The 72,089-nt window shown below is 34.2% G+C and overlaps 3 protein-coding genes across 3 annotated transcripts; 1 reads left to right on the top strand and 2 right to left on the bottom strand.

Moving 5' to 3' along the window:
- Positions 1 to 20,432: 20,432 nt before the first annotated feature.
- Positions 20,433 to 24,394, top strand: LOC142330648 (uncharacterized). Its single transcript, XM_075376093.1, has 3 exons — positions 20,433 to 21,170; positions 21,840 to 22,065; positions 22,186 to 24,394. The coding sequence occupies exons 1-3, from the start codon at positions 20,433 to 20,435 to the stop codon at positions 23,943 to 23,945; spliced, it is 2,724 nt and encodes a 907-aa protein (XP_075232208.1). The 3' UTR covers positions 23,946 to 24,394.
- Positions 24,323 to 26,597, bottom strand: LOC142330647 (matrix metalloproteinase-18-like). The gene is made up of 2 exons (XM_075376092.1): positions 25,100 to 26,597; positions 24,323 to 24,333 (listed from the first exon to the last, which is right to left on the bottom strand). The coding sequence occupies exons 1-2, from the start codon at positions 26,595 to 26,597 to the stop codon at positions 24,323 to 24,325; spliced, it is 1,509 nt and encodes a 502-aa protein (XP_075232207.1).
- Positions 26,598 to 27,561: 964 nt separating this feature from the next.
- On the bottom strand, positions 27,562 to 28,788 carry LOC142330646 (uncharacterized). Its single transcript, XM_075376091.1, has one exon. It carries the CDS (start codon positions 28,786 to 28,788, stop codon positions 27,562 to 27,564), a length of 1,227 nt encoding a protein of 408 aa, XP_075232206.1.
- Between the last annotated feature and the right edge of the window lie 43,301 nt (positions 28,789 to 72,089).

Below are 72,089 nucleotides of genomic sequence, written 5' to 3'. Positions count from 1 at the left end.
ATATTGCATAATTAATGGGGAAAACATTCTGCATGAAATACAACAATAATCTTTATAATTAAATTTAGGTAAATTGACCATTAATAAATATCTTAATTCTTTATTACGTAACTGGAAGAAGTATAAAGATATAGCTTCTTACTTACAATAATTATGGCTTTCACTTATTCTCGTAAGCATTCCTTATGTGTTAATAAAATAAAAACAATTTTAAAACTGTTCTTCTAAAAGTTTGAAAACAAAACTCATTACAAAGTTTAAATCTGTTTTTAGTAATTTCCTTACTGTGGAATATTTTTTCCTTTTCTATTAGTTTTTTTTTTTTTTTAAACAACTACTTTACTGAAAATAAGCTGTTGACCATAAATGACGTGTTAAAATAGCTTTTGCTTAAACAGCTTAGCTGTATATTAACTTAATTTAAAAATTTAACTTTTTTTAAAATGTTTATGAAAGTCTACGTATTACTGTCATTAGCATATGTTTATACAGGGCTATACAAAGAAGAGTATCAGTCTGTATGTTTATTCCGATATTCAGTTACATAACAAGAATCACTGAACCGATTTATATATTTTACTACTGTATTTATTGACATTTTTATGGATATAATTTATAAATATACATATAGAACTTTATAATTAGGAATTTTAGACAAGTAAAGTCTCGTTATTGTATTATTTTTTCTATTTTGAATTTACGAGGATCGTTCAATAATTAAAAAAAAAAAAACACAAATGAATATAGACATTTAAGTACATGTCCCATCATTCTGTGAGTTTCCTTTGTGAGTTTCCTTATTTCAATAGTAAAGAATTGTTTACCTTGATATCTGAATCGTTCTTACACGGTATTTTTGACCAGCTCATTGCTGTCTAACACAAAAACTGTAAGGTGAATGTGGTATCACGTCCCAGTCGGACTTCTGAATAGCTTCCCTTGTCTTTTGAACGGTATAAAGATGAGTTTTATTGAGCAGAAAAATTATGGCTTTTGAGAGAGAACCACGTTTCCTACTTATTGCGGGTTTACTTTAATTTCTAGCATGTTACAACAGTATGTACTGTTGATTATACGTCGTTCTTTTATAAAACCTCAAAAAATTGGGACATTATATTCCAAACACAACCATCAACATTACTTTACTGGCTAACGCATAGGTTTTGAATTTTTTTTCCTGACGGGCGATGTTTTCCTGATGTTTCAATGGACAGAGGGAAAATCTAACTAGAAATTTCAACAATTTCTTAATTTTTACATGCCTACACTTCTAAATGAGATAATAATTACTATTTTTCTATGGGTTAGTCGAAACATTCACCTGTTTTCCTCTAGAATGAAAACTGACAACACTTGTTTTTCCCGATTTAAACTGTTTGATCCATTTTTAAAAATGACATTCTTTTACCGTACTGTTTTTAAGTAGATTTCATTAGAAAGCTACCTATTGTAATGGGTACCATGATTCGACTTCCAGAATTTCGTTCTATCTTCACGTTTAACATTTTCCAGACCCCAAAACCACCGTCAGTTCAAAAGTTTATATATATATATATATATATATATATATATATATATATTTCACTTTCTTGTGAACACGATAACTACTGTAATTTTGCGCCAATCACTTTTAAATTGATATATAAAATATAATCACCCAAAATCTCGGTCGAGTTCGTTAATGAATAAAATCGGACCATGAGGATGGAAAGAGGACTTTTTCGAAAAAACAAAATATCGTTATAAATTTCTTATTAGGTAAAATAACGAATTCGTTTTAAGTTCCTACTATTCTTTGGATAAGGGCCTAAAATTTACATTGGTAAAGATTTTTTACATCACCAACCATTGGGCCCAGAGGGTGAAAAAAATGGGGTATCGAAGACAAAAAGTTCATACATCCCATAATAGACACAGTATCTAATCGATGTAAAGTGGTCGTTAATCCTCAAACATTACCAAAAACTTTTGTCTGAAACAATTTTTGATATGACCAACCCTTACAGCAAAGGATGACCAAAATATTTCTGGAATTGTAAGATGGGGCTTGTCGTATGAAACTTTTTTCACGTGCAAACATTGTCGTATTGAATAAAGTGGAAGTTTTTCTTAACTAAGGTGGAAATCTTTTTTATTCTCTACTTAACACCGGTGAAATCTACCTCCGCCTTCCAGCGTGCCGAAACTGATTTTTAATATACACGAGTGAATTTCGGCCGATTTCACTCTTTTATAATTTTATCACAGGACAATGTCCTTTCATGGTACATGTTTAAAAAACAAAAGAGGTTTTATTATATTAATGAAAATTCTGTTCGATTAACTTGATTATCAGACTGTTTTAGTTTATTTTTTAATAGTTTTACAGAGTTGTCGTTTGTCTGTTTAATTTCTATAATTAAATTTTTAAATATGTTTTTCCTTTTATAGAAATTAGAATTAATATTCCTTTGTATATATAAAAAATATCAAATGCGTTTAGATCCTGAACCCGAAAACAGATTTTCAAATTAGGTTTTTATTATAAGATTCTTTATGCTAAATATGTGATTATATGTATAAATTTGTCATATTCTAAATTTGTTCTGAGGAATGCAAAAAGAGTTAATGAATCGATTAATTTCCATACAATAAATTTGTTACGAATGTGATTTTCATTCATTCATAATGTTCTGTCAATAGGGCAGGTCCTGTCACGGCTGCTGCTTTTCAACATGTTCTATCCTTTGCTAACCTTTTTGTTTTCCCTTTTCCTCCCATCCATCATTTAAATCTCTTCCTTTGCTTCCATTCACCAAGCCTTCTATCGCAACCGCTAATAAAAATCATCTTCTCATACGATGTTCTATCCAGCTTATTTTCCTATATTCAATCACATTTAACATTTTCCTTGTCTCTCCATTTATCCTTAATACTTCATTTGTTACACATGGTCTTTCAATCGGACATTTATCATTCTGCAGCACACCCACATATCAAAAGCATCAATTCGTTTTCTGTCTGACTTTCTCATCGTCCATATTTCAGCTCAATAGAGCATCATTTCAAATAAAACATTAAATTAATCTCTTCCTTTATACTAAGTTTAACTTTTCACACTTGATATTCTTCTTTTAATTTTTACGGTCTAATTCAGGTCACTTATAAAACTCCCTAAGTACTGAAATTTCTCCACCTAATACTTCATTTCATATCTTCTCTTCTCTTTTCCACCTAATACTATATATTTTGTTTATCCTCATACCCTGTCATTCGCAAGCTTCATTTAAGTCATCAAGCATTTCATTTAGTTTACCTGGAATCTCCGCCATGTCATTTTATTCTTCTTATCCCGGACTTTACTACTCTTTTTCCATTCAGAGATCATTTAATTGTTTCTTTCAGATTTATACTAAAGAGAATTGGTGACATGCAGCAACCCTGTCTACCTCCCCTTCCAATCCCTATTCTTCCTGTCATTTCGTCTCCTACCCTCTCACTTTTATTCTCTGGTTATAGCATAGCTCTTTTATTAGGGGCTGTCTTTCCACTCTCTTCTTTTCCAAAATTATCTTTTCAGTAATTTATCCCATCTAATCTGTCGCACGATACATTTTTATACGATTTTTAACTTATGTTATGTTTACGTGTGTTCACTTCATTCAACTATTATGTTTATTTTTCCTATCTTTCTTACCGAATATGACTGATCTGTCTTATCGATGCTTGTATTCTTTAACAAAAAAGCAAATACGCTAACTTTGAGGCAAGTGTTTATGGATCGTAATATTAAGGAAGACATGTATATCGGATTTAATATACTTAATAGGTTTTTTAGTGTATTATTATTCCTTATTTGTGTTATTCAATCGCTGGTTGTCAATATCCTTCAAGGTTCTCCTTCTATAAGCCGAGATCCTCAGAGTACATGTTTTTCATTCCAGCCATGACCCACAATAAAACGGGAGCCAAACGTTGCGAAAAATTCCAAAAATAAGCCACCTGTGATCGCCTGACAAGGTGGTCAATAAACCGATTGGTCCAAGCCAGTCGAATATTTCAATTGAGGCCGTTTGAATATGGTCCATTTTAAAACTTGGAAGAAGGTGATAACTTACAGCATTCTTAACCAGAACCGCATTACCGCCATGTGTTCTAACTTCTGGGCGATTAGTGGTGTAGACTTTGTAAACTCTAACACAGAAATAGTTACGGTCTGTGAAGTGCGTTTCGGAAATAAGTATGTTGTTTAAAAATTCCGTAACTATCATCGCCTTCATTCCTTCCTTCGACTGACTAGGTCATTGACATTCCAGGTCATAATTCTTCAATACCTTGTCTTTAACAAATTTTGGTAACAACTTTCGTCAGTAGGCTTATCAGACTACAAATTTGTTGTATCAAGAATTCAGTCTTAGCTACTAAATTATCTTTGCCATCAGAATCACCAAAGTTGCTACTGTCTGAACGGCATAAGATACGGAAAGATCAGAAAAACGACCTTTCCGAGTCTTCTTGCGTTCTCCGATTCAAAGAAAGATACTTTTACTCATGAAGAGATCTCAGTGATGTTTCAAAGCGGACATTACAGTTCGAAATAAATTTTAGGTTGAAAGATCTCCCTGTTGTTACCCTGCGGTTCAAGGTTGACAAAGTAGATTGGCAGAGGCTCTTTCGTGTGGCGTTAACAGTACTCCAAGTCCTGTGTCGATGGCTCTCAATGTCCTCCCCTTATAACATCTACTGGGATTGAATAATGGAGAAGTACTACTCGGAACGCCCTTTCATCCTTCCTTGTAAAGGTGTGCCCTATTAGGCCTTGTCCTCAAACAAATTCAATTTTCTTATAGATATCTACATCGTTTGAAATTAACCGAAGCTATTTACTGGTTATTATCTGCACACTATAGTCAGATTTATCTACAACCGTCCCAAATAAATCACACAGTTTTAAATACGTGCATTATTCCGTAAAGGATTATTGGTGGGGTCTAACAACCTTAGTATTATCGGTTTTTGGCTACTATCCTCCATTGGAACTGATTCGATAGAGCCAATTTATTCATAGTTGGAGGATGCGAAACTTTCGGTTTGCATATAATTGGGATTGTCTACCATGGGAAAGAATTCGTCCGCGAGTCAGTGATTTCTTCCCCAATTCCAGAGATGTCACTCATGTCATCGATGTCACTTGTCTACAATATTGTCTCTTATAAGCTTGCGTCGCGAAGATTTTCTAGGATACCTGTCTGAACACATCAAAGGTTTTCATTTTCTGTTTGTCTGAATACTCTTACTCGAATTAACCAACGTATCGTCGTTTTATTTCAATCACATTGACAGCTGATCCATAACAGCTCCCACACAAAATTATAAATTAACTACATAAACCTAAATAACCTACTAAAAGATAATTTTATTTTATTTAAAAACAGAGTCTTTACGGTAAAATAAAAAATATATTTATTGTTATATAGTGCCTTGTGGTTTCCTAAATAATATAAATAATAAATAATATAATAATATAATAATAAAATAATATAAATCACATCAGCAGAAAAGAACATCCGAATTCAAATTATTATCAGCTGACTAAGATTACCCTCTTTTCTCGACAAAAAAAAATAAATGAAACCTCCATTTTTCTGTGTATATTCCGTGAGATGGCGCAAGTTATCAGGGTTCAAGAAATACTAGGATGTATCAAAAGTGTTATGAAAACGTTTTAATAAATTATACATGCAAATATAATATGAATTATTAAAACGATAATATGATTATTTATAAATGTTAAATTAAATATAAAAAGTAAAATTAATGTTTAGTATTAAATTAATTAAATTAGAATTATTGACTAATTATTAATTACATAATTTATATATTTTTTGTATATTATTATGATGAAGGGTAAACACAGAAAAATTACAGCTGTTACGAAAGGGTGGTCTATAATAAGATAAACGGAAATTAAACACATTTATGATATTTATTACTTATAAATAATAAAAATTAATAAATAATACAAAGAAATAATACACATTAATGAAATAAGTTTTTGGCCGGGAAAATCGACAACTACAATCTAAAGGTAACATTCGTTTTTTAAAGGTTAATTCATGTTTTATTTATTTGATTACATATATAATCTTACATAATGACGTAAGCAATGAAAGATATTATAACCAAGGGATCTGATATCACAATCATCAAAAAAAGAAATAATTGCATTATAAAAGTGTAATTTAATCTCCTTATGACCAAAACGTTATGAAATCAAAGCAATTATGAATAATACAAACTCCCGAAAAAAAATTGCGGTTTGAAGATATCCTTCAAAAAATTACTGTTTGTCTTGAGTCTGAAAAAGTTTATATTTTAGAAGTTAACAAAGATTTGTTAATTACAAAATGGGTTTCAATTACAAAATGAATAGGAAAAAAATGTTAATTTAAATAGATATTGCTGTAACGATTGAGTAAACAGATTTAACAAACAACTGGTTTAGAATAAACAAGAAAACAAAATGAGCAAGGTACACAATCGGTAGACCAATAACTATTTAAAATAACATTATTTTGCTATTTATTATTTTATAATTGAAACAGCCACGTGGCGAGTAAACTTTTGTAATCTTAAAAATATCAATTATTTTCCAATTCGGGACAAATAATTTTTTTTTTAGGGATACTTCACTGTGTATTTTTTGGGGGAGTTTGTATTCTCGGTATTTTTATTTCGTAATTTTTCAAATGGATATTCATTAACACTTTTACAATGAAATCGTTTTTTTAGTGGTTATTAGATAGTATGATATATTATCTAAACATGAAACGTGTTTATATAAACATGAAAGTGTGACAGAAAGTCTTCAGGAAGCAGTTAAATAAAACTTTTGTGTAGTATATTTTTACCACAATATATTCTTATTACGATCCTTTCCAAAATAAAGGAAAAACAAACACATTTATGGATTTATTTTAAAATAATAAAGTATTACAAAAATAATAATCAGTTAATACAGTCATAATAATCAGTTTTTTTTCCGTATATGTTGAGAAATAACCGTCGTATGAAAAAATAATTATTTGTCTTTCCAAGCTCTACAATTTTTTTCAATAACATTTTTTTAATAGTTTTTGCAAAAAAGGAGAAAAATAGTGTTTTCCGCCTTTCATTGACAAAGAAACTTTATTATTATAATAATAAAAATAATAATAATATATTCAAATACAAAAAAAATAATAATTAGAACTTTAAATAAGGTAGCTATAGAGTGATAATAAAAACACAGATGAAAACATACAAAATCAAAAACACAATATTACTTATTAATACATTCCAAATAAAACAAGTCATAAGCAAAAATCCTTAAAAAAACAACAATAATTTTAAAATCATAATAAAAGTGAGCATTACTACCACACGAATTTTTTAAGTATAACCTCATGTGTCACCTCTAGTATTACACCAAGGATAATAAATCCATCGCCACGTAACCCTCTCAAATTTTTAATGAAGGTCGGCTTATCTTCCCAAAAGCTTAGCTTATCCTCGAACCCCACTGCAACACTGGTACACCGCTCAATCGGAGACACGGTGGAACCAACCGGTGTCAAAAAAAAAATTGTCTAAGACCTCACTGACCTGGCCTGGTTTCGTAAGACAACATGGTAGGTAACGCGTCGGAAGTTTATTGTGCAGAGCTTTATAAAAGAAAACCAAATCAAAGTATGTTCTTCTATCAGATAACCTGGAAAGGTCTAATCGCCTCAACATATCCTCTCTACTAGCGCCAACAAAATAATCTCTAAACTTAAAACGAATCCAGTTCAAGAATCTATTCTTAACACCCTCAACCAGATCAGAGGCAAAATCTCGTGTACTATTCCACACCACGGTCGAGTACTCCAAGCGACTCCTCACCAAAGATTTGTACAGCAGGTTACAAGTAGAAATATTGTTAAACCGTCCACAAATCTAAAGGACAAGACCAAGGTCCCGGCATTCCGAGCAACATATTCGTGATAATACAATTTCGTGTCAAATAAAATCCCGAGGTCCTCAACCAATGTTCAAATGTTTGGTCTTTCGAAAATTTAAGGGCATACAATTGCGGTTAGCCTCTCAACAACTTTGTTAATATTCAATTGTAGCACAACAGGTGATCCATACTATTCCTGATCGGGCAATATATTTTGACGTCATCCGCAAACATCTGAAAATTACATGTTAAAAGATCCCAGATATCATTTATAAAAATAATAAAAAGAAGGGGACCCAAGCCTTGGGACACTCCAGGCTTAGCCAAGAAGGATTCCTCAGACATCTGTCCACCAAAACGCACCGAAAAAAGTAATAACTGCGTGCTTCCGTACGGAAGGAGAAGATGACAAACTCCAATTAAACAGGGAAGCCAGAATAGGAGAAACAATCTCATTTAAACCTTTGATAACGAACGTAGGAATCCGATCCAAGCCGACCGCCGATCTAGCGTTAAGAATGTTTATAGCACTGGATACATCAGAAGATGAAACCATCGGAATTTCAAGAATCTGATGGTTGTTGATGCAGGCGTTACTGATTGAACATATTCACTAAAATGTTGACAACTCAACCGAGGATCAGAAATAGTCCATCCATCGACAATAGGGGCTAGAGTCCTCACAGAGTTAGACTTCTGTCGAGAAATATATTTCCAAAAATTCCTCGGATTAGATCAAAGTTCAGATTCACACTTCCGAGCTCAAACCACAATAGCTATGAATTAGGAGCTATAAATAATCAATAATCTGAATGCTATGTTTTTGTAAAAACAGACGAATATTACGTATACGCATATTACTACGGATATAATTCATATATATATATATATATATATATATATATATATACACGAATATTACTATTACTCAGCCATCTCTAGACATCGCGTCGGCAGTGTTGATGCAGATGCAGCCTACATTTCATCGCTGTTACTTCATCGACGTCTCAGGCGTTATCGGTAAGCTAACTGCCACTCTTATCACAGTATTGTTAATTTGTTAATGCCTGTTTATATTACGTTAATTATCCTTATTTACTTTACATCAGTACGTATGCCTTGTTTATCTCAAATCTTTACGTAACCCTAATTACAAATTACCATTATCAATTTAAAACTACCAAACCTATTTTTCATATAAATATATTCCTTTCATTTATCATTGTTTCCTTAGTTTATTGTTTGTTAATATTTATTTCTTATCGCAATTATTCAAACTTGGTCTTGATTAAGTCTTGTATTATTCAAACTGACTAAATGCCAAATACAGATGATAAAAAAATAGGTAATATAAGATGTCTACAACAGATTTTGAAATCCAAATGAAACAAAACAGGCGTAAACGAGGTACATTTAAAGGCTCTATTACGCGCATAAAATCATTTTAATAGTCATTAGACTCTGAAAAACCAGATCTTGATTTAGTAAAGGTCAAACTGGATTATTTAGAAACAACTTGGCATAAATATGATGAGGTGCAAACCTTTTTAGAACTTAACAACGAAAGTGAAGACACGAAAGTTACAAAAAATCTTAAATTCTAACTACAGCAATCATAAAAAAGATAAATTATTATTCTTCCAAAAATAGATTTGCCAAAATTTAATGGTTCTTATGAAGACTGGTTAACGTTTAGTGAATTTTTCCATGCAGTAGTTCATGACAACGGAATATTTAACGGTAATTCAAAAATTTCATTACTTGACATCATCGTTAACTGATTCCGCTCTACAAATAATAAAAAAACTTATCGGTCACAGCTGATAATTATACAGTCGCCTGGAAATTACTCGAAACTAGGTTTGCCAACTAGTGACTCATAGCTTCAAAACATGCTCGTGAAATACTTAATGTTCAGAGTATTCCAAAAGAATCGGCATTTGGCATATCTAATTTTATTGATACAATATCGAGCAATTGGACTAATTATGCAGAATTAGTTTTAACCCAGTTATTTGTCCAGAGCTTAGACCAAGCAACTTATACGGGCTTGGGAAACGACATATCGATATCCCAGATATCGATCAATTTATCAATTTCCTAGAAAGGCGCAGACAAATCTTACAAAGTTCTGTTTCAGTGTCCCAATGCAACAATTTTCAAAAATATTCAGTAGAATCGCATTGCTCGAAACAATACAATCAATATAAGCGAGAGTAGTACGGAAATGGTGATACGGTCGCCATTTGCGACATCATCCAAGTTAGCCGACCTCCGCCATCTTGGTGGTCGGCCATCTTGAATTGTGACGTCATTGGCGACCGTAGCCCCTCAGTGTTGCCAACTTGATTTATTTTGTGTCGACAGCGAGTCAGTGTTGCCAACTTGATTTAATTTGTGTTGGCATTGTTATATGTTGAAGTAATATTTCAAAGGTTGGTATCACTGTGGTGTGGCGGTCGGTTTGAATTAAATGAATAATATTTAAAGTGAAAAAAAATTCTGTCGGCTATAGGATTCGAACCCGGTCATGACGGGACGCGACCGACTGACGCCTTAAACCAATCGGCTGCGGTGACTCCCTGATGTAATGAGTGAAAAATGTTCTACGTAAGCTGTGAATTTTAACGTAACATCAGTCTGTACACACACACACACACACACACACACACACACACGCGCGCGCACACACACACACACACACACACACACACACACACACGCACGCACACACATACATATATATATATACACACAAGTGAATACAAAAAAAAATTAGACGTACCTCGAGGATGATCCTGGTCGTCCAGGAGGTGGCGTCGGGAGGCGTTACCTCGAAGGAGAGAAGTTCTCGTCGTAGATCGTGCACCGGGAGGCGGTGGCGGCAATGTTTGCTGCGACACACACACACACACGCGCACACACGCGCACACACGCGCACACACACGCACACACACACACAAACACACACGCGCACACACACGCACACACACACACACACACACGCGCACACACATACATATATACACACAAGTGAATAAAAAAAAAATTAGACGTACCTCGAGGATGATCCTGGTCGTCCAGGCGATGGCGTCGGGAGGCGTTACCTCGAAGGAGAGAGGTTCTCGTCGTAGATCGTGCACCGGGAGGCGGTGGCGGTGGTGTTTGCTGCGCGTGTGTTTGCGTGCGTGCGTGCGTCAGCGGAGTGACGCAGAGGTGTTTACCGTGCGAGATGCGGCGCTCGACTGAAGAATTGTGGGACCGACGTGGTCTAAAGTTGTCCGATTGACCAATCGCAGCGTTGGAATTCGAATCGGCGCATGCGCACTAGCCGTTAGTGCGTACGTGCGAACTCGAACGTCGTCTCTAATAAGAGCGGATGCGATAAGAAAAATGTTTTTTTAAAATAATTATCGGGTCACTAATACAAAAGTGACTTGAGTTGTTGTAACCGGTTAAATCCGATTGTGTCTGTAAAAAAAGGAAAATTGTAAAAGGAAAAAAAGTTACGAAATGAATTTATGTGTTGGAACACTCTCCTCACCATTCGCAAGTGTAATTCGACAACAGATGGTGAATCTGACGTCGGATTATACTGCAGGCCTTGGAACCTTCATCCAGTAATGCCGATCGACTAAATTTTATTTCTAAAAAATAGTTTTACATTATTGTATGGGGGTTTAGAGTGTTGTTGCATTTCCACACCACCCCAGAGGTAGCAACCGCGGTGCGTTGAGATTTTTTTTTCGACTATATATAAGAAAATACTTAAAAAATTTCTTAAACACTCTCCTCATCATTTGTAACACAATTGATAGTGGATAAATCCAATATCATATCATGTCACGGGCCTTGGAACCAATTCATACAGTAAACGTAAATAAATATCGTTTTAAAACAATAGTTAGTTACGATTTATTGTATGGGGGTTTAAAGTGTTTTTTGTTTTGTCTATGTGTGTAATTTTGTGTTGATTGTGTAATGTGTTGTAGTTCTTAAAAGGACTTATTTACACATCGTAGAAATTAAAAAATTCGTTTACGGTTTTCTTTATCCTCTTCTTTGAGTTTCGTATTCTTGTATAAAATAAAATAAAGAGAAGCGATGTGACGTCCTTTCATATATCGATTGGTTTTAACGTAATCGAATTCTGAATTTTCATTTGTGTCGTACGCCACCAACAGCGGTTGGGTATCATCGTCACAACCATCGGCAGAACAATCTACCTTATCACGACCTCTGAAGAAAAGTCCTCCGTCCGTCGCTACATTAGCTGTTACTCTTCTTCTTTCGTTTGCACCATACACGTTTACAGAGAGTATGTTATTTTTTCGATGCGACGTATTGAGATTTTTTTTCACGGAGGCATTCAACTTCATATTCGACGAACGATTTAATTTAAACGCCTTTACGTTACCGTCGTCACCGTACAATCCAGAAAACAGTACTTCTTTGCTGTGAATAAGTGCGATAGCTTGTTCACCGCATTCAAATTCGCAATAATACTTTCGTCCATATCCAAAATCATCATCATTGAAAACCACCCTTATGGTCAAGTTATCACAGTTTTTATCAAAATCATGTTCAGATAAATCGACAATATATACTGAATCATGTTTACAACTTGAACGTTTCTCAACGAATAAACTGCTTCACTCAGTTACACTGTATTTATAAGCTCCTCCCCACCACCACAACTACCACACCCTGCTACCAACGAATCAGAATGTCACAACCTCCTCTCCACAATTCGAAAAAAATTCATCTGATAGGTATGGTGATATCCTGACAAGTGCATTTTGTATGATTTGAAGCTACAATTTTTCTATGATACATTTTCAATTTATTGTTAAACACTCTCCTCACCATTTGCAACATAATTCGATAGTAGATAAATCTATTACCAGATCGTGTCGCGGGCCTTGGAACCACTGCATTCAATAAACGTAACTAAATATCGTTTTCTATCTTGTTTACTTTAAAAGAAAACATTTTTTTTAAAAAACAATAGTTAATTACAGTTTTTATTGAATGGGGGTTTAAAGTGTTTTTTGTTTTGTGTATGTATGTGTAATTTTGTGTTGTTTGTTTAATGTGTTGTTGTCCTGAAAAGGACAGTTTAAATAGCTACCTTTTAATCATTATTCGAATGCTACATCGAAAGCTTTACCAATTAGTCCTTTATATACGAGTTTTAATTTCATAGATACCATTTTTTCTAATTCATCCTCATTAAGCGTTTCGGTAAAACGTCTTGGTAAATAAACGTTAAATGGTTGTTCTTCTTCACCATCTCGTACACGACATACTATGCTCATCCCATAACGTGTAGCGATTTTCCTTAACCATACAATTTCATAAGGTTTACCGATAGTGAGATCACCAACGCTTTTTGTTTCGAAGTTGGTAGCAACAAGTCGCTTATTCAATTGATGAATAAAATCTTTTCTGTTGCCGTCAGTCATGATGATGTTGTTTGTCCAAGAGTTAGCTTTAGAATGAGACTAGGGCGATTACAAATGGCTATTTATACCCACGCATCTGCTTATCAACATCCACAATCGGTATTCCAAGAATCGACAATTAATATTTATTTTAATTGCTTAACAACATCCGGTTGAGTCAATTTTTTTTTCTTATCAACGCGACAAATAATTTTTTTTTCTTTCCAATAAACCGCATACGAACAAGTTTGAAATTGCTTATCTAGAACTTGTATTCGATCGTGCCAATTAAAAATAATATTTTCCTTATAAAACAGTAATCACAAATGAACAAACATTTACCACCACCACAAAAAAAAAATACATTTGTTCGAGTTGCGTTTCCACACCACCCAAGAGGTAGCAACTTCAGCGCGTTGAGAGTTTTTTTATGCGAGTGATATCTCTCCCCAATAGGCCTACAAACACTCGTGCAAAATTTTACAAACTTATTTTAATATCCTCGTTGAACTCGTCAACGTCACCGTTGGCGAGTTTTTTCTTTCCATAATAAGTTAATTTCATAGAAGAGGGGAAGAATATGAGCTTTTCTTGGGTGGCACGGAGAAAAAATTCTCTATCAAATATTTTTTTAAAAGCTTCTATTTAACTCGCTTTAGGAATAATCAAATCTTGCAACTGCTATATCTTTTGATCTATCGTATGAAAATCGATGAAATTTGGTACACGTATGTAACTTCCATGACAATACAACACTATGGTGTCGGAATTTGCTATGACCCACCCCCATGCGCTACCCCTACGCTAAATTCATGCATTTAGTTGAAAATTTTCATTTCTCATGAACTATCGTATGAAAATGATTGAAATTTGGTACACTTAAGTAACTCCGATGTGTAAAAATAATTATTTTTACTTAAAACTAAAAAAGTCTTAAAAAAAAATAGAAAAAAAAACAAAAAACTTACAAAAATATATTTGATTACGTATAAAAAAATTATTTTTTATAAAAGCTTTTATTTAACTAATATTAATATTAACATTAATAAAAAAAGGAAACAAATTAGAAAAACCCTCTAAACTAAAAAATAAGAATTAAATCAAATTGAGAATTTTAAACAAAAAAATATATTAACAAATATAAAAATGTAAAAAATTATATAAATATAAAAATATAAATTATATAAATATAAAAATATAAATTATATATATTATAAAAATATAAATATAAATAAAATATAAATATAAAATATAAATATCCACATCACAAGAGTGGATTATGGAGGAGGAATTGCTGTCAGCACGGAGCAGAAAGACTGTTAGGTCTCCGGTGGGCGCTCGAGGAACCAGCTCCATGGAGCATGAAGAGTCGGGAGCACGCCCGACTAAAAGAAGACTGGAGGAGGCTACTAGTAGCAGTGAAGAAGATGCATCTGAAGGAACAGATCTAGACAGTCTGCTAGATGAGGTAAATACTCTAGTAGCATTGGTATGACGCAATGTAAACACCAAAAAAGAAATTAAGGACAGCGTATACAGAATCAGAGACAAGGCGGAGGATTTGGCGGCAGTGTTGCAGGCACTCTATGAGGCCTCGCACCCAAAACTAACAGCGACAATCGGAACCCAAACGGTCACCGAAGAAGACTTTGACGTCAGGGTAGTCCTCCGTGAGGGTTCCGTGGAGGATTTGAAGAATGCGGTGGACAGGAAGTGGGAAAAGGATATGTTCACAATGGTGGAAGGCAAGGCCGGCCCTCCGGCAGAAGTAGAGGCAACACCAAAGGTCTATATTGTGAATGCAGATGGCGATATGCAGGGACGATATGCCCAACAAGTCGGCTCCCAGGCTCCAGGAGCGTTCGCCAGGCTTCGGAAGGGGAAGCTGAGGGCTGGTCTCCTATTGAAAGAGGTGTCGTCAGTGGACATCGTTGGTGAAGACGAGGAGGTGCAAGGTGACGCACCTACCTACGTGCTTTTAATCTCCGGCGAAGGACGGATGGCGGTGGACGGCCTGATCGAGGGGTTGAACAGGCTGACGAAGACGGAAACCCAGCCGGTGGTTTTGGTGTCGACTAATGATCACATGGGGACCTTGGTTAAAAAAGTGGCGGAGTTCTGGTCCGTCAGGAGAGGCATCAAAACGTCGCTTCACTTGTTCGGGAGGGGAGCAGCGAGGAAGGACGGCCCCCCGCAGGGTCCGAAGGCGGTTACGGTGGTCATGCGGCAAGAAGGGACTACATATGCAGATCTCCTGCAAACGGTGAAGTCATCGGTGGGAAGGGAGTTCGCCCCGAGCATTCTCTCAGTCAGGCAAGGCCGAGGTCAAGAGATCAGGGTACGTGTCAAGGAGGCAGATAAGGTAGTACCCATGCTGAGACAAAAGGTAGCAGCGGCGGCACCTCTCGTGAAGGTGATGGAGAGGAACGCGGCCACCAGACCGGTGGCAATTAATGTCAAAGACCTGGATGCCGCTGCGTGTGGAGAAGAAATCCTATACGCAATCCAGCAGGTCCTAGGGACGGATTCGGCGGCTAGGGTGTCGTCGATCAGGACGGCGTTTGGGAACTCCCGCATTGCGACTGTGATCCTGCCGCAAGTCGAAGCTAAAAAGGTGGTTGCTACAGGACGGCTACTGGTGGGCTGGCAGTCCTGCCGAGTTGATCTACGTAGACAGGACGCTCACTGCTACAGATGTTGGGCGAGCGGTCATGTGGCCGCCAACTGTACGGGTGCCGATCGCACCTAGAACTGTTTTAACTGTGGAAAGGTTGGACACAGGACGGGGAGTGATGTATGCGCTAAGTAATGCGGTGCATACAACTCAACGCCAACAGGAGCGCGGCGGTGCAGGACCTCATATGGCAAACCTCACTGGCTCAGGGTATAGACTTCGCCTTTGTCGCGGAACCGAATGCAAAAACAACAGCGTCGGAGAAGTGGCTGACGGACAAGGATGAAGACGCGGCAATCGGCGTTGTGTCGGGAAGATATGCACTAGGAAACGTCTCGGTAGGCTCGGTATGGGTGGCCGTAGAACTTACGGACCGGCTTCTCATCTCAGCCTACATCTCTCCGAATAGCGGCATGACAGGTTTCATGACGTGCTCGGAGAGCTGGGGCGGCTGGTACGGAACTCCAGGAAACCCGTAGTGGCAGCAGGAGACTTCAACGCCGAGTGCGCTGAGCTGGGAGGAACAAGATCGACAGTCAGGGGGTATGCATTAGCTGCGCTCCTAGCATCGCTGGATTTGGTGGTCCTGAACCCGGTGGTCCGAACCTTCGTGGGCAGAGGAGAGAGGTCTGTGATAGATATCACGGTGGTGACAGCTAATACTGCCGACAGGGTGGAGAGTTGGGCCGTCAGTGAAGAAGAGTTCGGCAGTGACCACAGGGCGATCGTATTTGTGGTCACTGACGATAGGCCACGCCACCCGCCCCCCTTAAAGAAATGGAAACTCACGGAGGGTCAACTTCTGCGGGCAGTCGATGACGCTATGATGGGAGAAGGCGTGACCAATCCTCTAACCCCTGAAGTGTTAACATCAGCGCTGATCAGAGAGTGCGAGAAGGCCTCGCAGTAGTGTAAAAATGCCGGTTCTGGGACAAGCGTCATCAATGACGTCATCAAAAAAATCAATGACGTCATCACCCCCCCCTCTGGCGTCATAAAAAAAAATTACCTTTGACCCGAAAAAAAAAAAAAATTGACCTTTGACCCGAAAAAAAAAAAAAAAAAAAACTCTGACGTCATCAAAAAAAAAATCCCCCCCTCTGACGTCATCAAAAAAAAAAAAAAAAAAAATGTGCTTACTTCGGCATAAAAAAATGTACACGTGCTTGCTGACTTTGCATTAACCTTGTTTACTAGTTTGAAAGTCAACCGATAATGCATTTGCGTCAATTGGTGATAGCATTGTTATTTTCAAAGTTATCTCAATGATAATTATAGCCGATACATATAAATACCCGCCAAAAATTTAACGGATTCATACTACGTTTTGCTGTTACTGTTACGTTTTGCTGCTACTATTATATTATCATCTTTATCATCTTTATTTAAAGAGGTAAGTGAAATAATATTTAAATGTAAAATTATTCGCTTAAATATAATTCTATTTCATATTTATTTAATAATTATTTTTCCAGCCAATATTTAAATGTAAAATAATTCTGTTCCAGTTTATGTATTTAAAATCAATTCTTGTACATCTAGCTCATAAAATTAAAATAAATAGTAATGCAACTGTTTTCTTTGCAGATTAAATAAAATTAATACTCTTGTTACTGTTACGTTTTGCTGCTACTATTATATTATCATCTTTATCATCTTTATTTAAAGAGGTATGTGAAATAATATTTAAATGTAAAATTATTCGCTTAAATATAATTCTATTTCATATTTATTTAATAATTATTTTTCCAGCCAATATTTAAATGTAAAATAATTCTGTTCCAGTTTATGTATTTAAAATCAATTCTTGTACATCTAGCTCATAAAATTAAAATAAATAGTAATGCAACTGTTTTCTTTGCAGATTAAATAAAATTAATACTCTTGTTACTGTTACGTTTTGCTGCTACTATTATATTATCATCTTTATCATCTTTATTTAAAGAGGTATGTGAAATAATATTTAAATGTAAAATTATTCGCTTAAATATAATTCTATTTCATATTTATTTAATAATTATTTTTCCAGCCAATATTTAAATGTAAAATAATTCTGTTCCAGTTTATGTATTTAAAATCAATTCTTGTACATCTAGTTCACAAAATTAAAATAAATAGTAATGCAACTGTTTTTTTTACAGATTAAATAAAATTACTTTGTTATCTTCATTTAAAGAGATAAATATAAAATAGTTTTTAAAAATGTGTTTACAAAAAAATGAATTTTTTGTTAAAAATATGTTTGACATTGATGAAGAGATTGATGAAAGTGAAGAAGAGGTTGATGAAAGCGACGTATGTAGTGATTGTGAAAATATTGGACATGAATGTAAAACTAAATGGTGTATAGTTCCATTTGAATCTTTAGCAGTAGGAGACTTATTTGATGTTTGCCAGCAATTGTTTCCCGACTATTTTGTAGATGTAGTAGGTGAGACAATAGATTCTGATGATGAAGAGGGAATAGAAGTTCCTACTGCAGTAGTAATAATAACAGAAAACCCGATACCATTTACAGCAATATATCATCCACTACATGGTGAGGGTTGGGATGGGATTGTATATTTTTAAAAAAATTCTAATTTAGTAATTCAATAATTAATTCATTTAATATAAATTTATGTTTTCAGAAATGTTATTTTGTTTAGAATCATTCCAAGATGAAGTAATAGCATTGTGTGATGAAAATTTAACATTGGATAGAGTATTTTTAAGTTTAATTAAAAAGCAATCACCATTTACTACAAAAATTAATTTGAACATTAATCAGAATTTAAACATAGAAAGTATAATTAATATTAAAAATTGGATAAGAGATCTTTGTTTAAAAAACGATTCATATTTTAGTGTAGCTACAAATGCTATTATTTATTTAAATGAGTTTTTATCAAAAGAAAAAATTGAAAGTGCGGAACTAAAGTTAATAGCTTGTGTGTGTTTATTTATTAGTTCAAAATATATTGAAGCGTATAATTATTTTTTAGTAAGTGATTTAATTAGTTTAACTTCTGGATTATATAATAAAAATGATATTTTTAATTATGAGATAAAAACTTTGAAATGTTTACAATGGAAAATTGCAATTGTTACTCCACATAGTTTTATACTTCAAATTGTGATTAGGAGTAAGATCATAAATCAGTACAGTATAAGAAATATTATGTATTTATCACATGCTATTATAAATGAATTGATATGCGTTGATTTTGATAATATTTTACCTAGCGAACTTGCTGCAGTATCTGTTTGCATTTCTCTTAGTTTTTGTATTTCTTCGAAAAATATTTTTAAGTTACTTATTGATGATGTTGAACAAATTATAAATTCGAAAAATATACGAAATTTTATTTTAAAAACGTTAAATAATGAATTCATTTTTAAACAGATGAGTCGAGCAAGAAGAATTATTATATCTGATGAGGAAGAAGAAGAAGTACAATTAGTTAACAACGGTGAAATTTCAAACATCTTACGAGGTATGGAGGCTGTCGAACCTGCAGAAAATGAAGCTAGACCGGGTCCATCCGGTTTACAACATTCTTCAGCTGGTGGGTTGATTAATATGGAACCGGATGAACTTTCAATAACATTAATTGATATTATTATTCTATTTTATTCGTATGGTTTGATTTCTATCACCCTCTGGCAAGAAGCATTACGTAGGGCTGAAGAGAAAGTTATGGCGCATCCATCAATAAAAATAAAATCTATATTTCAGATTTTAAAAATTTATATACAAGGACTCAGAACTAGGGTAATGTTACCTCACGCATATGATGATAACCAAATGGGTATTTTAGATGTGTTACATAAAACATTACCCTGTAGTGAGATTCTTGTAGGGGCGAAAGGATTGAGTGATTCAGATAAGCCACAATTTTTAAAATCTGATGTAGATGAAATCTGGAATTACATGAAGGTTTGTAATAGAAAAAGGACAATTGAAGACGTTTTTAACGAAGAGGCCATCCCGCAACGTGAACCATTTACTTATTCACAATCAATTGAGATAAAATTAAATGACAAACAATTTTTAGCATGGACACCAGCAAAAAAAGGTAAATATTTGGTGAGGCTAGAGTTGTTTGAGACAGATGACATTGAAGGGTTATCGTTTAAGGATAGATACAAAAGAGTAAAAACTAAATTGGAGATGGTTATTAATGAAAATGATGAACGCTTCGAATGAATTAATGATATTATTTCGCTAGCATGTGATAATTTAAAAACTGAAAACGGGTATAAAAAAGTAGTTAGATCAGTTGCAAAGGTAAGTCCTATACAGCAAAAAAATTAAATGTTTACTTGATTAACTTTTTTGTTTAAATTTTTTTCGCAGGATTGAAACAGGAAAATGGACAATAAATATAAAAGAGTTAGGTTGGAAGCAGTTCAGCGTATGGGAGAGTTTACTCTAATTGAAAATGCATTTGCATGTAATCTTTTAACGTATTATTATAAAAATGATAATGATGTATGTTCGGATGTATGGTTAGCGTTGCAGAATGCTAGTGAACATATTGTTTTAATATTAACAGAATCATTAGCTCGTTATGGTTCTGTAAAATTTAATATATTGATAGAATTAACGTATAAAAAGCCAATGACAGGTGATATAAAAGATGTAGGATTTAAAACTAATAATTTTGACATATACAGTATAAATGATATAGATAATGCTATTCAGAACGCAACCGAACAGTTGCTTGAGGAGGAAGCTAGTTTTGAAGGAAAACAGAGTGGATGGACTCTTATTACTTTAGATGGAATATTAGTAAGAGTAAATAAATTTCGTCCTTTAAGAGGTTCATGTTATATTCCATTACCAAGTAAATTTCAACAAAAGCATGCAGTTATTAATATTAAGAATGAGGATGAATTTTGTTTTAAATGGTCTATTCTTTGTCGTTTTGTAAAAGGTACTCATCGTGAAAGAGTAGATATGCGATATAAGACTCTTTTAGATAAATTCGAATTTCACGGTATAACTTTTCCCACACCATTAGGCGAGATAAAAATTTTTGAAGAAAAAAATAATGTTTCTGTAAATGTATATTCATTTGATGAGAAAGGAATAATATTTCCAGTAAAAGTATGTTTACAAGAACGCAATGAACATTTTGATTTGCTACTTTTAACAAACAATGAAGTTTTTCATTATTGTTATATAACCAATTTTGAAAGATTGATTGGCTCCCAATTAACCAAGAATAACCATAGGATTACTATTTGCAAAAGATGTTTTACATTTTATAAAACCGATAAATATTCAACTATAAAAATGAATGAACATATAGAAAAATGTAAAGTAAATGCGCCAGCAAAAATTATTCTTCCTGAGGTTGATTGTAACGGTCTTCCTCCTATGTTAAAATTTAAAAATTTTCATCATATGTTTGCAGTACCAATTGTTTGTTATGCAGATTTTGAATGCATATTAAAACCTGTCTCAACATGCTATCCCAACAATGAAAAATCTTTTACTGTATCTACGGAACACCATATTCCAATGAGTTTCTGTTTGTATTTTGTTTCAAGTCCATCAGTTCCAGATTTTATACAAAATGTTCTACCTTCGACTCCTTTCTTATATAGAGGAAAAGATGCAACTAAAAAATTTATGATAGTGCTTAAAGATATTTGTTCAAGAATTGATAATTATTTAAAAATTAATAAAAAAATTATATTTACTGATGAAGATAAAATCGCATTCGATTCCGCACTTTCTTGTCAGATGTGTGAAATTAAATTCAGTTCGCAGGTAATTCCAGTTCGTGATCATTGCCATTTAACAGGTAAATATAGAGCTGCTCTTTGTAATAAATGTAATTTGCAAAGACGTAATCAAACATTTCTTCCTGTTTTTCTTCATAACAGCTCAAATTATGATTCGCATTTCATTGTTAAAGAATTAGGATATGATGAAAAAAGAATAAATTTAATTCCGAATACTACTGAGAAGTATATTTCATTTACAAAAACTATCGGTAACCAAATGTCTATTCGTTTCGTTGATTCAATCCGGTTTATGTCATTTAGTTTAGATTATTTAGTTAAAACATTACCCACTGAAAAGTTTTTTCATTTAAAAAAATCATTTAAACAAGATGAACTTCATCTTGTAACTCGAAAAGGAGTTTATCCTTATGAGTATACTAGCTCCTGGGAAGTTTTAGAAGATACTCAGTTACCACCTAAAGAGAAATTTTATAGTTCGCTTACAGGAGAAAATATTGATGAAAATGATTATATTCATGCTAAAACTGTTTGGAGTCATTTCAATATAAAAAATTTAGGTGAATATAGTGATCTTTATTTAAAATGCGATGTTCTTCTTTTAGCTGATGTATTTGAAAATTTTCGTTTACTTTGTTTAAGAGAATATGGCTTAGATTGCGCATATTACTTTACACTTCCTGGTTTTTCATTTGATGCTATGCTTTATAAAACGCGAGTTTCACTTGAATTAATCACAGATTATGATATTTATTTGTTTTTAGAAAGGGGTATTAGAGGGGGAATATCGGTTTGTGTTAAAAAGTATGCGAAGGCAAACAATCCTTACATACCTGAAGAATATGATAATAAATTACCACACACATATTTAGCATATCTAGATGCCAATAACTTATACGGTTGGGCAATGAGCCAACATCTACCAAAACAAAGTTTTCGATGGGTTGAAAAAGAAATTCAACAATCAATAGCAGATAGTATATTATCGTTTAAAGATGATGGTATAATTGGTTTTATTTTTGAAGTTGACGTAGAGTATCCTGAATTTCTTCATAATACACACAGTGATCTTCCATTTCTTCCGATAAATGAAGTTCCCCCTTTTTCATCTCACACAAAATTAGTAACAACATTAAAAACTAAAAATAATTATATTTGTCATTATGTTAATTTAAAACAAGCTATTCGTAACGGACTTAGAGTAACTAAAGTACATAAAATACTGCAATTTATTCAATCTCCTTGGTTAAAAAGCTATATAAATTTAAATACTATAAATCGACAATCGGCAACAAATGATTTTGAAAAAGACTTATTTAAATTAATGAATAATGCGGTATTTGGGAAGTGTATGGAAAACGTTAGGAAACGTATTAATTTAGAATTGGTTTCATCAGAAAAAAGGTTGATGAAACTTATCGCGAAACCAACATTTAAAGATAGAATAATATATAATGAAAATCTTTGTGCAGTTCAGTGTACTAAAGAAAAAATAAAATTAGATAAACCTCTGTATGTGGGTCTATCAGTGTTAGAACTTAGTAAGACACTAATGTATAATTTTCATTATAATATAATGAAGAAAAAATATAGATCTAAGATTAATCTTCTTTATATGGATACCGATAGCTTTTTTTATGAAATAGAGACTCATGATTTTTACCAAGATTTACAAGATGAAAGTTTTATTGAGTATTTTGATACGTCTGATTTTCCTGTTTCACATCCTCTTTTTTCAATTAAAAATAAAAAAGTTTTAGGTAAATTTAAGGATGAATGTAACGGCATTCCTATAAAAGAATTTATCGGATTAAGAGCAAAATTATATACTTTTACAACTACAAAGGGGATTACGAAAAAAGCTAAAGGAATAAAAAAGAATGTAGTAAAAAACAAATTAAATATCAACCATTACAGAAACTGTTTATTGAAAGCAAGTGACGATAGCAAAGACCTTTATGTTCAAATGAAACTGATTCGATCAAAAAAACACTTAGTTGAAACTGTGACAGTAAACAAATTAGCATTAAGCAGTTATGATGATAAACGTGTTGCAGTTAATAACATATTAACTTTACCTTGGGGGCATGTTGATATTCCTTTAGAACTTAAACGTTTATTTAATCATTAAATTATTTTCAATTTTGTTTTTTCTTTTCAGTTAAAAATGTACAAAAAATCTTGTTATTATAGCATTAGAGTAACCAAACCGCTTTCATTAGTAGCATGTTCAACATTAAGTGTGGTTCAAGCAATAACTAGTGGCTTAATAGAGGTTACAGATGAATTAAGGCATTTATTTTTAATACTAGACGAAAATGAATTAGATTTTAAAGTTAATGTATACAGCAGGTTTAATTATAAGAATGTAATCGATCCGAATATATGTTATTATTGTTTACTAAATAATTTTTTCTCACTTACATATCTTTCAGTTAAAGAAATGGTTGATAACTATCTTTGTGTTCATTTGACTAAAAATTTAAATATTGATGATGAAGAAGAAAATTATATATTTTCTGTTTTAACAACAGAAACTCTCAATAACATTGTATCAATTTTAATTAATAAAAAACATAATAATTCCGTAAAGATTCACTTTCTTACAGAAAGATCGAATAAATGGTTTAGTTATTTATTTAGTAAACAATATAATTCTATATTATATAGTAAAAATTGGTAATTTTATCAATAATATTTTAAATAAATATTTATTGTTTTAATTAAATTAATGTATGTTTTATTTTATTATAATCAATATAAAATGTATTTAGTATTTTAATATATTCAATTAAAATATATTTATTATTTTATTATATTCAATTAAATTAATGTATGTTTTATTTTATTATAATCAATTAAAATGTATTTAATATTTTAAATAGATATTTATTGTTTCAATTAAATTAATGTATGTATTATTTTATTATATTAAATAAAGATGTATTTAGTATTTTATTATATTTAATAAAATGTATCCAGCATTTTTTATAGTCAAAAGTAAATGTTTTGTAAAAATAAATAATTTTTCAAAGTTTATTTCAGTTTTTATTTTATTTCAACCTTTTTTATCATTAAAAACTAATTATAAAAAGGATAAAAGGTAGTTATTTTTATTAAAATAAGTTACAATACATTTTTCTGAATTAATTTATTAAATAAAATTTGATTACAAATTTCAATCAAAAATATAATTTTTACATGAACTTATCCATAATTCTTTCTTTATCCTAAATTCACACAATTCCTTTTAAACTTCTTTTTTAGGATAAACATGAAATTTACTGATAAATTCAGTGAACTGTTTTAAGATATTGTTACTGTAACATAGCAAACCAAAAAGCTCATGATCTTTAGTTCCAAATCTGATTACTTTTTGGAAGAATTCATTATACTCATAATAATTTCCATTCTTAAAAAAATAAAGTAGTCCGTTGTTAAAACGAGTAACCCCATCTATATCTGCCGGTATTCCAGGAAACAGATTGGATACAAGATCTGTTCGAGCAACAGTGAATGAACATTCATTTATCTCCCCCACAAAATCTTCATTATAAATCACATAAGTTTTTCCAGTATATGTATTTACGATACCATTAATCGTACAAGGATGACCGATGTTAAAGTGTGAACATACATTCCTAGGATAGCCTATGACCAACTGTTGAGTATTAAGATTGAACATAAACAATTTATGATTTTCAATTAATACTATTTCTCCGTTCGGTCTCTGGTACATCGCATCTATTCCTTTGAATGTATCTAAAGAAAGAAACTTTAATCGTTCAGTAATTTCAAGTGGTCTATAATAATTTTTGCTATCATATTTACTGCTGTTCGCAATATTTATTATCCATAACTGTTTTTTGAATATTACATAAACTTTACCATTTACTAGCAAGTAATGAATTTTATTCTCATCATCTTCTTTTATTGCGCACACGTCGGTAATAACCTCTGAAGACTTAGGAACAGTAGTAGATTTAGTCGTTTGAACAGGTTTAGCAGTAGTTGTCATCGCTTTACTGCCGTAAAGCGACTGAATGGCTAATATATCGTCTTCGCTTAAATTTGAACGTTTGTTTAGTAAAGGGTACATGAGAGCATCTTTATTGAAAGAATGGCGAACACCCAAGGCGTGACCAATCTCATGCATCAACGTGCTCAGAAGGTTGGTTTTGTCTTTTTCCTCTTTACCTTCAGGATCAAAATTCCAATTCTCCTCTTCATCAATGTGAATTTCTATGGGTGTGTTAGCAGTGTTAGGAGAAAACGCATGCGCCAAAACACCTCCAGGTCCATCAAATTTGCTCGAGCATCGAACTTTATCGTTTTTGGCACATGTGTGGATACCATATTTGTCAGAAATTAGGATATCATATCCGTAATAATCATGTTTGAAACTTAACGATGTGTGCTTTGCCCATTCATCAAAAGCTATGTTAGCTAATTTCATCTTTTCAGCCGTTGCTCGTTGGTAGTGCCATTTCAGTTCTGGTTTTCTCCATATGATTCTTGAAACTACATACGGTAATATATCTGGTACACCGCATCGAGGCTCACGCATTAAAGCGATGGTCTTACTATTTAACTCCCCATTAACCGGAAGATGAAAAGATTCTTGAAACAGTTTTACGGCATCTTTTACTGCTTTTTCATCAGTTAAGCTTGCATTATCTCCTTTGAGATATCCATAGTCCAATAGAAATTTATTAGAATCAAATTCATCTGCATTTATAGAAATTGTTGTGATAAAAAACGTTATGAAGTATATGATAATCATCTTATTGCACTGTTTTAAAGACTGAACGTAACAAATGGAACATTTCATTTAAATACATTCCAAAATCTTATTGTTTAGAGGAGAAGGGATAATTAAACCTAAAATAAAAACAACTATTTCTTTTTTAAGTTATTTATTGTTCTTTAATAATCAAAATACAAATACATATTTTATTTGATGTTAAATTTTAAATACAATTTTATTTCAAATTAAAATTTATTATTCTTCACTCCAGTCTTTTTCATCTTCAGGAAACAGTTGAAGAATCTTGATGTCTGGATCTTGTTGCATGTAGTTGGGTAGATCCTCATAAATTTTAGGCGGAACATACCTTCCGTAAAGGTCGATAATAACCTGCTTAGGAAGGTGACGTAGAACGTTACGTCCGGGACTGTTTAAATAACACTCTTTTGCTTTTTCTATAGCATTTCCCACCGTTTCCAACATATAATAAAATTTACTTTGTTCACTCCACCACATGTGTAACCATATAGCCTTTTTCATAGCGCAATTATGTTTTTCACCAAAAGGGCATACTTTATTTATTGAAGAACCGAATAAATCGATCGGAGGACAATCGTAACCGTCAAGGTCTTTTATTATATTCCGTTTATTGTTTAGTATTTGTTCTAACACTTTTTTCTTTTCTTTGCACTTTACATATATAGTACACATTGGTGCTAAATTTTCAAAAATGGTTGATAACCTCAAGTGTTCAATAAAACCCGAATTCCAATTGAATCCGATTTGTTTCTGAAAGTTTTGTATTGCAACTCTTGTAGTTTGAGATGAAATATCATAGTAGTCAAAAGGTGGCTTGAATAGATATTGCTCGAATCGGAGCCCATCCAAAGAAATTAAAACTAATTCTTTAATGTAGACATCAGCGTTGGGTAAACGAAAAAAAGTAAAGTCTGATATAAAGACAGACATGTTGACTTTACCGACTAACAGACTAAACTGGTTAGGAAACGTTTTTGACTGTGCCAGTTAAAGGAGAATATTGCATTATGCAATCACTTATCATCAAACAATAGGCTGTTGTGTTGTCGGGAATGTTGGTAGAAGTTTGTATCTCGATTTTAATATCGACCGCGCCAGTTTTCAAAGTATCGTTTTGTTTTGAACAATCTATAAAGATTAATGGCATAGCATAGTACTTGGATGGGGTAATTAACGCAGCCGCTGAATTCCTGTTATAATAAGATCTATAGAAACTCTTAAACATTTCGTATAATATAATGCTATCTCCTTGAATGTGTTCATAAGGATAATATACTGAATTCAGATACAAGCGTATGTTATTAAGTGAAATGGTATCAAAATTCGAAGCTCTTTTTGTTGCGTCTCCTTTTCTCGATGTTTGAAATCCAATGATAACATAATGAGGTTTTTCCACCTGCGTTGTTGTTTTAACTGTCCAAATTACATCTTTACTGATAGGTAGAGTTGGGTATTCGTACAAGTTCCACTTTCGGAACATCATCAAAATCGGTTCATCCTTATCTACCAGTCTAAGAAGTGATAACCGTTTTTCATCCGATACGTTAACATATGGTATTTTCCAACTAATTTTCGTTATTGTGAAGGTAAATGTTTTTCCAGCTGGAACGACAACAGCATTATTATTAGTGGAAGCCCGAAGCAGAATGAGTTCCTGTTTAACGTTTAGCAGTATCTTATTATAATCTTCAAAAAAGCCCAAGAGCATCTTCAGCGGAAGTAATACCTTAAACTTTGCCGATTCACCATCGATATATACACCGTTGACCGGTTGGATATCTTCAACACCGTCCGATGACCAACCATGCATAAAAATTGAATCTTTTTCGAAGTTTCTCAGTGATAGAGCATTTTTCATCGTTGAAGTTATCCCCACATTTCTCACCCTATCCACCTCCTGTCCTGCAATTTCATAACGAATTTCATCGAAAAGAAACGCGCCAAAATTGTTGCATAGTTTTAGTGTTGAATCTGAAACTCCATTAGCATCACTATACGTTCCGTTGATGAGTAAATAACTTTCGCACGGAAGCGTGTATACATCCTGTTGCTGGACAGGAATTCTTATTTCATCACTATTATTAAATGTAGTTGATGCATAAGGATAGTGAGTATGAAATTCTTTACCCGTAATGCTTTCATCAAATACCGCGTTCGCAGTATCAACGTCTATTATCTGTCCGCTCATTGTTGTAATACTTTAAAACCTAAAGATTCCAAAAATCGTACGTTTTCTCGTGTTAGCCGTTTAAGCTTCGCAGGTTGACTAGTCGTTAACGGGACTATGGGAGGGAATTTATATTCTGCTTTATCAACGAAAATCAGCACCATCGTTTCTTCGTCTTAAATGCAGTCTCACCGTCACTTCTTCACCACCGAAACTTATCAGTTCTGAATTTTGATTATAAACGTGCACAGTTATATTCCGTATAGACTTGGTGTTGACCGGAAGATAAATGACACTGTGCGGTACTTCAATTATCTTATATCCCCGTCCAACTCTGGGATAGAATTCGTGAATGATATGACCTTCTTCTCCGCCTACAAATGAACCGCGGTCGATGTTACAACTTATACGTATTGCATTTACAGATGAAATACTAACAGGTTTCTGAGATGTATGCCAGAAGTTTGCTGGTAGGACCATTTCATCAAATCCCAAAAGAGTACGGATAGAATGTGGTTTTGTAAAATCTACTATTTCAGTACAAAATAAACGCGAGTGCATCGTCGTAGGTTCGATTAAGATTTTAATCAAACATTTTGCATCATTTTTATTGCGATTTCGTTGTTTACCTTTATCATTGTCAGTCGCGTTCGATTCATCGCAGTTGCCCATCCCATGTTTCAATTTAACTTTCAAATCATCAATCTCATACATCCCCGGCGGAAGCTTTATCGATTTACTGCCATGGTAACCGTAATAAAACATATTATTTTTTTCTTTTTCTACATTTTGAATGTTATTATATGACATAAAATCAATCAGGCCGATTTCCCACGCGGCATCGCCGAGTTCTATCGGAGGGAAAAAATCTGCAGACAGTATAGAAGATTTTCCGTTTAGGCAGAACATATCAGAAACTTTAAACATAGATGCCCGCAAACAACTGAATTAAAATCCTGTCTGCGGTCTAAATTATACTGGATGTTGACTTTCTCTTTGTTGGATTTAAGATATTGGACTAGCTCTTTAGGTGGCTGTAAATTACCGTAACTGTCAAAATAAAACACGTTCGCGTTACGTTTTTTATAACAAACCCAATGCGTACCCGGATTGAGGACACTGTCCAAGTTCACTATTCCCGATTCGAATTTATTTATTCTAGCTGGTAAAGTATCGCGCATGAAAACACCTCTGAAGTGGGGTAAATTCATTTTTCGCGCAAACCGTATTAACTCCACATCTGATAAAGGATGAATGGGGAGTTTGCGTAGTAAATTTAATGCTTTTTTCTGCCTTGACGACGACGACGACGACGACGACTGCGACCTGCAGACCGGCGTTTTTTTACGCCGCATCCGGTTTTAGATCGGTACTGTTCAAGATAAGCACCTTTCCCCTTTTTTCTTATAGTTTTTTTCGCACACCTCTGACTGAAGCTTTCTTCAATCTTCCGCCGAATTTACTCTTTATTTTCATAGCGTTTGTTACAGCCCACGCAGCAGCCTTCTCTGCAATGCTGGAATCGGGCGCGGATACCCTTTGCCAAGCTCTTTCCGCTAACTCTTTATCAGCTTGTGCTCTTCGCCGAGAATCGTTGTAGATACTATACGCTATATCATGCGCCTTACAAGCTTTATCGAGTGGATTTATACCAAGATCGCCTCTTTCCAATCTTTGTTTTAGTTTTGTTCCGGGTCCGCAATATTGGTAACCGGGTATGTGAGCCTCGAAAGGAAGAAGATCTACAGCCCGATTGAGAACTGTTCCTACTACGTTACGTGCAATACCGAAAGTTTTACCCGGAAGACTTTCGATCGAACTTATCAATCCGTTTCCTGTTTTACAACTAACGTTACACTTGTTCGTGCTCTTCATTTTATCCCAACTAAAAGTCTTCGGTCAATGCATCCGTATTTAAATCAGATTCTTTTTCAGTTTGAGTTACCGCATCTTTCTGAACCTCGCTTTTCAATCGAGAAATACTTTCCTCTAATCGCTGACGAACAATGGGGTCATTAGTATTTTTACTTCTTAAAGGATTTTCTATTTCTTTTCCTATCATATTTTCTATTTTAGCGATGATCTCATCGAATTTCTGTTGAATAAGGAACCGTACATATCTCATGGTCACCAAATCGTTTTCATCATCTGGATGAGCGGCGTTTTTGGCACGAGCTCCTTTGAAATCTACCACTTTAAAATGTGTTTGTTCTTCACACGCTAAAAAATCGTGATCAGAGGCATATTGCTCGATTAAATATATGCAATCGTCCATGTTAACAGCATCATCATAATATTCCGCTGATGCTAGATTGCAAATTTTTTTTTCGCGGGCGTCGATATCACCCTCTTCAGTAATCCCAAACGGGATTCTTGAACCAAATTCTGTCTGTCCTAACCTGTTGACTGGCATGATCTCAAATGACTTGCTTACAGTGCGCCTTCTCCTTTTATTAGTCCTCGTTCTTTTAATTCCTCGACTATCGATACAATTTCATTATCATGTGCGGTATTACCTGCCTTTTTTGACGCGATCAATAGTTTTAGCCTCTCACAGATTTCGTTAGGATCATCAAAATAAACGTAATCGACTTTATGGTTTTCATTCAAAGTCATTGCAGATGGTACTAAACCTTCACCTCGTTTTTTCGAGGTGAACGGTGGAAAAAGCTTGCTTATTACTTCCACATACTTAAATCCCGAATTAGTCTTTACCCGTTCCAGAGCGGAATTATTTCTTCTGTGCGCATTTGTTGCGATTAAAATTTTCCTATATTCTTCCAAATCTTCTTCAGTGAATAACTTCGGTTTTTTCCAGAAAAGTAATTCGAACAAACCTCGGCTTGCAGGATACTTCACTTCTCTTATCAGGATGTTACTTTCCTTATCGAAATCGATTAATGAATCTCCAATCTTCAGTTCGTTTCCTTCAAAATGAACACCGTAAACGTTATCCATGTTGTTTTCTACATCTCTGATGGCGTCAAGCATAAATTCCTGCGCTAACCCTTCTCGCATGCTTGTCTTGAGAGACATGCTCATTTGCATTTTCCCTTCGGGTGTATTCAACATTTGTACTATGCTGGGTTGAGATTCATAAGTCTCTTCTTGTTCGATCCTAGGTGACTGTTCGGTTTCTTCGGCTTTTTCAGCTCGATGGTGAGCCGAATAAGAAAGAAATCTTTTAGCCTTTTGTCGACGTCTCATACCGGTCATTTCATCATCTACCCTATCAGATGGTTGAGCTAGCTGAAAAGGAAATGGACTAGAAGTATCCATCTTATTATGTAATTTTGCAGTCGACCTTTTTATTTCAGGTTCTGGTTCATCATTTGCTAAAGAACGTTTACTATGTTTCATCCTATCTTCTTCAGTTAATTGATCGAATATAGAACCCATATCAAACCTCTTTTCAAAATCTCGGTAATCTCGCTCCTATTTTTCACGCAACTCTTCAGCTGAGATTTTCGGTAGTGAACGTTCTTTTGAATCTATTTCTTTTTTTATCCGTTTTCCCATTTCTCTCTCTTCAGAACCGAACTGTTCTGCTATCTTAATCAGAGGTTCAGTAAGCGGTTTGAAATCTTGTTGAAGTCTTAAATCGGACTCGAATCTTCCTCTTACCAATTCGCCATGTTTTCTTTTAATACTCCTGCGGATCTCCGCGATCTCCGCGGTGACACGCTCACGATCCTCCATAGTAGACATTTATGTTTAATCTGACTGCATGCACTCACTATCTTTCTTTAAGTATGTTGAAGTATTTAAAGTTGATTCATAAGCGCGCACGTTAGCCTGTAGGTTTTTTAGGCTTTTTCATAAGCGCGCACGTTAGCCTGTAGGCTTTTTTAGGCTTTTTCATAAGCGCGCACGTTAGCCTGTAGGCTTTTTTAGGCTTTTTCATAAGCGCGCACGTTAGCCTGTAGGCTTTTTTAGGCTTTTTCATAAGCGCGCACGTTAGCCTGTAGGCTTTTTTAGGCTTTTTCATAAGCGTGCACGCTAGCCTGTAGGCTTTTTTAGGCTTTTTTAGGCTTTTTCAGGCTCTTTTCAAGCTCTCTTTCGCGCTTTTGTATGCTTTTTTCAGGCTTTCCGATAAAGATGTCAAAATTAAATCTGTACCGTCCTTTATCAAAATCTCTCTCCTTATCAATTACTAAAAATCCATTTTTTATCCGGTTCCAAGCCTCATTACATATTTCTTTAAACTTTTCAAATGATATATCCGGTGTAAAATGATCATGATATATATGTCTCAGGTTTCTTTCATCCTGTCGAAACACCATGAGAAAATTCGCATTGTCTCGGACCAATTGTTTAGGAATTTTACTATATGTTTGACTCATATAAAACACATCAATGTTATTATGCCGTCCCATAGTAAAATATTTTGTTATGTTATTTTGTTTTTCGCATATTACATCATCGAATATCATTATAGAATTCGGTTCCGTTTCTTCCGGTGCCACAATAACATCGTTATCACTATAAGGATAGTAACCTATCCCTTTAATATCAGTCAACAAACTTTTTAAAAATAAGTATTTAGGCTGGTACAATGATTTAGAAAAAACATATATGTTACTGAACCTTAACCCGCTAGGGTCAAATAAAAGATTGAAAACTGCATTCGTCTTACCAGAATTTGAAGGACCTACAACCAAGCATCTGATATTATCTGGAAGAAGAGGACTATGTCTTTTTATAGAATTTAAATCAGATACCTCACCTATTAAACGGTCAAAATTAATTACTGTTAGCTTCCGATCTTGTTCTTCAGCATCCATCTCTGCTACTGAATAAATTACATAAGTGTAATTTATTTTATTAAATCCTTTTTATCTATCCACGAGTCCTCCTTCTTATCAAATCCCAACCAGCGAACTAATAATTTATCACCGCGTTTTTTTAATACTTTTTCAACCAAATAAACGTTGCCGTACTTGGTTTTACTAAGTTCTTCCGTATAGAAACTTCCTTTTAACACTTCCCCTTTCCCATCTTTAAGAATGTACGTTATAGGTTGTGTTTGTTTTATCTTGAAAATTGTAAAAACTTCATTAGTCCAATTCGGAAGATATCCTTTCGCAAATATCTTTTTATACTTACTTATCCTTACCTGATCACCAACATTAAATTTAATCGTGGTCGTATGCTGATGACGTTTTTTTGCAACCTTTAATATATTTAACAACACTTCGCGTTCGTTTTTATAAGAAACATCTTTAGGTTTAAAACCAGTAGTTCTATGCACCCTATTGTTATATTTTTCAATTATTTCATCCAATATACTTACCCATCGGTAATCACCCTGTTCGGTAAATTTACGCCACATATTAGTCTTGAGAGTTCTATTGAACCGCTCCACTATTGATGCCTTTTTATCGGAAAAAGTTGAATAATGATTTATATTGAATTTTAGTAATAACGATCTCAATTTTGAATTAAACCATTCTTTTCCATCATCGGTTTGAAAATGCTTCATTTTATGTTTATGAAATATGGGTTTAAGGACCATTACAACTTCATCTGCGTTTTTACTCTTCAATGGAAAAGCAAAAGCAAATTTTGAAAAACAATTTATAATTGTGAGAATATATTTATATCCCCTATTAAATCTTGAGTATTGTATCATCTCTACTAAGTCTGCTTGGTACAAATCGTCTATACCCTTAAGTTCAACAGACCTTGTCAAAAAATTTCTGCGAGCTTGCTTGGGAAGCTCTCTTGCTATCCCTTTTTTAACACTCATCATTTTATTATAAACTAAATTTAAATTGGATGTTTTTAACTTATATATTTAAGGTGAAAAATAAGGATAAAATAATAAAATTCTTTTCAATTTATAAATCTATTTATTCATTGGTTTTGATAACATATTATTTTACAAATAATAAACGAGATAAAATTCCCACTCAATTTGTTTCGCAAAAATTCATATTCAATAACTGTCGGTATTTTCATTTTTACTACTTCTGTTTTATTACCGAAATATTTTCCTTTCTTTATTACTTCTAATCTTGATAAAGGGAAAGTTTTCTTCAAAATATTTATTAAATGATTTATCGATTTTATTCGACCTCCCGGTACAAATCCTATTATCCATGAATCGCTTGTGAGATCAGATTCAGATTCGCAAGCTGTCTCGTCGGAAGAACTCTCTCCCATCATTGATAAATATTCTTCAGATGAAGACGAACCCATTATTTCTCCACAACACTCCGTCAGCAATTAACCTAGAACAAACAAATAGAAAATAATTATACAAATACTTATATATTACTGATAAACTTATAAAAATGTTTACTAAAATACAACACACCTTTCATTTTATTTTTCACCATTTTGCAATTATATGAAACTTTTTGATGCTCCTTAAACGGGTTATCATTATCCAACCACTCAAAACTTTCAAGACCACATTCGATACATGCCACAGAATCCATCACGCCGGTGAAATAAAATCCTGCTTCCAACAATAATTCAACCTTTGGAAAAAGCCTTGGCCAATTACTAAAAGTACTCATCATCAGGTCAATACAAACTATGCTATCTTTAAAAAATAAACAACAATTGAATAATTCTTCAGCAACACTACAAGTTTCATCATATGTTTTATGTGCAATTCCGCAATGAAATAAATTAGTTTCAGAGGTTATAGTCCAATTACATTCCTTACATGAAACGAATCCATCATTATCGAAGCGATTTAATCCGCATTCTTTAATAATTCTGAATGGGAGTGTGTTTATCCTTTTGCTGAGCGCCGCAAACGGGACAAACATCTCCTAGATTTATTTTTCTGATTCCACTTTTTACAGCATATAGTCTTATATCAAATTCAATTTCTTCTAGTTCTTTTTTAAATATGTTCAGCCTCTCACAGTAGCTCTTAAGAATCTCTTTTTGCAACTGCGACATCAATCTTAAACAGAAACAAAAAAATATTAGAAACAGAAAATATTAGGAACAAAAAATTAAAAAATTCCTTTCAATAAATTATTAACATACCTTTTTCACGAATGAATAATTATATTCTTCTTCTATGACTGTTGATTACTTCTTCTACAACAACTGATTCATTTGGTATCAAAAAGGAAATATAATATACTATAACGTTAAAGACATTTATTAAATACTAAAATTAAAGTGTTACTTAAACTAACAAAGAATTAAAAACAATTATTTAATACTAAAAACAAAACTAGCATGTAATAGCTTCAGTCATTTCAATTTTTTATTTAAACTATTTTTCCACCTTTTGTTTCAATTACTAATTGTATTGGACTTCTACAGAAAGGACATTTTTTTCATCGACCATAGGTTCAATATCGAGACGATCATTACATAATTTGCAGACGGAATGACCACACAAAACAAAAGTTACTTTTATTAAATTACTAAAACAAATTTGACAAATATATTTTTCTTTTATCTCATCTTCTGATAAAGAATTTATTTCAATATCCCCCTCCTGGGTTTCGTCAAATTCATTTTCTTCGTGTTTCACAATACATAATAATACATTAGCTATATTATTGGAAAATGGATAAATAATATATTCTCCTTCTTCTATAATCGCAGATTCATTCGACTGCAAAAAGGAAAATATAATAAATCAATTTAAATTAAGCTTAGAAACATTTATTCAAAGCTACAATTAAAGTATTACATAAATTACATTCGACAGGTACTTTTTTAAAATATAATAACTTACATCTAAAACATAATGGATGTGCACATGGAATAGTAACAAATTTAATTACATTTATTTTACAAAATTGGCATGTTATTGCTTCTCGATCGTTTAAAGCAATTGTTTCACTTAGTCTAAATGAACTAGATGTACAAGAATTGATTTTAAATACATAAACTGGAACAGAATTATTTTACATTTAAATATTGGCTGGAAAAATAATTATTAAATAAATATGAAATAGAATTATATTTAAGCGAATAATTTTACATTTAAATATTATTTCACTTACCTCTTTAAATAAAGATGATAAAGATGATAATATAATAGTAGCAGCAAAACGTAACAGTAACAGCAAAACGTAGTATGAATCCGTTAAATTTTTGGCGGGTATTTATATGTATCGGCTATCATTATCATTGAGATAACTTTGAAAATAACAATGCTATCACCAATTGACGCAAATGCATTATCGGTTGACTTTCAAACTAGTAAACAAGGTTAATGCAAAGTCAGCAAGCACGTGTACATTTTTTTATGCCGAAGTAAGCACATTTTGATTTTTTTTTTTTTCGGGTCAAAGGTCAATTTTTTTTTTTTCCGGGTCAAAGGTCAATTTTTTTTTATGACGTCAGAGGGGGGGGTGATGACGTCATTGATTTTTGTGATGACGTCATTGATGACGCTTGTCCCAGAACCGGCATTTTTACACTACTCCTCGCGACTGCCTAGGAGGGCCACCGCGTCCTCCTACTGGTGGTCGGCTGACATCGCTTCCCTAAGAAGGGAGGCCACAAGGAAGAGACGGATTCTAACAAGGGCCAAGAGAAGGGCGACGACCGGCCCCGGAGGAACTAGAAATCTTCGAGGCAGAATATCGATCGGCCAAAAGATGCCTCAGGGAGGCGATCAGGTTGGCCAAGAAGGAGGAATGGAGGAAATTGTTGGAACATATAGACACGGACCCCTGGGGGAGAGCATATCAGATCATCATGAAGAGATTTGGTTGGCGCCTCTTATATAAATTATATAAATATCTAATAAATAACCAATAAATAAATGTAATAATTATTAATTTAAAAATTAAAAATAATGAAAATTTAGTTAAATTTATAATTTGTTTAAAACAACACAGCATTTATTTTTACAACAATTAATCTTCATTTTCATTTTCAATAACGAGGCGAGAAGGCGGAAAGGTCTTCTGGAAACTCTCCAGTTGAGACTTACTAGCTTACAAGTAACAATCTGGGAAAATGCACCCACTCGCTTTCTTTGGACGTGTTCTCACGTTGTTGAAGTTCATCTTTGAATTCTGCTTGTAATCTAAACCAAATTTGTACGCACGCTTTCCGCTAAAAGTTTCATTTTAATTATGAATTTTTATTTAATGACTTCATAATTACGATTACAATTATAACAATGATAATTAATAAGTTTTCAAATTACCGCCAAAATGTAATAACTGTGTGCAGGCAGTAAAGCAGCAGTAAAGAAAAAACATATCATTATTAGGTGTCGTCATTCAGCTGGATAAAATCTGGTACTTTCATAATAGCAATTGTTAAATGCTTCATTATTACTAATAACTATTGGAATTATTCGCGAGAAAAATAACCAAGCGATACTAAACTAAAAATTTATATTTTTTGTTTTCATTTTTTGTTATTTTTTTTTTAATTTTGGATTTTATTGTTATTGATTTTTTTTGCATTGATCACGAACCTTTTTTTCTTAGTGTGTAATTCAAAATGCTTATATTAAAACTCTGAACATCATATTCCTGGTCTATACAAACTGATATAAATAATCTATAGACATGCATAATTTTAAGTTATGATAATTTACGTTATAATTTTTTGTTCGAATTTTTTTAAATGTTATTTAAATGGTTATATTATTATCCAAACCTTTAATGTCAAATGCTTAAATTTAAAAAAAATATTGAAATTTTTAATTCATTAATTACGCACAACGGTTTTATTTAAAGCCCTAAATCACGTAGAATAATAATAGTATGGAATGATTAATATTTTTATTATTATTATTATTATTCTTAATGGGTTCTTATAAAAAAAAATAGGCTGCTTATCACAAAATTATATTAAATTAAATATTTTTGATTATTTTAAAACAATTTAAATTTTGATTATTTTAAAATAACGTAAATACGTCCATACACGAACGAAATATGCAGTTCCAGCCTACTATATTGTTTGTAACTACTGAAGTCGGGTCAGTAAAGAGGTGTGGCATCCCCTCCACTACTCTGACCATCACTCAACGACTTCTTACACTAGTAACCGAAGAAGTGTATTTCAAAAGTCAGATCCATTAATTTGCAATGACTTGCGTCGAATACAATTATGTATACTACTATAGTAACTGAATATGTTGTGGTAATTTGTTATACCTAAAAATTAAATTATTTAAACCTAATATGTATATGAAATAAGTATTAATTTCTTGAAAGCGTGTGTTTCTTTTTTTAAAGTACTTTAAACTAAGGTTTTGTTATAAACAGAAACAATTACGTAATACAAAAGTATATGAAATGTGTTATGATTTTCTTTAACTTGGCGTAGTTACTTACGAAAATTACTTAAAACAGCACTGTTTGCATTAGTAAACAATAGTAAGTGTTCTTCATGCCGGATTATAGAAGTGATGTACAGGAGGCAAGTATAAATCCACCGGGTTGGTCTATTGGTGAACATGTATTCGCAAATCAGATAATTTAGAAGTCGAGAGTTCCAACGTTCAAAATCTAGTAAAGGCAGTTATTAGGATTTGAATACTATATCGTGGATACCGGTGTTCTTTGGTGGTTGAGTTTCAATTAACCACACACATCATAAATGGTCGGCCTGAGACTGTACAGACCACATTTCACTTATACATATCATCCTCATAAGTAATACCTGACGGTGATTCCCGGAGGCTAAACAGGAAAAAAACTAAATGGCAAATCAAGTAGAGGCAGCTTGCAAGGAGGACCCGCCTTTAGATTTTACATACACAATAGTAGTTATGATACTGCATAAAAGCAGTTTAGACTGTCTTTACTAACGCAAAAAGCGGGTAAAAAGTCCTGGACTCATATACAGTAGTTTTTAAAGTTAATGAAACAATTATTTCAAAAAGCGTTTTTGCCTTTGCTTTAATTCTTCCTGCTGAAATACACTAATAAATATAATGACAAATTTTTCGAACAAAAATGTAGTAAACCTACAGCTTGTAAAATAGTTGTTGATTTCAAAGATCCAATTTGATCAAGTCATTTTTTTTGCAGTCAACATTTATAATAGGCTGAATAATTTAATAATGAAGTAAAAAATTATATTGGTTAGTGTTATTTGTGGAGGATGATGCAATTACTCATATATTACGATAAGTTGGCACTCTTTCTTGCCGTAATACAGAGGTTTTGGAACAATTAAGCGAAAACTTTGAAGGCTTAATAGAGTTTATAACATGATAGAAATTTCGGCGAAATTTTCTGTAAAATTAGTTCTACCAGAGAATGTTTTAAATTTTAATCGATGGTGACCGCGAGATTCTATTTAAAAAAAAACAAACATTAAAGATTTAAATTTAGCTAAACTTAAACATAAATTTATTTAGCGTTTAATAGTGATGCACTAGTAAATGTTCCAGCACCGGTACGACGTTTTGATTTTATTTTATAGATCGCAAGAATATGATCCACACCTACAGGCGGTTGGCTACACGACTGCTATGAAAAATGTTTTCATTGGTAAGAAAAGAAAATTATCTTTTTCATGTCAAAAGTATTACTTTTTCGTTAATTAGATTTTTAGCGACTTACTATAACGCTATTTGCCCATGGATATCCAAAAGCAAAAACCATTTTCGTGCGGTCTGATTTTTATATTTCAGGTAGTATTTTATATCGGTTCATAATTTTTTAATGACATCAATAAATAATAGGAATCAAACCAATAATTTTAATATTCTCAAAAGCATGTATGTAATACATGAACCTTTTGAACAACATTTTTTTCGTGTTTATATCGCCAAATAAGCTTGAAGCTTGTGCGTTGGATATGAAAATGGAATTTTGTAGCGTATGAAAAATAACCGGGATTCGAAGTTGGAATCTCCGAATGAAAAGCCGAGTCACTACCAGTCGCGCCACGGAAGCCGGCAAAAGGTATCTTAAAATAGTTAAAATATCAAGATTTCAAACTTGTTTGAAATAGCCCAATTTTGATACGCTCACATATGTCCATACAGTTACAAACATTTAGTAACTTCCGAAGTTACATGGTTGGTTTTGCTTGTCTCATTTGGCTATAGTCTGTAATCATCCGTGGTTTTTTAAGCCGTGTTTTTGGATATGGTTTTCTGTCTGTTAGATGTAAACAAATTGGTCACTGATTCACAGCGCTTGCTCAGAATTGTAGGATATATTCCGTCATATTGAGACATAGGATATTTGAAGACTAAAAAACTAAAATTTTTTGTAAATACAATTTATTACTCGACGTGTAAATAATTCAAATAAAAGAACAAGATTTGTTTAATGACAGTTAAATTATAAAAAACCTTACTACAAACGTTAAAATGACTGATTGAAACTAATATTTTATTAACAACAAAATAACCACTGTTTGAAGTTGATACAATTCACTTTCTGCTAATACTTTTACTGTTAACAATAGAACTTCCCTACACTTTATGAACGAGTAGAATACAGTCACTTGCAGTACTATTTACAAAAAAAACTCGCCGAACAATTTCCTGCATTCATCCTCTGTCCACACTGCAATACTTGTAACGTACTCTCACTCTCTTTGTTACTACACGCGTTACTATAACCGCGTCGAACTCGGGCTTGTAAACCTACTCGCTTTTATCGCTTGTTATCACGACTGCGCCAAATACGCCCTCGCAGAACTACTGATTTTGATCTCTAGTCCCTGTCAGTATTTATATCCCCTTGCCTACAGAACCAGCGTAATAATCTTCAGTGTCTACGCTTTTACCTTCTATAAATTGTTTTCCCGGTCCGGTGGTGGTGGAGTTGATGGCAGCAGCGGCGGCCGCCGCCTATGTATAAATGTATTTTAGCCTGTATTTGGTCTTATAAATCTGGACCCGTAGAACAATTTTTTTCAAACTTGGAGGACAGAAACTACCTTCAGGGAGAAAGAATGTATAAAATTTTTGTATAAATTGGAAAAGGGGGTGGAGATGTTTTGTGAAAATAAAATTTCAAACTTTTTCTGGGGCATTTAAGTAAAAACCTTTCTTACAATAGTTGAAGTTTTTTTTATCGATATCACAAATTACCATAATATTTAATATTCACCCTCCTCCCCAAAAAGTGACATCTATTTTTTTATTATTTATATCTTCCTTCAGAAAAGAAGTAAATTGAAGATTTTGCATCTATATTTTTTTACATCAGTAAGCCTTCAAAAACAACTATAAAATTCTTTTGTCATCCCACTCCAACCATCTTTGGTAACAACAAATAAAAATATAAAAATGTTAATTATTTACTTATTTTATATCTATAATTTTTGTGAGTAAAAATTTATGTTTTACAGATTTTTTTATTTAGTATAGTGAGACAAAGTCAATTCTAATCGTTCTTTAATTTTTAATTTACTGTTTCTTATGTCATCCTTATTGATCCGTAGTAAGTAATAATTTTAAATAAAACCGATTTTAAAACGTCCACAAATATCTAAATTGGGTTTTAGTGATGAAAGAAAGGAATTTTTCAGTGGAATAAAAACAGTTTTTCAATTACAATGTTTAATTTAAATTTAAATTTTTTTCAATAAATATATGTATTATCACAAATATTAATGTCATACACATGTACTTACAAACTTGAATAGTTTCTTCATGAACGTAGCCAGTAAAGAAAACGTGACTTACATCCATGTAATGAACGTAATATGTAATGTAATCCAACATATCCGAGAGCGTGAAATTAGTACACAGATGACCTCAATTATCTTTGATTGTTTTGGAGTGAAAGGGGAGTTATTAGTGAGTACTGCTCTAGTAGAAATGCGGGAATATAGGTACGCGACAAGGATTACATTAATTCCCATTCTTGGTCTAAATCCCCACCTGTTTATAATTACCAGTACAAAACACAAACAACCATGCCCCTATTATATCAATATGGTATTTTTCAATCAGCCACATTCTTTCATCACGGGGGCATTTGCGCTTGAATAAATCTGGTGAACTGTGTTTATATGAATTTCCACTTTTTTTCAAATTTCTGTGTTGTTTTGAGTGTAAAAATGTTGAAATACGCTAAGTTTGTCATCATTATTAAATATTTATTATGCTTACAAATACAGAGTGTATCAAGAAGTTCTACAGGGACTTTCATAGCCTATTCTACTCGTTTTATCCTTATAAACAGCCAGTTGTTCAACGTCTACACCCAGGAGACGTTCCGCTTCATTTGATGTTCTGCAACTGGTGGAATACAAATCGACAACTCTACAAGCATATTTTGCTTAGCGATAAGGCAAATTTCACTCGAGATAGCATCAATAACTTACGCAATGATCATACATGGACAGAGAAGTAAATCTTCATGAAACGGTGGAAGGCAAGTTTCAATATATGGTGCGGCCTTCTTCACAATCAGCTGTTTGGACCGTTCATATTACCTTGCCGCTTTAATGCCGGGTGATACTGGCACTTTCGTGAAAAAGAACTGCAGCAGCTGCTTGAAGAAGTTCCTGTAGCGCTGAGATGCAAAGTGTACTTCAAGCACAATTGCGCGCCTCCCCGCTTCTCTTGTATAGTTTCCACTCACTTAAATCATAATTTCCGTGAGAAATTCATCGGTCAAAGAGGTTAACATTCCTGGTCACCAAGATCGCCTGATCTAACAACTTTAGATTTTTGCGTATGGAGATGGATTATTGCCAAAAAAAACATACATTCTCGTGAGGAATTAATTGTTCGCGTTATTGTTGCAGCTGAGCAACTTAAGACAGCTCTGAAGAACTAAAAAGAGCAACAAAAACGTGACATGAAATGTGTTAAAAATGGGGGGCTCAGTTATGAACAAATAACTGTGTGTATATGTGTGTGCGTGTGTGTGGGTGCGTGTGCGTGCATGTGCGTGCGTGTGCGTGCGTGTGCGTGCATGTGCGTGCATGTGCGTGCGTGTGCGTGCGTGTGCGTGTGTGTGCGTGCGCGTGCGTGTGTGTGCGTGCGTGTGCGCGGGCGCGCGCGTGTGTGTGTGTGTGTAAGAGAATAATTTTAATTATTATTTATTTCTTAACACCAAATAACTGTCACTTTATAGCAATTTAATGCTACGGAAATTGACGCACTATCACAGAAGGTGAAATCACAAGTCAGATTACATAAACAATCATAAATGCATGTGTATGACAACAGCTCAATCATAATACAAATACTATTGCTATTGCTATGATGTCATAGGCATATGTCCATGAATAGATGCATTTTGAATCATCAATGTCTAACAGAATTGAGATTAAACCACACGTTTCATGTTAGGTACTATTATGCACTACCGTCCTTATTGAGTATTGTATACTATTTCTCGATTATACGTAGATTGAAATAACTCATATCTATAATATGTACTTATTAATTTATGTATTTATTATTATGCACTTATTAGAGAAAATTATTTTGTATCAACAGCAATGCTTAAAAGACCTATAACAATAAAAATAAAATTCTTACAAATATTTTGTTGATATTTTTACCAAAATTTGGAGTATATGTTTTTAATATAATTTGGTATATTTATATATGCATTTTAATACTCCATACTATATATACATACTTATATATGCATTTAACACTCTATACGGAGTGTTAAATGTGTTTCGTATTCTGTACGATTATTAAAATGAACCACCAAAGTTAAACACTCAATAACCATTAAAATTATCGTAAATTACATCCGCATTTCGACTGCTATCCACTATTATATTTCCACTACTGTCTGTGCAGAAATTATATGCATTTGAGTTTGAAGCCTTATAAATGATTTGTTTATCCGAACATTTTAAAATTAAATCGGTGATGAAAATTATTATTTTCTTTAAGAATATGAAACATAAAATCTATTTGATAAATAATCATTTTTCAATTAGTCTGTAATAAAACATTATCTCAAATTCACAATAATTCGTTTCTTCTGTATTTACAGAAACTGGATTACATTCATTCACTGACTAATAGAAAAGTTAAAATAGAATTCGCTCGTATAAGCATATTATCTTGAAAGTAACTAGAAGTTTTTTCTTCTTTCTTTTTCCTGTTTAGCCTCCGGAAATGACCGTTCAGGTATTACTTCAGAGGATGATATGTATGAGTGTAAGTGAAGTATTGTAAAGTCTCAGATCGACCATTTCTGAGAACGTGGATAAGGTGTTCTATGGTGGTTAGGTTCAATTAACCGTACACCAAATCCTCGATCTAGTATTCAAATCCGTATAAAAGTAACTGCCTTTGCTAGGAATTGAACGCTGGAACTTTCGACTTCCAGATCAGCAGATTTGGGAAGAAGCGTTTACCACTAGACGAACCCGGTAGGTAGGTAACTTAGAAGTGTCTACTAAATTTAACACCTACTCTATTTTTAAATATTTTTACACTTATAGATTTAGTTGTTATATAGAGCATTAATATTCAATAAATATACAGAGCCGAAAAAAATATATAGAGCGATGTACAGAGTAAAAAAAACACTAAAAAAATATTTTAATTAAATTGTTACGTGCACGACATTTTCTGAAGATATTATTTCGACATTAAAGACCCGTTGTATAAAAAATTATACTTGAAATTATTTTCAAGCATCAGTAAGCATCAAGGTATCAATATTATTCCCGAAAAAATTATAAATACACCTTTTAAAAAAAGCAAATATGTAATAAATTTATGTGAATTGATTTCATTTATTTTTTAAATTATTGTGAAAATTTATATTTTAGAACTACGTAAAACATTAATATATGCTGCAGAGCATAGCTTTTTATTATTATTATTAATTAGAAATTACTGTACTTGATTTTATATTATTTACATTATAATATGCAATTAAAGCCATAAAAGTTTATACAATGATTGATAACAACGTTCACAAATGTTTACATTATATAATAATGAATCATTATAGGAATAATACACTCGTACATATATGTATTAATATATAAATAATTTTATATATACAGTTGGAATACCTTATATTTTGTAAATCAAAATGTATTTATTTCTATAGTATGTATGTAATTTATGTAAATAATTCACAACTCAGTAAATTAATACAGATTTATTTCTTTAGATTTAATATATAAAGGTTTTATCACGTAATAACATATCAAACATTTGCTATATTTTATTAATAGTGAAAATTAATTGTATAATGACGATAAAGTAATCTGGTAGTTTTGTAAAAAAATAAAGAAAATATAAAAAAAAATGTTTCTGTTATTTCATGAAAAACATTTTCTGATACTTAACAATTAACATATCTATAACAAAACTATAAAAATTTCGGTTATCGGAAGGCATACATAATTTAAAAGGAATGAGGAAGAAGCAATGGCCTTAGTTAACGAATATCTTACAACTGCTGATCAAATAGTGTATGCTTAAACATCTGTAGCGAATATATTCAGTTATATTTCACCCATAACTACGATATTGGATAACACAAATGATATAAAACTGTTTACCGATAAAATTATACATTAAATGTTCTGAAAGTTTTTTTTTTTTGGTGACGCTAGACAAAAGGCTTGACAAATTCGTGCACAATTACAGATTAAAGATATTTACTTTTTATAACTAAACAATGTAGGAAGAGCAGAGAAAACTAAAGGCGAGTCGAACCGAAGTTAATACTCGAGAATCACCCAAGAACTACGGGTCAATTTTGGTTTATGAAACAGTATGAAACCTAGACGGTATCCAACACGCCAAAGCACCTAGGAGGGAGAGCGAGGTAGCGAGGAGGTGATGAACAGCTTCCTGTGTAATCTGTTGTTCGTCCGGGCTTGTCGGGATGGGCAACGATGATGAGACAGGAGGACTCAGTCACCCTCAAGCTGTTAAAACCGAGATCCGGCTGGGGTACCCTCAGGGGACCCTGTTAGAGGCAGGCAACTGTTACGACCAAGACCCGGGTAGACCTTGGTTAGGTTGAGTTGGCGACGACACCTCCCGGAGTTGAATTATGCTTAATTATGGGTCCGGCTTGGGGAGGGGGTACATAAAACCATAGAAAAAAAAGGCACCTAAGCAAGAAAATCCATCTCCCGCATTAGGCCGATGATATGGTACGCCATCTTGCGAACGTCATTGAAATTCGTTAGCAATACAACAGAACTTAGCCGCCGTAGTCTCATAAAATTTTAAGTTTATTACTTAATAATTTATTTCCTAAAAAGGAAGATAACTATTTTTGCAGGATAAAAATCTACTGGCTTGCGAAAAAAATATTTCTAAGCACTCTTTAAATCTCAATAATCAATTTTTTAAATAAAAACCTTTAGGAAAGGAGGCGCAGCGGTAGAAGTAGGTTTGTACGACTTATTATTAATACAAAACGCTGAGTACGTAAATGTTTTTCACTTACTCGTATGTCTCGCTTCTTAAAACACTTCTCTCCTCAGCTACGAGCTGCATACATAATGATCGATTCAAAAACCACCTGATAAATGACATTACACGCGTGTGAAATTTTAATCTGCATTTTTCTATGTCAAGCACTTACAAAAAAATTGTTTATGAAACGACAGAGCGTTCTATTAAAAAAAAAAAAAACATTGGCGATGAATTAAAACTTGGCCCCTACAAATCCCGATATGATATCATTAAAATTGGAAGTTTCAAAAGTTATTTGCATAGTTATACAGAAAATAAATATAATAAATGGTTTTTGCAACGGTTTGTAACAGTTTACAACCCAGTTCGCAAGCTGGAAGCAGTTCTCCATTTTCTGAACGTATAACATTGTTTTAAACCTGTCAAAGGTTATATTAATCTGGGAAGAATCAAATACTAAGGAAAATAAAAAAAATAGAAAATAATGTTTTCTTTGTTCAAAAGACAGTTTTATTTGAAATAACAAAATGGGTCCACAACTTTTGAATTGTATTGTAAATAAAGAATCAAAGAAAATTTAGAAAATAATGTTCTTAATAAACGACTGTTGCAGTTTTATAAGGAAAAAATTAAATTAATATTTTTGTGAAAGACATGTTTAAAAAAGAATAAAAAATAAAGGCTTTGCAGAAAAAAAACCATTTATAAACAAAAAAACAATTTAAGAAATTTACGTATTTCAGATGTAGAATTTTATATATTAAAATTTAACAAAGAATTAATTAAAAACTTTTTTATGTTGAAAAAAATAATTAAAAAAGTTTTCTTTAAATACCTATTTCATTTAAAATATATGGAATAAAAAAGAGAAAGAAAAATCATTTAATTGTTAATAGAAACAAAAATTTAAATATAATTATATATAAAATTGCTAATGAAAATTACACCTGAAATGACTTCTTTACGAAAACCATCTAGTTAATTCATGGAAAAAGCAATTAAATAATTTCCTTTACAATATTTGACTTTTCGCGAATAATAATAACATCCTTAATAATAAAAATCAGTAGTAATTATTAAGTATCCTTTTAAAACTGTTACATTTTTAAGGAAAAATTCGTTTCCAAAATCTTATTTACACAACGATTGGCCCTTCCAATATATCCGGTCTTTTTCCATTAGACTGATTTAAAAACGTCCCGACGAAATTAAATCTTCGTGAGTAAAATTAAGGATTAAAAAAAAATTAAGAATGAAAATCAATAAGGGTTATTTAACTTATGATTGCTTACTTTCTAACTTTAAAAATATTTTTAAACTTACTTTAAATTACCAAAATATTTAATTTTTATTACAAATATTAGAAATTTATGAAATTTTATGAAAAAAAATTTTCCAGTATTATTGTATTTTTATTTATGTAAAATGAAAATTAGATACATACAGTATTTAAAAAAACGGAAAATAAGGAAATGAATATAAATAGGTATGTATTTTACATAAATAATGCTAATTTAAATCAAATTTAAATCAAATTTATGAAGATGACTTGCATATTTGGCAATGCGATTCCATCATTAGATTTGGTTATTTGGGAGCCCCATACTGTTATTATTCGTGAAATGAAATTGTACATGAATATTGTAAAGTTTATTATCCAAAACCTACTTTCTAATAACATTATCCCTTGTACACCTATTAAATTACATATACACTATTTGTTGTACTTCATTTAAACTTATTTCATTTGAAAGTGAGGTACGATCTTCCAATTCGTTAATAAAGTGGATAGTTACACAGAAAAATGGCCCTAAAAAGTTTCTTAGCATTTTATGTTAGTTTATATATTAATTTTGTTTCACCTCACTCAAGTAGATGTATAGTGAAAATGAGAAAGGGTCGAATCCGTAAAAATGCACATATCGGTTCGAATTCTACTTTACATATATAAGTTTTTTAACTTTTTTTTTTTTAAGTTTAAACATTTATTAATAAATATTAACTTCTGACTGTATACTGATCTTTTTTCACATTTTTTTTTGTATTGTTATTATTGAATTAATATTTATTGTTAATTTTTTTTTACAATCTCAGGTATAATTAATAATATAATATATTTATAATTAATATATTTAAATTTAACAAAAAAGTAAAAAAAAATATGATCGGATTGGAACCGATGTGCCTTCCCTATGCAAGATCCAAATATTTCATTAACTAAAATTTTATTTGGCTATAACTCATGAACCAATTAAAATAAGTACCTTTTATTATGATATATCGTTTAAAAGATCTCAACGAGGGCTTATAATAACTACAGTTAAAAAAAGTCCAAAATCCAGATTTTTCAGAATTGAAACCCCGCTTTATTTAGAGATCTGACTGTATACACATTTTGGTCCAGTCGATTGCAATCAAAAGGGGAGGGGCACAACTAGATTTTATAACAGTTCAAAATCCAAAAATTCAACATTCTACGGCTAATCGATTTTTAGTTATACGAGATAGCTACGTGTGCAGACATCACGCCAAAACTAGTCAAAATGGCTTCAATGATGGTCAAAATGGATATTTCCGTTGACATCTGAAAACCGAAATTATTCGCGATTACAATGCTTATCTTTTTACTTTATAATTTTTAGTTATGATTTCCGGATATCAATTATAATTATAGCAAAAATCTCGTGATTAGCCACAAAAAAACCCTAAAATATATATCAACAGTTATAATTTTGTCATAAATAAAATTATTAAAGTAAAAGTTTATTTTTCAGCAACGAATAAGAAATAGCCTAAAAATAACAATATCAAATTAATAATGAAGGTTTTGGAGAAAAACAAGAGTTTAACATGTTGTGGAATGTGTGAACATCAGAAGGAGATTTTTTTTAACTTCCGGGACTACCGTTAACTATTTCTTTAGAGGATGAAATGAATGACAATTTTTGTAGCGTGTGAAATGAAAATGCTATGCCTGACCAGGACATGAACCCTGAACCTCCAGATGAAAGGACGCTACCACTTGCGCCACGAAGGCCGGCTGGGGAGAATAGATTATTTCTGATAAACACGCTTGAAATTTAAAACAGCAACCAAAAAAAATGGATTACAGTATGATCTTTTGTATCACACACAAATCTAGCAGAAACGTTAGAGCAACAAGTAAGTAAATTGCAATGCGTTCCTTTGTATCACTCAAAAGTAAGATTATTAAAAACTACAGAACAACGCGAAGCTAGATTGGAACGCGATCGTTTACAACATTTACAAATTAATTGCGTTTTGTAAAACCAACTATCAACCTAAGGTTGAGGTTAACTATGGCACTTTATTACTTAGCATAACATCGCTAAACACATAATTAACAGCAAGAAGAAATACCATGGAACTTTTCACCTGATTTGGAGTCGACTTCACACCATCGAGGAATCAAACATAACATAGTAGAGCAGCACACAAAGCATGTTGGTAGACAACACCATGGCTCTCTCTTTCTCTCCCTCTCTTTCTCACCGTCCCTCTCTTAGGAAAATTCGAGTATTTATGTTACCGTGAAAGACCGATATCTGGAAAATGTCGATACTCCCGGGAAATGTCGACACGTACCAAATATGTCGGTGAATGTAATATTAAAAACGAAATATTAGCTTATATAGACCTTCGCCCGCATATGTCAAGAAACACAGATAAGTTCTGGTGGGGGTCGAAACGATAACTACAAATAAAAAAAAAAGTCAAAGCAATACCAATCTATAAGTTAAATAGATTACGAGAGACCCTCGTAAAAAGAAGGAAGTTTAAATTTCTAGTTATCGTTTCGACCCTCACCAGAACTTATCTGTGTTTGTCGACATATACCAGCGAAGGTCCGAATGTATAATAATATAAGAAAAGATTTCATTCTTTCACCGACGTAGGTATGTGTCGACATTCACCGGAGAATACTGATTGATATTCCCTAATTTCAATCTTTCACGGTAACGTAGAAACGTTAGAAATCGTATATATTTGAAACAAGAAATTTTTTATTAAAAACAGTATATTTGAGACAAACATTTACAGCACACTACATTGTCATTTTCAGTGAATGTGTATACAAATTTTGGGTTCGCAAACATATCGGGAAGTTATTAAAGATCTATAACATAATTTCGAAAGAACGATAGACACGAAGATTGAGTTAAATAAAAGCATAAAAAATCAATTAAACTTAATAGTAAACGTTTGCAATAACAATTGTTAAATACGTTTATATTGGTACATCGATAATTGTTTTTTTTTCGTTGAAAGAAAAAAATGTTGGAACATTTAATAATGTAAAATTTAATTTATGTAATGCAAAGATAAATAAAAGATAACAAAGAAAAATAAAATAAATGTTGTTAGTAAAGTACAAATTTAGGTCGTTTCTGAAAACAAAATTTTAACCCGTCCGTTGAAAATTTGGAAGTTTTGAAACATTTATACTGCTAATTTTTAACGATAAAATTCAGCCGAGCCATTAAAATAAGAAAGAAAATTCTCATATGTAGCTGTGCACTTGCGTGCGAGAGAGATATTCATAGGACGGGGAACAGTTAGATAGTCATTCCATTACGAAAACATCTCGTATAGCTCCGTATACTTATATAGTATGCAGTACATTTTGTCAGGATGGTTAATAGCGCGGTAAGCCAGCCGTCAGCCTATGTGAACAGCAAAACGCCGCCCGCTATAACTCCAAAGATTAAGAGACAAGTGGTGGTAGAACACGGTGTACGGGCAGTGACGAAACTAAGAAGTAGGCGCCATTAGGACGTACACAACAGCCGAATAATGTTCTACTAAATTCTTAGCTACATCAATACCTCTCTCCGTAGGCTGTTAGACAATAAACTTTGTACGGTTCATTGACGTTACATTCAATAGATGGTTTGTACACTACTGAGGAAGCGAATATTTATTACTTTTTATGTTATAAAAAAAAAAATGGTATAAGGAACAAATAAAAGAAAAAAAAGGAAAGAGAAAGTGATTGATTACATTTAGAAGAAGAAGATGAAAAAGACGTAATATACGTTGAAGAAGAGATTGCCCGACGACAAAAAGTAATGAAAAAGAGAATACTATTTTGTAAAATTGAAACGATTCACACCGTTAGCCGCTAAGAAATAAAATAATTTATTATTTCAGGCAATTAAAAAATCTTTCAACATTTTTGAAAATTCATCAATCGTACAAAAGTATCATTAATTGAATAGAATTCTAATATCGAAGAATTGTTTTAAAACAATAACTTCAAATAAATAAATTTATAAATAATAAATTATATTTCATAAGAACTGTTAAGTTTTTAAAGGTTACGAAAAAGAAGAAAAATTTAGTAGTAAATACATATTTTATGTAAAATAAAAGCATGCTGATAGTAAAATAAAATTAAAAACACACTGTAATCTCAGCTAGGAGAATACTAAGGAGGATTTCGATCAGACAGAAGTTGCGCAGACCAAATACTAAGTCTAAAATTAATAATGGAAAATTACAAACTTGTAAAGTTCCTTGTTCATAAGCAACTTCTTATTACCTTAGATTGTATTCACTGCCTAACTCTACTTACGATCCTCAGGTACTACTAGTTTGATAAAAATTATCAAACTGACGTTAAAATCCAACGTGAAATTCCGAATTAAGACAGGGGAACGGAGTCTTCCCTCTACTTTATAGCATCGGTTTGGACTATACATTGAAAATTTGGCCAGATAAGAATCCTCCAAAAACCATGATTGAAAGAGGAGGGAAGCTTATTCAAATAAATTGCTTAGGATTTGCCGACGACTACTTGATCTTCCTTGCTTTGAACATGAATGAAGTTCCCTCACAAATATCTAGCCTCAAAAATATAGCCCAGAAAGTTGCATTAAGAATTTCTTTTGAAAACAAGAGAAATTATGACATGACCACTGACCCTCTCTGCACAATTAGTGAACGTTAATAGGAATGAAATAACTAGTTGAGCAGTTTATTTAAGAGAAATCATCGACAGCAAATTAAAAGAACGAAAAAGCAATTAGAAAACCATAAGGGTTAACTTGGCAGACCGACAATAGAAAATGCCTGTCAATACATTACAAAATCCACCACTATTAAACAAGTCTATCCCCCAGTGACGCTGTACGCCTGTGAAACTATTTTCCAACTCAAAAAATGAAGCTAAAACCGACCCACTAACTGAACGCAGGATAATCAGAACCTATTTAAACAAAACAAATTTCCACTAACAAAAATGCATACAAAGAAATTGACCCCATTATCAGCGCGATGAAGAAAAGTAGTATTTCTCATTTTTTCTACATCTTAATAATTCTTCAAGGCTGAATTCTGATACTCAGGGCTTTGATACTCAGGAAATTAGAAAAGAAAAATAGTGGAAAATGCGTCAGAGAAATGAAGAATCTCGAAGAAATTGGACTGAGGATCGAGAATGCTTTCGACCAGACTTGCGCTCAAATGAAAAAAACAAAAAAGCTGACAGTATGTACTATATTTTAAGGATATTGTAAAACGTCTCAGTATTAAAAATAAATTACGTATACCTTTTTATAAGATTAATTATAAATAATGTATGATTAAAATATTTTAACAAATGTACACTAGATATTTGGATGTGATGTTTGTGGAGCTCATTTACAATGCAATCCAATTTTAAAAATTAAAGAATCACAAAAATAATACACTGATCGAAGACTGATTCTGTTCTACGAAATTAAGTCAATTTTATATATATGGACGAGGAGGTGGTATATTTACATATTGGATGAGTACGGTTTGTCACATTGTTTGTATCTTATTGTAATCGGATTGTGAATCTGATTATTCTGATTAATTAATCCCAATGTAGGAGTTGAAGATCGAATGATATGTTTCACATGAGGGGTCTATAAATTAATCACAAGTTAGTTGGCAATAACAGTAGTAATATATTAGTATATAATGAGTTAAACAGGGGAATTGAAAGCCTGCGATAAATTAGTAAAATGTTTTTAGTTATAAAAAAATTGTAAAAGATTCATGAACTTAAGATAATGTTTAATATTTTTTATAAAAATGTACGAGTAATTAACAACAAGTATTTAAAGTAATTCTCAATGTTTTATCCGATGAGGTTTCTATTACTATAAATTAAATAAAAACTTCAGCAGCTACGATAGTAAAAAATGAAATTTATTTTTTGTTATTTCGATTTTATGTATTCGTTTTGAAGATCTTCACTTCAAATTTCATCCAAGCTTCGACCGATAAAGAAACCAGATGATAAATCAGAGGTACTATGGTCGTGCAAAAAGTAATTATGAACCTTTTGCGTAACGTATTGTTTTGTTTTTCCGCAGCTTCACTCACAATGGGTCAAGGCCAAATGATGACAGTTATTCTACTAGTGTTGTACGAAATTTCTTAATAGTACTGTGACACGGAGTGAATTTGCCTATGTTTATATTGAATAAAATTTTCAAATCCCACCGATTGTGATGTATGATCATTCATACGTTATTTGTATACGCAACGTTTTCATACTACGAAAATTCACGTTAGACTAACTTAGTGATAAATTCCCTGTATTTCTCTGTTACATGAAATTGTGACTGTTCACCTAAAGTACTGTAAAATTTGTATTCTCGATAGGTCCCAAGAATATTTTACAGACAATCACAAAAAAAACTTCATGTCCTATGCTCTGTTATTCCTGGAGCTTACCATAGAGGTATCAATGTCATGCTGGATCACATAATGATTATTGATGAATCGTGAATTTTGTCCTGCACATTAGAGAGCAAACGTCTTTCACTTCAGTGGCATCATTTTCGATGCATTCAAAGTCAAAAAAGTTCAAATAAACATTTTCATTTATATATATATATATATATATATATATATATATATATATATATATATATATATAAGGGATTAAAGTAAAAAAGGAAAAGGGATAAAGTAAAAAAGGAAAAGGGAGAAAAGGGAAAAGGAAGAAGGAGAAAAAGGGAAGTAGAGAAACAAGGAAAATAGGAAAAAGTGAAATACTAAATGAAGTGAAGTTACGTAATGTTCGGTTTTTAAATGTTCTATCAAACATATATATATATATATATTATACTCAAATTCCGCAGATTAAATATTTTCAATTTAATCTACCACTAACCTGAATCAAATCAATAGATTTCCAGTACATTAAATCTACGTATAAACACTTACTATAATATGCTTATTGTAAGAACACCGCTTGGGTATGCTAAATAATGTATGATAATAACTAACGTTTGCGGATATAAAGCTGAAATAAACCATGCAAAAAAATGATAGGTAGGAAAAAAGAGAAATAATAATTTTATAATATTCTCAAATTCACTTTAAAATTTCATTAAATGTTCATTAATGGTTTATTAAAATAATAGTTAACTGTATTGTACGCGATTAAAAATTAGCGATGAAAATGTTAGAGTATTAGTAAACACATCTTCTGGATAAAACCACAGAAATTATTAATTGGTCGTTAAATAAAAAAAGAACATTATTGATAGACTACTAAAAATAATATTTCAATAACATAAAATATGTAGGTATAATATCAAAAGCATTTCATACATAATTTTAAAGTGCTCTTAAAAAGAATTTTAATTTTTTTAAATTTAAAATAAATTCTACTTTAATTTCCCAACCACAAACGCTTTTTAAGCGATATAATACACTCAGCTAATTATTATACTAACTAAAAATAATTATTAATACTTTGTTAACCGTGTACGTTACTTAGGATCAGACTTTAGTAAAAAAAAATTAAAATTCCAAAAAACGATTAAAAAATTCATTAATAATCCATTCAGTTTAATATATATACAAATTTAATTTATTATCCAGTCTACAGCTATCATTAATTTAATCAACATTCTAATATTTTCTTTATATAGAATTGAATGACATAATAAAACTAAGTAAATTTGTAATTTTTTCTTTTACATCGTGGTTTTAAAGCTACCTAATGCTTTTTAAGTTTCACGTACTTTGATTAATTATACATGCAACGAAAGAATAACTTAACCAGATTTACATGCATAATTTTTTTCATGTTTTTTCACATTTGCACATTTTTATATTATAAATTTGTACATTTCTTAACAGATTTTTTAATGTACATTGATTAATTATACATGAATTGAAAGAGAAACTCAAAACAGATTTAGGTGTACTCATGCTCAAACTGTTTCCTGTGCCTTCCCCTTGAAAGCACTAGTAGTAAATATGACAACCTTCCCCCACAATAGAAAGCGTTCTGTGTTTTGTAGTTGCAAAGTTGGAAGTGTGGTCTGTAAAGATGCAAAGGGAATCTGTAATTACCGTTCAATGTGCGTTCCGTTTGAAGTTCCGTTGTGACTCCCGAGTGACAATAACATTCATGGATTGACAAACAATTTGAAATCACTAGGCTGTATTTGTAAAGGGAAGAGGACAAGATGACCCAGGGTGTACAAAGACAGTGTTGAACATGTAAGAGAGTCTTTTGTGCCTAGTCCTAAGTAATCCGTTACGAAGGCTAGCCGCAAATTAGCAATTTCAATGACGTCTGTGTTGAGTCTTTTTAAGATAACGCTTACCACTGCGTCTATTATTTAAAACTAATACAAGCGGTTTGCGTGCTAGCTTCTTAAATGAAATGATGCACCGTGACGATGAAGAATTTCTTTTTGTTGTGATATTCAATCACGAATCAACATTTCATGTTAATGGAAAGGTTAAAACTCACGAAATATTCCAGTCTGAATGATATTCCCAAAAGTAAATTTTTTTGTGTCGTATCCGGATGGAATGTTAACGATCTGTTCTTTTTCGTAGAAGCAAGTGTGACTGAAGATTAGTTAACTGGCATTTCTTCCCCCACCACCCCATTCGGTCGCCCTAGAGCATACACTAAATGTCAGTGCCAAGATACGGCTACTGTGCCTACAGTAACAGTAACAGTTTAGCGACCTCGTCACCTAAAAGCTCGTAGTGAGCTACCTATCCAGCGTGAGCGGATTAAGGAGGGTGCTCACCACCCGCTTATGTGTCCCAACCGCTCACTTGTCAAACTAAATCTAGATCGGGGAGGCGCACTCCTTATTACTAATTTAGGCTGTCACGTCTCGGTCGCTGTATGCCACTAGTGCCTGTCCCCCATTTAAAGCGCTTGGAGCTTGTATTTGGCTGGTGGCCAGCCATTATCTCAGGAAAAACTTCCCACAGCAGCGCTATAGAAATCAGTAAACTAGCGCTGACGGTTGAACTTTGCAACCTCATCGAGGAACTCCCACACGGTTCCACAATGCGGCACTCGCCACACTGACTCGCCGTTTATGAGCGGCAAGTTTTCCCCCTGATCTCTAAGTTCCAGGGTGTCCCGGTGTCTGCCACCCCCTCCCAAGAGCAAGGCAGTCGAACATCATAAGCTGGTTCGACTGGACCTCCCCGCAGACACACAACTCATCAGCCGGTAGGCGAAACCGAAACAGATTGCTTCAAATATACATGGTTGGTAAGCACATGGCCACCAGCTGCCCTTAAAAATGAATTGGAGGCATACCATCCCCCACAGATCCTGTATAAACCAATACAAGGATCTTCTCCCTTAGTCGTGGTGTGCCATTCAAGCATGCCATTGTCACTGTGCCGCTCTGGGGCAAAGGGTAAGCAATCGCCCTGCCAAGTCAGCGCCTGCTAAGAGCGCCGCCTGTATCCAGATGAAAGGCAGCGCAATGCTGGTCGCCGGGTCGGGGGCAGGCAGTGTACGCGGCGTACGAGAACGCTCGGGCTAGAGCTGTAAACAACACAGCCTATGGCGACGACTGAACGGCAGGAAGTCCTTGGGGACAGCTTTCACCAATTCGATCGCCTGCGCCTGGGGCAGTTAAACCTGCACCATTCCGGGCGGCCACGAGTGAGACCATGAGGCTCCTTAAAGAGTACGACCTTGAGGTCCTCTTTGTCCAAGAGACGTACCCAGTCGCGGATAGGGTGGTCGGCTTCCGCGGGGTGAGGTGACTCTTTGGATGTCTTCTGGATGCCCCAGTGGTCTGACGAGCAATTCACAGTCGTGCGGATCTCTACGGGTACGCTCGATGTCGTATTGGTGTCGGGATACTTCCAGCTTGGATTCAGTATTTACGACTTGCTGGCGAAGTTGGGTAGGATTCTGGACGGTCTCCCGGGCACCAGAATGTTGGTTGCTTTGGACGCTAACGCCAAGTCTACCGCCTTGGGTTCACCACTTACAGACCGCAGAGGCGCTGGTCTTAAACAATTCGCAGAAGCCAGGAGAACCTCTACTTGATTAATTATGCGGAGCAGTCGCCAACTTTTTCTAGCATATTGGCTTCGATTTAGAAAACAGTTCATATCTATGTTTTCCCAGAGTCGTTCCACAACCAGCCTTTCCAGCAATTTCCCGAGGACCAGCAAGAGGCTGATGGGCCGATAACTGCTGACCTCACCAGGATCCTTTCCAGGTTTTAAGAGCATCCTCACCAAAGCCACCTTCCAGCAAGCCGGAAAGCAGCCACAGCTTAGGCACCTCGAGAACAGTCTGCCAAGCGGCTCTCTTCTGACAGGCAGCAGGTGGTAAAAAATATCCGGGTCATGTTGGTCAATCCCCGGTGCTTTCCACAATGCCATTCGAGAAACCACTGTCTATATCTTCGGGTTCCACGGTCCGAACGCCAGAGAATGGTGTTTCACCCGCCCTAACGCCGATTACCGTTTCACCCTCCGGAGCAAGAGTATCCAGGAACGCCTGGTAGGTCGCCACAGATGTTAATATGTGGTCACGACCACCAAACCTGCACCGAACACTGGACAACACGTGCAATGGCTTCGGTTTGTAACAAGTCTTTGCGAGCTGCCAGGGATCGCGTTACAACTCGCGCATGGAGTCCTTCCAAAACTTGAATTTGGCTTCCTTGATGGCGTGAACGTATTCATTACGGGCACGCCGGTAGATCCGAACACAGCGCGCACGTGGTTAACGATGGTCCCCGTTAGGGGGCAGCGCTGGTAACTTATCCTCGCGGACCTCACTCTTGCGCGCAGCACTTTAAAGTCAGAGGACCACCATTTCTTACTGGGGCTGCGTCTGCGTTCCACAGACGCCTCCCCGGAAGAAGGGGTCATGACGGCTCCAGGCACGCTAAGATCAGCGGACTGGCTGTTTATGATGGGTCCATCCATTGGCCTAGGCCGCCGTAGGACCACATCACAGCCAGTCTTGATGGCCCGGCCGATTTGCTCCGCCATCAATTCCACTTCCTCCCTACTCGCCATGCGCCACTGCAATCCCTATAAGACAGCATCGCATACACGCCTCAGCCTGTGTCGATCCAGGCCCCTTAGGTTATATCGACCTGAATCTGGTGCTCCTAGACTGCTAGACCGCCTCCGTAAGCATAGGTTTTAAGCCTATGATCGCTCACACTGGCCTCGGGCCAGACAGTCCCAACTACTTGTCTTTCGAAGCAAGTCGCCCCCGTCACAAATTTGACGTCTGTATAACTTTCCCCCAGTTCGCTGGAGAAAGTTGGCGGCTGCTCCGCATCATTAATCAAGTAGAGGTTCCTGACTTCTGCGAACTGTTCGAGACCATCGCCTCTGGGGTCTGTGAGTGGTGAACCCAAGGCGGTAGACTTGGCATTAGCGTCCAGAGCAACCAACACTCTGGTGCTCGGGAGACCGTCCAAAATCCTACCCAACTTCGCCAGCAAGTCGTCGATACTGAATCCAAGCTGGAGGGACCCAGGCACCAGTACGACATCGAGCGTACCCCTTGTGGTCCGCACACGACGGTGAATTGCTCGTCAGACCACTGGGGCATCCAGAAGACACCCAAAGAGTCAGAGCCCACCACGATCGCAGAGAGCGGCCGTCCCCCACGAGAATGAATCACCTTCACCCCGCGGAAGCCGACCACCCTATCCGCGACCGGGTACGGCTCTTAGACAAAGAGGACCTCGAAGTCGTACTCCTCAAGGAGCTTCATGGTCTTACTCGTGGCCGCCCGGGAATGGAGCAGGTTTAACTGCCCCAGGCGCAGGCGTTCGAATTGGTGAAAGCTGTCCCCAAGGGCTTCCTGCCGTTCAGGCGTCGCCAAAGGCTGTGTTGTTTACAGCTCTAGCCCAAGCGTTCTCGTACGTCTTACACTGCCTGCCCCCGACCCGGTGACCGGCATTGCTGCCTTTTACCTGGATACAGGCGGCGCTCTTAGCAGGCGACGACTGCCACCCCCCCCGTGCCCCGGAATGGGGTCACAGGGCGGGAGGGGGGGTGGAAGAGTTCGGGCCACCCTGAAACTTAGAGGTCAGTGTGGCGAGAGCCGCATTGTCTGACCGTGTGGGATTTCCTCGATGAGGTTGCGAAGTTCAACCGTCATCACTAGAGTTTTTTTAATTAATCTGGGTTATACTGATTCCTATATCGCAGCTGTGGGAAGTTTTTCCTGAGATAATGGCTGGCCACCAGCCAGATACAAGCTCCAATCACTTTAAATGGTGGACAGGCACTAGCTGGCATACAGCGAACGAGGCGTCTTTTATTTTATTTACGTTAATGACTTAGTGATTAGTAAGAAGGGGTGCGCCTCCCCGATCTAGATTTAGTTTGACAAGTGAGCGGTTGCGACACATAAGCGGGTTGTGAATATTACCCTGCTTAATCCGCTCACGCTGATAGGTAGCTGCTAACTACGAACTTTTAGGTAACGAGGTCGCTAAACTGTTTTAGAAGCACAGTAGCCGTATCTTGGCACTGACATTTGGTCTATGCTCTAGGGCGACCGATTGGGGTGGTGGCGGGAGAAATTCTAGTTAACCAATGTTTACGACCTCCAGGACTACTCCATGATCACTGGTTTTAGTGACCCGGGAAACTTGGATGGAACTTTTCCTTCCGCGGGTCCAGGATCTTCTTGAGGGTTAGCACCGTCATCGCAGACGAAGCCACTCGACCAGGTTTTACAGGGACCATTCTGCCCGCATCTCCTCAATCTGACCTATGCTTCCAACCCCAGAGGTCACCTGCTTTTCAACAGGCTTCCCTTCCGGGACCTTAGGCCCAAGAGCGGATTTAGCGCTTCCGCTTACCGCCTTTCCCGACTTCGATGGGAGGCGTACTTCGGACTTGGCGCCCCCTTCGGTGTCATGCCCGTGCTGCACGGGTCTGGCTTTCGCCTTTACCGCGCCGCTCGAGGTTGAGGTATCTCGCAGGTTTTTCTGCGATGCCACTTCGCTCGGGCACTCCACTACCCGAGGGGCTTCCTAGACTTCCTTTGTGGACGACTGGGGGCCTCGGCGGCGACCTGCCGATTGACCTTTGTGGCATGAAGGGGTCACCGGAGACCAGGTCCTTGGCCAATACGACCAAGTCCTCCAAACAACCTCTTCCCAATTGCTCCATCGCTAAACTAGAAAAAACTACACCAGCTGAGTCGCCAGGCACAGTGTGACTGAACTGAATTATCTTGATATGCTGCAACTATTACCTACAACTATTGCCGCATCAATACTCCAGACTTTCTGATTAAGGTATGGGATGAACTCACCTATTGGCTAGATGTGTGCCTTGTGAATAGTGCTCACATTGAACAACAGGGAAAAATGTTTGAGTTGCTCTTTCATTTCATGTATAATGTATCAATGTAAATAAAACATAATAAATATTATATTACTTTACTTTGCTACCCCGGTATTCATTTGCAAACAGACTGTATAACGTGATAAGTTGTACCGGTATCTATAAACAACATTTTGGTGAATTTGGTTATCGCATTTCTCGGTTCCTATCTGAAAATATTATCTTTTCCATTATCCACCGTTCCCTCTGTAGTTCATTTATCATTTTTCGCTGTTTTTCAGTGTGATTCACAACCTTTCTCTTAGGTTTCAAGGCTGTTCAAACATGCTAAGGATTTTATTAAATTTATGCAGTTCTCATATTCATCCTAACCTCGTAATGGAAGACTGGAAGACACTCGTCTTGTGACGATTCCGGTTGCCACATCCCACCCCCCGCCGTTAGTAGCTCAAAACGGGAGTTTTCTTTCACCCTCTAACTTTACATATCATAGTAATAAGCCAGCCCTCCTTGGGTTACCACCATTGTAAATGCCTCTGTTGACATTTACATCGGTGTTTTTAAACTCATATTTTGGCTTCGTTGTAGACATCGTCCAGTTTTCACATTCAGCATACTCGTAGCGCATCATAATAGATTTGTACTACGTTCTTCATGCAGTGAGACTAATGACGCTTGCTTCGTTTTCATATAGAGCCGACTGCAATAATACATGCGATGGCACGAAAGCGAACAATTTATTAAATGCCCAGCAATCAGCCGAGAGCCCATTAATGGATACTACTCAAGTGGTTCAGTTATACCTATCTAGTAACCATGAAGAAATACACCTTTGTATTATAATAATAATAATATTTTACGGGGATGAATCAGGCAGGTGACCTGTCACCTAACCAGTACGGTTTCCGGCAGGGTCGGTCGACCCTAGACACAATTCAGGAGGCTGTTGAGGCAGTGCGGCGAGCAGAGGACCACAATCATTTTTCGCGACGTGTGGTCCTTCTCGTTACGTTGGACGTAAAAAACGCGTTCAACTCCGCACGGGAGAGCCTTGGAGCATTCGTCCCATGTGCCTCAATACCTTCTGAGAATGGTAGACGCATACCTGAGGAACCGCGGTCTCATTTACGAGACCGCAGCAGGCTGGCGTAGGACTACGATCACGTCAGGGGCGGCGCAGGGGTCGATTCTCGGCCCCGACCTTTGGAACGCCGTCTACGATGGCTTACTGAGGCTGGAGATGCCTGAAGAATCTGCCTTGGTTGGGTACGCTGACGACGTTGCACTACTTGTCGCAGACCGCGACGTGGAGCGCGCCCAACTGAGGCTCAGTCGGGCCATGCACAGAGTCGGTGCCTGGCTGGACGATCATTGATTGTCTCTAGCCCTCAGCAAAACGGAGATCGTAGTTCTCACGAAGAAACGTATCGACACCCTTCTCTCCCTGCGGGTCGGGTAGAGGGTCGAGACCAAGCCGGCCCCAAAATACCTCGGTATGATGATTGACCGGAAACTCAGCTTTGCTGAGCAGCTTCGTACAGCTGCCGACAAAGCTGTGAGAGCCGTAACTGCTCTCAGCCGGCTTATGGCGAATTTCGGCGGACCGAAGGCCAGCAGACAGCGATTGCTGATGTCCACGGTGCATTCCATCCTGTTATACGGGTCGGAAGTGTGGGCCCAGGCATTAAGAGTTGCGAGAAACCGGAAGCGGCTCGCGCAGGTGCAACGCACCGCAGCCTTGCGAGTCGCTTCCGCGTACCGGACTGTCTCCGACCCTGCATTACTTGTGGTCGCCGGCGTCATACCCATTGCTACTTTAGCAAGGGAGCGCCAGGCGATCTACAGGGGGCGACGGGCAGGCGAAGACCGGGTGACCATTGCCAACGAGAAACGCACTCGCACGTTCCTCGCACGGCAAGAGACCTGGGACCACGAGACCAGAGGACGATAGACCGCAAGGCTTATTCCTCTGGTAGACCGTGGACGGAGCGACGGCATGGAGAAGTGGAGTACTACATGACCCAATTTTTAACGGGTCACGGGTACTTCCGCGCTTACCTCGATGTCATAGGGAAAGCGCCGTCCCCCGACTGCCTGTATTGTCCCGGTGTACGGGACGACGCTGAGCACACCTTTTTCAAATATGCTCGGTGGGCGGCAGATCGAGGGACACTAGAGGGGGATCACGGAGCATTGTGTCCCCACAACGTGGTTGCGATGATGCTCCGTGACATGAGCAGCTATGAGAAAGCGTAGCCCGATTCGTCGGCAACATACTCAGGGCCAAAAAGGTTGACCTGGATAGCCCTGAAAATTAGGTAGCACCTAACAGGCTAGTATAGAAGGACTCGACCGGAAGTAATGTGTTAAACGGTTCCGGGTGTAGCCCTGGTAGAAACGGGGGTGGTTTTAGTCGGTAGTCTGCTAATAGTGATTGGATAATACCATCAGCGGGAGCCTGACACTCCGTGCGTAAATGCATTTCCACCTCCCTCCTCAAAAATAAAAAAAATTATTATCACCGACGGAAAAACACAAAGAAGAGTTTAGATTCATTCCTTTATAGAAATTATATTACAGTAAACGACTATTTATTTGCCCAAGAGAGTTTCCAGATAATTTAGTCATGAAATTTTAAGTCATGTTACTGATTAGTAAGAGTACATCCAGTGAGTTGGTAATTTCAACTTTATTAAAGTGTCTACAAAAAAAAAATCCAAACAGAGGTAAATCTTTTCAGTTCCTGAGATGTAAACTTTTGACTACAATCATATGAGTACAACAATCCTAAAAAATTCCTTATTTTCTTGGTGATACACAGAATGTAATAGGACGGGTTAACCACATTTAAGATTCAAATTCAAGACATCTAAATAAGAAAAAACATTCAGTATAAAAATCTTCTATCTCATTTATTTTCCCTCTGTTCTCCATTTTCATCAACAAAATCCATATCTTAAGAAAGGATAAATATCCCATTAAAATTAATGATGGTATTCAGTTTTCATTTTTTTCCTGTTTACCCTCCGGGAATCACCGTCAAGTATTACTTCAGAGGATGATATGTATGAGTGTCTTGTACAGACTCAGCTCGACCATTGAGACCATGAGATGTGTGGTTAATTGAAATCCAACCACCAATATACCGGATGGAACAGCGGTATCCACGATCTAGTATTGAAATCCGTATAAGGACCTTTACTAGGATTTGAACGTTGGAACTCTCAACTTCGAAATCAGATGATTTGCGAAGACGGGTTCACCACTAGACCAACCGGGTGGGTTCCGTTTGAAAATTCCAAAGAAGCAGCCATTTAAATATTTAATCATTAAATCTATTTTTTAATATTTTACTAAATCTATTTAGTACCAGCTTAGATATTAACGAAATTGTATCATAAAAATGTTAGTCATCACTTTGTGCCTGTTCTGTTAGAGAGAGAATTTATCTTAATTAAATTAGTGGAGACAGTGAAAACAGGTATAAAATTGTCAAATAAATAATTTTACTGAGCTCATTAATGATTAAAATTGACATTGCAGTCATTTTGGAATTTTTCACGGTAAAGATTTTTGCCAATTTATTTGAAATAAAATTAAAACTATTTTCATTAACAAATATTTGTGCAGGTGTTTATTGTATTCTGGTCTGTTATTGCATAATTAATTCTTTACATTGTGTTTGTTTAGTAGCTCTTTCATTGTTTTGGTGAAGGTGTAGTTGGGTTTTTGAATTCATAATTTTGATATAAATTTTTTTGATCCACATTTTATGTCTTTCATCCTTTTTTGTGTCCGTTGAATTTGAGTTTTCGTCTGATGGTAGTGAGTTGAGTCTTCTGTGAGTTCATATATTTTTTATGTAGGCATTCTTCTCTTTTCAACGGTTCACAGATTATTCTTAGTATCTTCTTTTCTACTTTCTGAAGGTGTTTTGGTTCTGTAATTATTTTATTATCGTTTCATATATTTTACTTTATTATTATATTTAATATGTTTATATTTTAAGTAATTACTACAGTTTTTTATCACCATTAAATGTATAATTAATTGCCTATTTTGTAATCCTGTACTTATGAAGGTTTTATACTACGGTTTCCCTTGACCCATTCAAGCAAATGCTTAGGCAGTTGATTTTGTTATTCATGCAATACCCCATTCTAATCATATTTTACGAAATTTAAAGATACAGTATTATTATATACCGATCAGAGTAAAATTAATTATTTATGCTGGAATTCCATCAGACTCTATATTTATGAAATAGTTATTGACTATTTCTTTTATAATATTGTCTACGAAACATAATCATAAAATAAGTAACTGATACAATTAAGTTAATTCAAGACTGAATATCCAATTGCCCCTAATATTAAATTAGAAGTCATGGAATTTTCTGAAGATAAAAGCAATCCTTTAGAACTCGACAAAATTTTTTGCTTTCTTGTACGAAGTAAAGAAAGTATTGTGATCGCGAAAAATTTCGATTTTCAGATTTCAACGAAAATATCCACTTTGACCATCCCTGAAACCATTTTTACTAGTTTCGGCGTAACATCTGTACGTACATGTGTATCTCGCATAACTAAAAAACGTTTCGCCGTAGGATGTTGACATTTTCGACTATTGATTGCAATCGACTGAACCAAAATTGTCGAAAAAAGCAATTTTCTTAACTGCAGTAATAAGCCCTCATTGTGAGCTTTTCAAAGATATATCTCAAGTGGTACTTATTTTGATTGGTTCCACAGTTATAGCCAAATGACGTTTTAATTAATGAACTATTTGGATCAATCTCCTTTTTTTAATTTAAATATATTGATTTATTAACCTCCCATTGTAAAAAAAAAAAAATCATTCATTATTAATATAATAAATCAATAATAACAATAAAAAAAAGAAAAAATATCAGAAGTTATTAACGAAATAAAACTTTATGCACTTTTCATTTACAAAAATGTGAATATGTAATTTAGCAAGCTTTCAAGGAAGTCATGTGGTGTTCACAATAGTTTTTTTAAAAATAAATTTCTGATCCTTTATCTGTTTTTCAAGCTGTAATTGTTATTAAAAATATTATACTAGGTTTGTTGATCGAAGGAAATCAAACGAGACCCAATTATGTTTTAATATTTTCAACTTTAAATACGGTATAAATTTAATGATGAAAGCATTTTTCGGTAAAGAGGGTCATCAAATTGGATGCAGACGCTCTTTCTTCAGAATTTTTTTTTTCAATTATACTTTTAAACCGCGTTATTCTTTAAGTAAAAAACGTATTATTATCCAGCGAAATTCTTTTTTCAATAGTGAATAATTAAGAAATTAATATTTAAAAACCCTATGGCACGTTTGAAAAAAATATTTTCTAGTGCAAAGCCCAAAAAATCTTTATACCGGCAAACCCAGAAATCATTCCCAGTTTTTTCAAATGATTTTTATCTTCTAATTTGTAAATTTTTTTATACTTAGCAAAAAATATTCACTTTTAATTTTTAAACTCGTATTTTGAAGAATAAAAACAAAGCTTGATAACTTAAATAATTTCATTTTTTTAGTTAAAAAAAATAATAAATGAAATAATTTTAGCTTTTAAAGGAATGATGGAACAAAAAAGGTACGATAAAAGTGTACGAAGGAAGACTGGTAAAATGAAAACCGAAACTAAGATTTAAATCGACATGAAAGGAGATGTACGAATGAAATGCAAAGCGGAATGGATCGGCGCCGGACTAGAATATCGGGAGGATTAAGGATGGACAGGATGATATCTCTTTACTCCCTAAGGGTAGAATAGGAAATCTAAATAAGAAAATACCAAATACACAGTCAGAATATTTCAAATAATAATGCGATAGAATTAGTTTAAAATAATAACGATAATAATTTCAATGAGCTTACAACAATTCAAATTACATGTTTCAATGATGATACACAACGGGTTAAAAATCAAAATGGAAACTACAAAAAGACTAAGATCTGCTTTATTTATCCACTTAGATAAACACAATATTCCACATAAATTAAACGGAATTTCCAATCTTATAACGTATAATTTAATAATTTATATATTCTACTAGAACGTTACATAGCTACTGTAATAGTAAGCAGCTTGTTGAGAATTTTATATTTGCTAAACAAATATTAATTAATCCGCATTCCTTCCCGTTTCTTTGAAACAAGTTTTCTTTCATTTTCTTTCTTTTATAACCGAGTTCTTGTAACAAATACTTCTAATGAATGAAGAAGAAACGTAATTTATACCATACAACAACAAAACTATGTGTATATAACCTGCTTGATACAAAGAAATACACGTAACATAAATTATGGAGGAAAAAACCATAATTATTCATGAATAAAAAACAGTATGTATACTCAAGTTACAACGCTATCTTTTATGAACATACATACTAAGTCTTAATTAAGTTAAAAAAAAATAAATTTCAGAAATGTATAAAGAATGTTTTGTGAAGTATGTACGTGAAATTCAAGTTGTTCTAATTATTTATGTTTTTAACGAAAGAAACCGAAAGGTTTTGTTTTATTACCATAAAAAAAAATAATTAAACCAACTACATTAGTTCTATTAATTTTTTTTTCATTAAAATTATAGCTTTACTTTACTAATATAATTAGCTAAAAAATAATTAAAATTAGCTACTCTTTACAAAAATTAATTAGAGAAAATATAAAAATAATGTAAATAAAAATAATGTAAATAAAAATAATAAGTTACAAAACAGTTTTTCGTATTCGAGTAAACAACAGAATTTGAAGCAGTACAATATAAAGTCAATACGGTTAAAGAGAATAAAAAAAATACTATTTGAACGTGTCGTACAAAATTTAAAAGAAATGGTTCATAGGATTTTTATACAGAATGTATCAAGAACTTCTACCGGGATTTTCTTAACCTATTATACTCGTCAAAATAATCGAAAAAGTTGATATGAACATATGTTCTAAAATAGTTTCGTTTGCGAGTTATGGCTAATGAAAGATTTTGCTCGAATTTCAACTACCGCGGTGAAATGATGTGCTGAAATTTTTGTCGTTATAATTAAGGGACAGAATTAGTGATTTTTTAGGCATTTTGACCTAAAAAATCAGAGAAAATATGTCCCAAAACTCAATCTGCAGGAGTTTTTGAAAAATTTTGGGTGAAAACCAATAAATTTGACGTACAATAACTATGTTAAATTGGTAAAACAACATAACACTTTAAATAAAAACTTGTAGAGAATTTAAATCTAAAGAAAATGGTGTAAGATGAGTTGAAAAACAAAGAAAAGTGAGAAAAATTCGTATATTAGTGAATTAGATGTAATTGGACCAAAGTGTTAAGACAAAATATATTATGCGAACCAGTTTATAATAAATGTTCAAAAATGAGCCCGCCAGTTTTGAACATTTTCCTTCATTGATCATCATTATTGAACACAATGAACTTTTATTAAACCCCATTTACCTTTTACTGAACACATTTACCTTCTTAGCTACTCTCTAAAACCCACCGGTTTGCTCTAGTGGTAAAATCGTCATCGTAAATCAGCTGATTTCGAAGTCAGAGTTCTAAGGTTCAAATACTAAAAGTAGTTAGTTAATTTTATACGGATTTGATTACTAGATCATGATACCGGTGTTCTTTGTGGTTGGGTTTCAGTTAACCACACCTCTCAGGATTGGTCGAACTGAGAATGTACAAGGCAACACTTCACTTCCATTCATACATATCATTCTCATTCATCCTATGAAGTAATACCTTACGGTGGTTCCGGAGGCTAAACAGAAAATAGAAGCTCCTATTTAAAGTACTTGAAAATCTACAAATCTCTTTAAGTTCCAAAATCGGTGAAGGGAAATCCTGATATTCACCTTCCCCTGGTAGAGAGGAAACAACGATTGCATAACTTAACAATAGTAAGTATTTAAAAGAAAATAACGAATGAAGGGACAAAGTTACTTCTCATAAGGCCTTCTCATAGGGAGTATGAGCAGTGGTGGGTACAGGGCATTGTATTCCTCTGGTGATGGGAAACTGCCTCCAAAAGCGGAAAATTTTCTTCAGGAAGTCAACGGTATTAGTATACAGAAGGCAACAGGAAACCGCTAAATTAAAAACCCTAATAACTCTTTGGATTACTTGTACACTATGCAAAAAGAGTAGCCTGGTGATAGGTTCCTTACGGTATCGCTAATTCCACCCATTAAGTCTTTTCCTTTGTCTCCTTGAAGTTTCCAATCTGCAGCTCATCTATTAACTTCTTCCTTGCTTCCTTTCTCCTTCGGCTGATCCTTCAAATACAGATTCTCTAATTTTCCACTCTGTACCAAAGCCCACATTCAAAGTTACTGTACACAATCGATCGATCTTTTAATTTTTTTGTCGCTCCATCCAGAGATCGGAATAAGAATCTATTTTAACTTGGGAACATTAACAGAAAAAGCAGCATCATAGTACAGTGCAATGAATTATCATTTGTGTTATTTAATGCGCTGGTTTCCCGTTGCCTTCTGTATTCTAATACCATTGACTTCCTGAAGGAGTTCCTCCGCTTTTGGAGGCAGTTTCCTATCATCCCCAGGGCAATACAGTGCCTCTGCACCTACTACTGCTCATCCGCCCTCTGAGAAGTTCATTGAACTTGTAATTGGGAGAACTCCTCACAACGCGAGTAAGATGCTTCCTTCATTCGTTATTCTCTTTTACGTACACTCATACCTCGGTACTAAGGATCTCCATTTAATGGATTTTGGAAGCAGCGGACAAAAACTAGAGCAGCCAACTTAATTTAAAATTCTATTTTATAAATAATCAGAATAATATAGCCAAACACAATAAATAATAATTATAATTTATTAAGTTAATTTGAAAAATTAAGGATAATCGTGAAATTAAATTAAATAGGATTTTGCGGGGAACTTAACAGAAAAGACCCAAAAATTCATATACTAAGGAATATTATTCAGATTCATTGACGATATCCCCTTAATATTCATAAAATGTTGAATTCTTCTAAACTACATTCATTTCAAATAAAATTGATGAAAAAAATATCCAAATGACTTACGTGCGCACACACTCGCACAAACATGTATATTTTTTTCAAACACGCGTGCACAAACGTACACATACACAAATACACTTATTAGGAAAATTCAGAGTAAGATAGATTTTGAAACATTTGAAACAACTTCCTTTTTATTTTTTCAATAAGTATTCCAATAAAATCCCGTTTTGGCGATCCCAAGAATACTCGTTCCTATAATTACAAGTAATGTTGTCAAAATAATATAAAAATCATTACGTTATAACAAATTTAATAAAAAGAGTTTGGTTCGTAGGGAATAAAATTATAACAGATAAAAGAAGTAAACCCACCGGGTTGGGTTGGTACGTGGTGAACGCGTCTTCGCAAATCAGCTGATTTCGAAGACGAAAGTTCCAAGTTCAAATTCTAATAAAGGCAGTTAGTTACTTTTATACGGATTTGAATACTAGATCGTGGATACCGGTGTTCTTTGGGAGTTGGGTTTCAATTAACCACACATTTCAGACATGGTCGACCTGAGACTGTACAACACTATATTTTACTTATACTCATACATATCATATTCTGAAGTAATACCTGACTGTGATCCCCGGAGGCAACAGGAAAAAAATAGAATTAAAAATGATATCAAAAGTAGACTACACTACAAGAAAATTAGATTTGCTACAAAAAGAAAATTTATTATCAATCATAAAACTAATTGATTTTACTGACTCACTTCCGTTCGATTGGTATCCGTTTACCCATTTGCTGTTATATAATGAACGTAAAAAATATATATGGGAACATTATAACTAATAAAAAATGGTCAGTGGACTACTGACCAGCTCAGCAGCAGAACTTCCGTTTTACACATGACTTCCTTGTACGCCTATTAAATTACATTTACATATTTTATTAAAATGAAAAGTATCAAACATTTTATTTCATTAATAACTTCATGTTAAAACATTTGTTTTACAATGACAAGTTAATATGTTTAATAAATCAATATATTTAAATTATAAAAAAAATTACAAAAAAGGAGAAGTCTGATTCGAAATATTTCCAATCCAGAAGATCCATTAATTAATTAATGGATTAATTAATAAATATTTGGATCTTCTGGATCCAATAATATTTATTAATTAAACTTTTATTTCGCTATAACTCTGGAACCAATGATAATAAGTACCACTCAAAATGAAGGCTTATTATTGCAGTTAAGGAAAAGTCCAAAATAAAATATTTTTAAATTTTTGGCTTTTTTGGACACTTTTGGTTCAGTAGATTGCAATCAAAAATCCTAAATACAAAATTTCAACATCCAATGGCTAATCGTTTTTGAGTATGCGAGATACGTACGTACAGAC

Source organism: Lycorma delicatula, chromosome 9 (genome assembly GCF_047948215.1).
Source record: "Lycorma delicatula isolate Av1 chromosome 9, ASM4794821v1, whole genome shotgun sequence".
NCBI lineage: Eukaryota > Metazoa > Arthropoda > Insecta > Hemiptera > Fulgoridae > Lycorma > Lycorma delicatula.
The sequence above is the reverse complement of the archived record's forward strand: the minus strand, read 5'-3'. Positions and strand labels throughout refer to the sequence as shown.

Bases quoted from the DNA above. Each gene is read 5' to 3' on its own strand.
- LOC142330648 (XM_075376093.1), top strand. From the start codon at position 20,433: ATGGACAATAAATATAAAAGAGTTAGGTTGGAAGCAGTTCAGCGTATG. The intron at 21,171-21,839 runs GTATGTTTACAA...TTCAGTTCGCAG, and splicing joins GAATAATATTTCCAGTAAAA to GTAATTCCAGTTCGTGATCA. The intron at 22,066-22,185 runs GTAACCAAATGT...CATTTAAACAAG, and splicing joins TTCATTTACAAAAACTATCG to ATGAACTTCATCTTGTAACT.
- LOC142330646 (XM_075376091.1), bottom strand. From the start codon at position 28,788: ATGAGCGGACAGATAATAGACGTTGATACTGCGAACGCGGTATTTGAT.
- LOC142330647 (XM_075376092.1), bottom strand. From the start codon at position 26,597: ATGATTATCATATACTTCATAACGTTTTTTATCACAACAATTTCTATA.